General features: G+C 44.7%; 1 protein-coding gene across 1 annotated transcript; it reads right to left on the bottom strand.

Moving 5' to 3' along the window:
* Positions 1-15,000: 15,000 nt before the first annotated feature.
* LOC144685727 (B-cell receptor CD22-like) lies at positions 15,001-69,780 on the bottom strand. The gene is made up of 9 exons (XM_078550554.1): positions 69,532-69,780; positions 63,336-63,454; positions 60,990-61,352; positions 57,763-58,071; positions 48,295-48,573; positions 35,411-35,665; positions 31,757-31,867; positions 21,842-21,903; positions 15,001-18,032 (listed from the first exon to the last, which is right to left on the bottom strand). Exons 2-9 carry the CDS (start codon positions 63,385-63,387, stop codon positions 17,898-17,900), a joined length of 1,566 nt encoding a protein of 521 aa, XP_078406680.1. The 5' UTR covers positions 63,388-63,454; positions 69,532-69,780; the 3' UTR covers positions 15,001-17,897.
* Positions 69,781-72,089: the final 2,309 nt, after the last annotated feature.

Genomic DNA, 72,089 nt, shown 5'->3' with positions numbered 1-72,089 from the left:
AATATTTTCTTGTTCCTTCACTATCGCTGGATCAACATCCTGGAACTCCTTTCTAAACAGCACTGTGGATGTACCTACAGCACAAGGACTGCAGCTGTTCAATTGAAGGCAGCTCACCACCACCTTCTCAAGGGCAATTAGGGATACGCAATAAATGCTGGTCTGAAAGACTATAAAAAAACTTAACTATACAAGTTCAGAAAGATTAAACAATTTACAATGTGTACCTTACACTCTAACATTCAGGGTCAGTATGAGGAACATGTGAATTAACAGAGGAACTGTGGTCAAACACAACACATTACAGAGTGAATGACAAATGCAACTAAGGTAGATTCGATGGATTTCTCAAGAAATCACCCAAACGTTAAACACATTGTGAGTCAGCCAAACTCACTGAAACTTCCTCTTTCTCACAAGGGTTTCCAAATTCCACCTTTAAAAACAAAAACAGAAAATGCTGGAAAAATTCAGCAGGTCTAACAGCATCTGTGGAGAGAAAAACAGAGCTAACGTTTCGAGTCCATGTGATTCTTTTTCAGAGCTAAAACGAAGTAAAAATATGATGAAATTTATACTGTTTAAGTGGGGTGGGACTAGGTGAAGCTGGATAGAAGGCCAGCGATAGATGGGGGTAAACGAGAGATTGACAAAGATGGCATGGATAAAGGGACAAAGGTGGTGTTAATGGTAGTGGTAAGGGCTAAAGGAGGTGCTGATGGTGGCATTAAGGTCAGAAAACAGAATGTGATAATAGCAGGACAAGGGTAAGCACTCTGGAAAGAGCAACATGAACAAGTGACAGATGGCCCTTCTGAGGGTGGGGTGGGAGGAGGGGATGGAGGGGAAAAAAGATCGAAAATAGGATAAAAGCTGGGGATAAAGCAATAAATAAAAAAATGAATAAAAATAAGTGGATAAAAATAAAAAATTAAAACTAAAACATAAACATGAATGTTGAAAAAGGGGGTATAAAAGGAATGAGGATAGAGGAGAGAGTTCATGGTCTAAAGTTGTTCAACTCAATGTTAAGTCCGGAAGGCTGTAAAGTGCCTAGTCAGAAGACGAGGTGCTGTTCCTCCAGTTTGCGTTGAGCTTCACTGGAACAATGCAGCAGGCCAAGGACGGACATGTGGGCATAAGAGAAGGGTGGTGTGTTGAAATGGCAAGCGACAGGGAGGTCTGGGTCATGCTTGCGGACAGACCGAAGGTGTTCCGCAAAGCAGTCACCCAGTCTGCGTTTGGTCTCTCCAATGTAGAGGAGACCGCATTGGGAGCAGCGAATACAGTAGATCAAATTGAAGAAGGTGCAAGTGAAGTGCTACTTCACCTGAAAGGAATGTTTGGGCTCTTGGACGGTGAGGAGGGAGGAGGTAAAGGGGCAGGTGTTGCAGCTTCTGCGGTTGCATGGGAAGGTGCCGTTGGAGGGGGATGAGGTGTTGGGGGTGATGGAGGAGTGGACCAGGGTGTCCCGGAGGGAATGGTTCCTACGGAATGCCAACGGTGGAGTGGGGGGAGGGGGGCGGAGGTGAGGGGAAGATATGCTTGGTAGTGGCATCATGCTGGAGTTGGCGGAAATGGCGGAGGATGATCCTTTGAATGTGGAGGCTGGTGGGGTGAAAAGTGAGGACAAGGGAGACCACATCATGGTTCTGGGAGGGAGAGGAAGGTGTGAGGGCAGAGGCGCGGGAGATGGGTCGGACATGACTGAGGGCCCTGTCAACCACCATGGTTAAGGAAGAAGGAAGACATGTCAGAAGTGCCATTTTAGAAAGTGGCATCATCAGAACAGATGTGATGGAGGCGAAAGAACTGAGAGAATGGGAGTCCTTACAGGAAGCAGGGTATGAGGAGCTGTAGTCAAGGTAGTTGTGGGAGTCGTTGGGCTTGTAATGAATATTGGTTGTCAATCTATCACCAGGAATTGAGACAGAGAGGTCAAGGAAGGAGAGGGAAGTGTCGGAGATAGACCATATGAAGGTGATGGAGGGGTGGAAATTGGAAGCAAAATTGATAGGTTTTTCCAGGTCCAGGCAAGAGCATGAAGTGGCACCGAAACAGTCATCGATGTACCAAAAGAAAGAATTGTGGGAGGGGGCCTGAGTAGGACTGGAGCAAGGATTGTTTCACATGCCCCATAAAGAGACTGGCATAACTGGGGCCCATGCAGGTACCCATAGCCACACCTTTTATTTGTAGGAAGTGAGACAAGTTTAAGGAGAAATTGTTCAGTGAGAGAACAAGTTCAGCCAGGCGGAGGAGAGTGGTAGTGTATGGGGATTGTTCGGGCCTCTGTTCAAGGAAGAAGCGGAGAGCCCCCACACCATCCTGTTGGGGGATGAAGGTGTAGAGGGATTGGACATCAATGGTGAAGAGGAGGTGGTTAGGGCCAGGGAACTGGAAATTGTTGATATGATGTAGGGCATCAGAGGAATCATGGATATAGGTGGGAAGAGACTGGACAAGGGGAGAGAGTACAGAGTCAAGATAGGGGCAGGAACAGGTTGATGTGATCGGTCTACTTGAGCAGTCCTGTTTGTGGATTTTGGGTAGGAGATAGAAGTGAGCTGTCCAGGATTGGGAGACTGAGGTTGGAAGCTGTGGAAGGAAGATCTCCATAGGAGATGAGGTCAGTGACAGTCCAGGAAACAATGGCTTGATGTTCGGTGGTGGGGCCATGGTCCTTGGGGAGGTAGGAAGAAGTGTCTGAGATTTGGTGCTCAGCCTCTGCAAGTTAGAGGTCAGTGCGTCAGACAACAACAGCACCACCCTTGTCGGCAGGTTTGATAACAAAGTCAGGGTTGGACCTAAGAGAACGGAGTGAGGCAAGTTCAGAAGGAGACAGGTTAGAGTGGGTGAGAGGAGCAGAGAAATTGAGGCGGCTGATGTCACGCCAAATGTTCTCAATGAAAAGATCAAGAGCAGGTAAGAATCCAGAGGGAGGGGTCCAGGTGGAGGAAGAATGCTGGAGGTGGGTGAAAGGATCTGTGGAACAGGGGGAGGACTCCTGCCCAAAGGAGTGAGCATGGAGATGAAGGCGGTGGAAGAAAAGTTCAGCATCGTGCCGAGCCTGGGAGTCATTGAGGTGAGGGTGTAAGGGTATGAAACCTGAGTCCTTTTCTGAGTGCTGAACTCAGAGAGGGGAAGTTCAGAGGGGATGGTGAATACATGGCAAGGGCTGGGATTAGAAAATAGGATGGGGTCAGAGGAACGGGAGAGTCCTGGAAGGACGTTGGTATCAATTTGTATCACCACCTTTAAAGATCCTGCTTTGGAATTTTCTCCAAATGTTGCTCTCACTCGGACAGCTTTAACAATGGCCCATCTCATAGGGTTTCAATCTCACCTTCCGAGATTCCTTCTCCCTGGATACCCAAGTAACTCAAATACTATCTTACTAGCACACTTTCAGATTTATGGCCTTGACAAGCAGAACACCACTGCTCCAAAGGTCTACCTTTGCCCAAATGGCCCCCTTTACTTAAAGTCTGCTCCCTGCAACTCTTTCTTTAACTTAACTGTGATCACTTGCAGGCTGGTTCCCCGAAGCTGACTCACTGAAGATGAGCTGTTCACGGACCCTTGAACAGTCCTGGAAACCCATCAAAGCACTCCCAGAGGGCCCCACCCTTCTTACTAGGCAGGAACTAATGTACCCAGCATTTGGAACATCCTGTACATTAAATGTTACAATCTCCACAGATCAATGGATTTCATGACACCATCACCAGAGGATCATGCAGGTCTGTGTGCAGTATCCTGGGATTTGATACAACACTTACTTCCTCAGGCACTCCCAGCTGCTGTAACTATTCTCCCATTACAGCAATTGAAAGGATGGATACTTGATGACAAGGGTTATCCTCTGAAGAGATATCCTTGGGATCCCTTTAAGAAATCTGCTAATAGAGCCTGAACATCATTACAACAAGAGCCATGCATCTACCAGGGCCATTGTTGTCCATTGAGATTCAGATGTTTGGGCCCAGAAGGTGGCACTCTGCAATATGCACTGCTTGGTTGTCCCTGATTATTGTGGTCTGCCGTACACTTCACAACCTGGTGGCCCAGAGAGGGGAGTCCCTGGCAGAGGAAGATTTAGTTGACTTGCCCGCATCCTCAGAAGATTCTGAAGACGAACAAGAGGAGCCAGAGCACCTGAGGATGAGAAGGGAGTGGAGAAACTTAGGAGTCTCTCATAATGGGACCCTTCTCATGAGAATGTGGAGGACTTAAAGCATCAAGATCTTTGCCATGCAGTTCTCTGATCTGTGACCATCTTTGAGTACGTAAGCCATTACCTCAGGGTCAGAATTGCATAAGTCACCAGCTATGAAAATAGTGAGGACAGTCACTGGCACATCCATGACCATTAACTCCTGGGATAAAAGTCCTTTAAGCCAACTTGCAACCATGAGATCTCCCACAACAACAAAACATGTCCATTCTTGGTCACAATCATTTAATAAAGATCATTGACACAATTTTTCACACAAGGCAAAGTAAATGAACACCCATGTTCTCCCATGTCTGTCTATTGTGATTTCTTAATTCTGTTATGGGTGTTGTTCTGTGCTGCTCCCCTTCACTGTGCTGCACTGCAGGCTGCTGACCTTGATGCCCCTTTGCCTGGCATGACATTGACGGGCTCCCTCTGGTCGCCTAAGTCCATGAGGGGCCTGGCATGGTGGGACTCCTGCACAGTGACGGGAGTCTCCTATGTCGCCATGGCATCCTGAGGCGCAGGTATCACTGGCTAAGGATAATGACAAACTTTCATCATCAGGAGTGCACTGAGCAGATGCACCCCCCCCCCAATTCTGAACTGCTGCTCATCTGTCGCCCTGAGGTCCACTTTGTCCTCCATGCTTTTTCGGGAGGGTTGAGAACCTGGTGGAGATTCCAGACACCTCAGTCCCCTCTCACCTTGGCACTGCTTCCTTGGTCTCAGGGGCAAAGTGTTGGAATACAGGTGAGAACGCAGTCCCTGAAGCACCTGATTGGTCTGTTGGATGTGTGTCTCCATGAGAGTCGCCAATCTCTCGATGGGGGAAGCCACACATTCAGGTGAGAGGTTAATAGCAGCCCCTGTGGCCTAGCTGGACTCCCCCACTGCTCTTGCCAGGGTGCACAAACACCGTGGAATCTCCACCAGATCTTCATGCACCACCTGCTGTGATGTGCTCAGACCAGCTCGTGCTTCCTATTTGCCCAAAGACTGCAAACCCAGCAGGTCTAAGTATCGGGGCTGGTGCTAGGTGCGGGTGCTAGGTGCAGGCACAAGGATGCGGTGGTGCATGTCTGAGGTTTCCTCCTTTTCCTCAGAGGTGAAGGCCATCACTCGAAGTTATTGACTACACGTGACAATGATTGGCCTGTTGGAGAACAAATAAAAATTACCAATGCTCCATATGAGGTTGATTAAGAGATTGCTGCATCTCGGACATGCACCCTTGCCATGTAAGGCATGACACAGTGTCACACCCTCCTATACTTCAGGTAAAGTACATACATTCCACCCTCTGACACTGCTGCACACCTAAACCCTACCCCACTTCCGCCCCTCTTTCCTGGACTGAGAAATTACCCCTCAGTTTCTCACCATCTTCCAATCTGAACTCCGGCCACTCCACGGCAACAGACCCGCTGTTGGCCAGCTGCAGACTCTTCTCCTTCACTGATGCTGCAAATGCCAGGTTGTTCACACCCACACCGTTCCTTGACCTCTCATGCCCTCTTCTCCTGCAAAGATGCTGGAAAAATGATAGTGATAAGTCTTACCACTAGAGCATACTGGTTGAGCCCATCATTTACGCTGCTTAACTCCAACACTTGGCAAGACTCCTCACGAGCTCCCCCTCCTTTCTGTCTACCATCCCCCCAATCTCCCACATCGTGCAGGGTTGCAAGGCTCCTTGATTCGGCCAACCTCTGCCAACTGCCCAATCGTTAACCCATTCTCCAATTGCCACACATAACACCCTTATACTTTTCAGCTGGCATGTGTCCACATCAGGAACAAGGTTTGTCATTAACCCTTGCAGAATGGCAAAGGTTGTTTGGTCTCTTGTGGCAGCAGCTATGTCCTCTGAATAACACCACGGCTACTGACCTCCTCGTCTACCTCCATCCAGGCTTGGCTGGTCTGGTAAGGAGGTCTCCTTTTTCCATTGTGTAGCATTAGAGCCTCCTGCCATTCAGTCACAGCCTGGAGGAGAACACACAGGAAGTCATCATCAAACCATGGAACCATCCAGCCTTTTGCTACTTGCATTATCCCTGGCAGGCGCTGCAATGGGAATTTAGCACTGTGATTCAGGGGTGCCCTGGATGAGCGGATGAAATTTTCTCCTTTGTTATCCAGTGCTGGCATGAGACACAGCCGGCATAAGAATCACCAGGATGACAACAGAATCTCTGCCCTACTACTTCTCTGCTCCTTAGTTCATTGCAATCGATGCTGCCTTATCTCAATTATGACAGACTGCCTAATCAAAGTTCCTGCCCCTGTGTAAGCCCTCCCAGTGTCAGCTACTCAGTAAATCAAACTCCGGAACTTGCTTTGGGTTCACGGTCTGACATCGCTGGAGCAGGATGTCCTGCCCTAGGCCCACGATTCTGCATAGGTTCCACAGGTTGGCCAGCACTTAATCGCACCGGAAACATTGTGGTGGGCAGGAGCAGGTGCACTGCATGCTTTTTCTTTAAGCCTCCCTGACCCTGCCAGTCTATGGAGTGCTGCACTGTCCGAGATGCTATCTTTTGGATGCGATGTTAAACAGCAGCTCTGTTTGCCCCCTCAGATAGACATAAAAGGTTTCATGGCAGGGGAGTTCTGACTAGAGTCCGAGACAATATTTACCTTTCAATGCAACATCACTAACACAGATTATCTGGCCTTTATCTCATTACTATTTGTGAGACTTTGCTGTGCACGAAATGTGTTTCTGACAATACCACAATGATTGCATTTCAAAAATATTTCATTCACTGTAAAAGCTTTTGGACATCCTGAGGTTGTGAAAGGAGTGATATAAATATCTTTCTTTTATGTCTATATAAAATATATTTTGTTAACTGGATTTCCAGATGTAGATCGGGCGGTCAGACAATTTAAGGCTCATTCAACCGTGTTTCAGTTTGATAGCTCTGATCATGTTTTCTTCAATGAGTCATTTGTTGGCCTCGCCCACACATCATGTCACATTGCTCTGCTCTGCCTCGAGCACTTATATCATGCCTTTTATGATCTCAGGACATCCCAAAGTGCTGAAGTGTTTTTTGAAGTGTAGTTACTGTCAGAAATGCAGCAGCCATTTTTGTTGCACAATCTCCCACAAACAGCAATAAAATTAATGCTAATTAATAATAAAATGTATCAAATCTAATCAAGTTAAACACCTCCTAATTGCCTCCTAATCTTCTACACTGATACATTCTACAGTCAGTCAGCTACTGAAGCTCATTGTTCTAACTGGAATGAGATATTTTTAACATGCTAACGTTTCCATTATTACAGCAGGATTGTTACTCACAATAGCTGCTTGTCGTGGAAGAACAAGTCCAAAGCTAGTCTGTTTCCACAAGTTAGTTTATTCATAAGACAGCTCTATAGTGTAACAGATTACCTAGTATCTCCTACATCAGAGTGTTCCAATTGTATCTATTTATACTGTTTTGATGGGAGACCCAATGCCCATCACCTGTTTTAACTAGCAATTGTCTTTAACAATATAATTGCTATGTAATGTAATTACTGATACATTGACAGGATGGCGAGTGAAGGTGTTGAACATGTGCCCACAATTATCATCAGCATCCATTGTTGTCCTTGTGTTTTTTGGTTTGATAAGAAAGATAAATGATTAAACAATGTAAACAGTATGGCTAGATAGGCGGTTAGAGCAGGCCTCGTTCAATTTTCCACTGGGGATGGAGGAATCTTCTCCTGCCTACATACCATCATCCTCAAACACGGCCCATGAAGAAGTTGGGGGCTTTTAAAATTCACAGTAAGTAGATCAACATTTAGTGCAGGAAATGAAAAGTAACTTCCTCAGTTTCTGTAATATTATGTCTGTGATTATTACTCAACCCCATTCTTCCAAAGAAGATTCACTTCAAATTATGAGTAACCTGTCTAAAAATACTTCAGTCAGTATCTTTGCAGGAATTGCACCATTGATTCAGGTTCATGTTGGTGCTGAGACAGATATGACTGGGACTGTTTAACGAATGTGGAATTTACAGTACCACAATCAGTAACGGAAAAAACAGAAATACAAACAGAAAATGCTGGAAAAACTCAGCAGGCCTGGCAGCATCTGTGGAGAGAGAAACAGAGTTAACGTTTCGAGTCCGTATGAGATGATTCTTGGGCATAAACGCCATCATGGACATGTTGGCCTGTCTCTGTTCTATATATTCAAAGTATAGCACACGAGCTTATGAGCTTATTGTAGATGATTACATCGACATTGTGACCATTGCAGGAACCTGGTTGGGGATGATTACATCTCTTCTATTAAAGAATCCTCCCTTCCTGGTTATATCTTCCACCACTTGTCTTATCCAAAAGTCTGTGGTGGTGTGGCTCTTATCACCAAATCCCAACTTAGGCCGTTCCCCTACTCCTCTGACCTCTCCTTTTGCATCTCACCTTCCTCCACCCCTCTCACCACCCACCATCCACCACCCAAGTACCACCTGCATTTCTTGCTGAGATACCTTCACTGCTCAACCTGTTCACTGAGCAACTTCTCAACAGTTCATCATGCTCTCTCCTCAGTGGGTTCATTGCCCTCCAATTTGCACCTCATCTCTCCCTCTATGTAATCTCCACAATCACAGCCATTTCCTTGAACTTATTATTTCATGTGGCTTCACCACTCCCATGGTGTCAGTCGAGGAAAAGGCAATTTCTGATCATTCCCTTGCATCCCTCTCCACCCACAAATCCTCTGAACCCCACTTCTGTGCTTACTTTGGAAAAACTCCCAGTTCTCTATTCCTCACAACATTTCCACACATTTCTGTTCAATCACACCTTCATAACCACGATGCCCTTGACCCCATTAAAACCATTATTTTCTTTCACCCTAGCCATTCTATTGTTATGGACCTCAGACACTTGAATATTTCTGGTGATTAACTGGTTTAACCATTCACCAGAGTGAGTGCTATGGGGTCTGTTCCCCTCTGCCGAAGCTGCTCACTATTACTGTGGAATGCAGAGACAACTTCTAGATTCTTCTCCATTACAAACCACCTCGAGAAACCCTTCTCCCCATCTCCTCCACCCTCACCTCCAATAGGGTGTTCAAGGAGTTTGTGGGCTTATTTGTCACTAGTCCATCAATTTATCTTCAATTGTCATTTCCCCCGAGCCCACTGGACCAAACATTCCCTAAAGCTTCCAGCTGCCCATCTCTTGTTGGAGATGGTCATTGCCTGGCACTTGTGCGGCACAAATGTTACTCGCCACTTGTCAGCCCAAGCCTGGATATTGTCCAGCTCTTGCTGCAATTGAGCATGTATTGCTTCATTATCTGAGGAGCCGCGAAAGGTACTGAACATTGTGCAATCATCAGCAAACATCCAAACTCCTGACTTTATGATGGAAGGAAGGTCAATGATGAAGCAGCTGAAGATGTTTGAGCCAAGGACACTATCCTGAGCAACTTCTGCAGTGATGTCCTGGAGGTGAGATGACTGACCTCCAACAACCACAACCATCTTCCTTTGTGCTAAGTATGTAACTCTCCAACCAGTGGAGAGTTTTCACCCCGGTTAACGTTGACTCCAGTTTTGCTAGGGCTCCTGTTTAATTGTCCACCACCATTCACAACTGGTGTAGCAGGACTGCAGAGCTTAGACATGATCTGTTGGTTGTGAGATCATTTAGCTCTGTCTATCAGTCGCTGCTTATGCTGTTTGGTCCTGTGTTATAGCTTCACCAGGTTGTCAGCTCATTTTTAGGTATGCCTGGTGCTGCTCTCTTCATTGAACCAGGGTTGATCCCCTGGCTTGATGGTAATGGTAGAGTGGGGGATGTGCCGGGCCATGAGGTTACAGATTGTGTTTGAGTATAATCCTGCTGCTGCTGATGGCCCACAGTGCCTCATTGATGCCCAGTCTTGAGTTGCTAGATCTGTTTGAAATCTATCCCATTTAGCATGGTGGTAGTGCCACACAACACGATGGAGGGAATCCTCAATGTGAAGGCGGGACCTCGTCTCCACAACGACTGTGCAGTGTTCACTCCCACCGACACTGCCATGGACAGATGCATCTGCGGTAGGCAGGTTGATGAGGATGAGGTCAAGTATGTTTTTCTGTCCTGTTGGTTCCCTCCCACCTGACGCAGACCCAGTCTAGCAGTTATGTCCCTTAGGACTCGGCCATTTGGGTCAGTAGCAGTGCTACCGAGCCTTTCTTGGTGATAGACATTGAAGTCCCTCACCTAGAGTATATACTGTGCCCTTGCCACCCTCAGTGCTTCCTCCAAGTGATGTTCAACATGGAGGAGCACTGATTCATCAGCTGAGGGAGGGCGGTACGTGATAATCAGCAGGAGGTTTCCCTGCCTATGCTTGACCCGATGCCATGAGACTTCATGGGGTCCAGAGTCGATGTTGAGGACTCCCAGGGTAACTCCCTCCCGACTGTATACCTCTGTGCCGCCACCTCTGCTGGGTCTGTCCTGCCGGTGGGACAGGAGATACCCAGGGATGGTGACAGTGGTGTCTGGGACATTATCTGTAAGATATGATTCTGTGAATATGATTATGTCAGGCTGTTACTTGACTAGTCTGTGAAACAGCTCTCCCAATTTTGGCAATAGCCCCCAGATGGTAGTAAGGAGAACTTTGTAGGGTCGACAGGGCTAAGATTGCCATTGTCGTTTCTGGTGCCTAGGTTGATGCTGGGTGGTCCGTCGGGTTTCATTCCTTTTTTGTGACTTAGTAGCGGTTGGATACAACTGAGTGGCTTGCTAGGCCATTTAAGAGTCAACCACATTGCTGTGGGTCTGGAGTCACATGTAGGCCAGACCAGGTAGGGGTGGCAGATTTCCTCCTCTAAAGCACATTAGTGAATCAGATGGGTTTTTACAACAATCGACAATGGTTTCATGGCCATCATTAGAGTTTTAATTCCAGAAGTTTTTTTGAATTCAAATTCCACCATCTGCATGATGGGATTCAAACCCAGGTCCCCAGAGAATTACCTTGGGTCTCTGGATTACTAGTCCAGCTACAATACCACTATGCCATCACCTCCAGCTTGGGAGGACTGCACTCCATGGCTCCATTCTTATCTACCCAGCTCTAGCTAAAGAATTATTTACTATGGCTTCTTTTCCCATTCCTGTGCTGTTACTGTGGTAGTAGGGTCTGGTACATAAGGAGTTAATGTGGGACTGAGTACAGCGCTGCCCACACAGTGATGTAAGAAGGCACATGACCCAGAGCCAGGGTCAGTGTAGCAATGGACAAAAATGTGTAAAGACCTAGGATGGAGGCAGCTCCATACCTGTACCCTCTACTGTATATATGTATATAGTTATGAGTTGTTAATAAAGACTTGTTGTTAATATACTCAAGACTATGAAGCCTGCTTCATGGTGTCCGAAGCAGGATTCTTCAGTCACCTTTGGAGTTTCTCAAGGATTTATCTTTGACCTGCTCCTAATTCTCATCAACATGCTTCCCTTCAGCAACACAATCCAAGAAAACATCAATTTCCACACGTACATTGATGCCACCCAGCTCCACCTCACCACCAACTCCCGCGATTGCTCCGCTCTCTCTGTTTTTCACTCTGTAAATCTGACATCCGGTACTGGATGAGAAAAAATTCCCTCCAATTAAATATTGGTAAAACCAAAGCCATTGTCTCCAGTCCCTGTAACAAACTAGCCACTGATACCAATGACTCTCTCCTCCTTTAACATATCAAGCTTTTGGTTATCTGTTCTGGTACCTCCTTGGATGGCTCGGTGTCAAATTTTATCTGTTAATTCCTCCTGTGGGATGTTTTACTGCACCAACAATGCAGTATAAATGCAAGTTGGTTTTGTTGTGGCTCATAGATAAGAGTGCTACCATGAGCCGTGGACGTGAATCAAATTAAAACGAAGAGTCAGAAGCCTTGAGTTAACTATTTAATCGACTGTGTTCACATCATCAGGTTATTTAATCTCACTTTTTTTTCGCTGCCCTTGGTTCTGGGAAACTCTGAAAGAGCTTTTTATTGTGAGTTACTTCTGCTCAGCCAGCTGCACTGCTCAGATCCTTGTCAGAACATGTGACTGAAAATGTTCATGACATTGTCACTTAGGAGAGAAAGTAATTGAGATTGAATCTAGGTGCCAGGCTTTGTTGCCAGTCAACAGTGCAGTCAACTGGTCTCAGGGTGGCATAACACCTGGGGCTTCAACATTGGGTTAGCAAAGGGAATAAATCAGCAAGTCTGCCTGTCCCATAACAAACAAAAGTTGCAGACAGGTAAAGCCAACACAGCCTGTAAAACACAGTTGTGATGCCAACACAAGATATAGACTCCCCAGCACATCCAGATCTGTAAAATTCCTCTCTGAACACTCCCATCCCTCAACACCCATACATGATTGAAAATAGTCCAAGAAACCCCAAGGACTCTGATGTATATTACAGGGCACTTAACTTTTGTCCAAGCTGATCTTCTCCCCAGCCAGAGACAGATCGAACTCCCTCTTTAAGGAATTCAGTGAATCAGTATTCCCTGAATGAGACAGAAACCTGTACCACAGCCCCCTATTCTCTAGGAAAAGAACTGCCTAACATCTAACCTCTTTCTACCCTTTTGTAACTTGTATGCACAACCTCCTGGTCTTCCCCAGACTATCCAGTTATTCTAATTGATCCACGTAAGCAATATCTAGACTATTAATCATTTCAGAAACCTCAATTCAATCACCTGCTTTGCATTTCTAAAATATACAGACTCAACTCTTTGAGCCTATTTGGGTAACTAAGATGTTTTAAATTGGAAATTAATCATGTGGCTCTCCTCCTCCTCCACATTCCAAAGTTTCAATACCCCCCGTCCCCCACCATCATGTGTGGAGTCTAAAACTGGACATAGTATTTGAACTGAGGCCACAGCACAGCCTTGTGCAACGACAAAATAATATGAATTATTTTATACTGAATTGATTTGTGAACGTCACTTAGTTTGCTTCAGCTATGGCTTCAACTCGATCGACGCAGTCTTCTTTTCAGAAAGCCATATTGTCCTTCTGGCCATCTCTGTCTAAGTGATCAAGTAGGGCATTCATAATGACACCCTCAAGCATCTTACTCATTACTGAAGTCAAGCTAATCAGCCTGTAGTCACCCAGTTCTGCCTTTTCCTCCTTTTTAAAAATTGGGACTGTTACACTCTTTCCCATCTGAGGAAACATTCCCTGATTTGAGTGAATGATTCAAGAAATGGGAAGAGGGTTGACATAGAACCTACCATTTCTTTAAAGGACCCTTTGGTGGATATAATCTGGGGTGGTGGTAGTATTTAATGTTCCTTAGGTGTACACATGCACACCAAACACACATACACATACACACAAATGCACATACATACACACACACACATATACACACACACACATGCACAAACACACACACACATACACACACATACATATATATATACACACACACACACATACATACACACGCACATATACACATACGCACACACACACATATATATACACACACACTTACATACACAGATACACAAACACACGCCTGTATATGCCATTTATATGTGTGCTTGCACAATAACAATCGTTTGCACACAAATGCACATATAAAAGTGTGCAGATAAACACAGAGGCCCGGATTTTTGTGGAGTCCCAACAACTCTGGCGCCATTTAAAAATGGCAGATGGGACCCAATTCTGGGATTCTTGCCCCCATTCCCCTGCCTCCATTCAGACTACTAAAAGTATTATCTCAGTGGTGATCTGTTTCAACAACTGGAGAGAACTGTTGACTTCACTTGATTGACATCTTTAAGTGGCTCTTTCAGAGGAGATGTGAAATCAAGGCTTGTCTCCCCTCTCAGGTGGATGTAAAATTTCCCATAGCACTATTTTGAAGAAGAGTAAGGGAGTCTTCCCTGGCGTCCTGTCCAATATTTGTCCTTCAATCAACATCAAAGTAGCAGATTTTCTAGCCATTTTCTCATTGCTGCTAATGGGAGTTTGTGCGTCAAACTGATTACCTATATTACAACAGCAACTACACCTCAAAAGTGCTCTATTGGCTTTAAAGTGCTTTGGGACATCTTGTGATCGTGAAAGGCATTATACAAATACAAGCTTTTCTTTTTATTGAAGAGCAGGAGAGTTCTCCCCAGTGCATCGGCCAATATTCATTCTTCAATTATCATCACTAAAATCAGAAAATGCTGAAAACATTGACTGGGGCTTATTCTGAAGAAAGGTCATTGACATGAAACATTAACTGCTTCGGTCTCTGCAGATGCTGTCTGACCTGCTGGGTGCTTCCAGAACTTTCTAATGATATTTTTCATATTTCCAGTGTTTGCAGCATTTTTTTTTGCACCAGGAAATACAAATTAACTGATTATCCATCCCATTACGGTCTGTGGGACCTTGCTATGCACAAATTGGCATTCAATTTTCTTGCGATCACAATTCAAAAAGTACTTCACAGGCTATTAAACACTTTGGAATGTCCTGAAGATGTGACAGGCACTATGGAAATCCATGACTGAATCCTAGGAGACAAACACGTTGTTGCATTCCAGCCGCAGGGAATTAAATCCAGATTTAAACAAACCATACAGTTCAGTTTCTCCCAAGCTTCAGCCAGTGACTCCTTAGGGAATCTTTGAACACTTTTTAACTGATTCACGAATGGCCATACGCAATAGACAATGCAACCTGTCATTGTGAAGAGACACAACATTTTGAACACAGCAACTCCTAATATCCATGTGTTTTATTTATTTCTCGGGGTGGAATATCCTGGTTAGTAATTAATCCACAATTTACACATTTATTACAAGATTTCGACGAGCACGGTGAAAATTCATAAACAAAGCCCACAGCTGTACAGTAATAAAGGTATTTTCACTAAATATATATATTAAAAAAAAGACACTGTAACATACCAGACATCCCCAGGTCCCAGCTCCCAATAAATCAATGGCAGCTAGTGGAAGGAACAAAGTTGGGTAATTCTATCAATGGGAGATAGCGATGTCAAATTGCTGCCCATTATGAACCCTGTCTGATTTTTTCTTCCATTGACTGTAATGGAATGGAGGATCGGGCAGAATGTATACTGGGTGGGGGGCAGGGGGGAGTTAATTCAATATCATCACCCCCAAAGTTAAAATTACTGTGCTTTATATGATACAGCTTGACACTGCCATAGAACCACAGCTGTCCTGTATTTCATTGTATTACACTCTAGCCAGGCACAGCTGTCGGGATGGACTGCTTCCATTCTGCAGACCAGTTAATCATTCCAATCATTTTGTAATTATTCAAATTCAGAAAATCAAAAGAACATTTTTGAGAAATGCAAATCTTTTTCCACAGAAGTAGTGGTATGTTTCGTTCCTGAGATTCAGTGTCTGGAGATTCTGAACACTTCGAATAACTAAAATCAACTTTTATATTTAAACAAGAGTAAAACAAAATAACTTAAGATGATTAATTTTGATTTGATAAAATGTTTATTAATTATTGAAACATTATTTACTGATTTAGATTCCTGTATTTGTGTTGTTAGTGGCTTTTTAAACTTCTAGATTTCTCCCTACATTTGTATTGGCAAAACTTATTTTAATTGAAATTATTCGAATGAATGTTGAGTTTAGTTTAATATTGAGCTCTCCTATAGAATGTTACACTAACCCCTTAATAAAAAAGTTAATGAGAAGAGAAAAAATCAGAGACAGTAAGTGTGAGATATAGATACATAGAGAGAGATAGAAAGAGAAAAAGAGAGACTGAGGTAGCAAGATAGATAGGGAGAAAGACAGATAGGGAGGAAGAGAGATAGAAATAGAGACATGGATATGCACATAAAAAGAGAAGGTTGTGAGATATATATATATATATAAAGAGAAAGAAAGAACAATGTAGAGAAATAGATAGGGACAAAGATAGTACAGAAAGAAATAGACATGGATAGAGATAAACACAAAGGGATATACAGATAAACAAATAGATATACAGAGAGGTAGAAATAGAGCAAAAGAACTAAATGGATATATAGTTAGACAGGGAAATAGCAACAAAGATAGACCAGAACACTATAGTTGCCAACCCTGCTAGATTATCCTGGAGTTCCCAGGAACTAAAGATTCATCTCCAGGACACTGCTGTGATCAAATGAGGAGGGTCCAAGAGAAAAATCAAAGAGGCATAAATAAATATTGGGCAATGGATCAAAGGCTGTTTGACTGACAGTCAAGAATGATTCAGCCAGGTAATGAGGAGTCCATTCACTTTCCAATCAGTTATCTGGGAAGGTGGACATGCTGGGTGCCCAATAGAAGGAGCGTGAGGGTGGGCATTTGGAGATCATATGATAGATCTCCTGGACTATGTCCAAGCAGAGTTGGGAACCCTACAACACAAAGCCAATCGACTGAGTTGGAGACAGAGACAATTGAAGAGGAAATGTACATCAGAGTGAGGGTGGGAGTGGCAGCACGAGAACCTTGCACATGTCTATCTGAGAATGTTTGAATCTGCACTTACGATCGAAGACCTCAGGTGCCAAAGAGTTGATTTTGTCAACATTTTTCCAAGAGAGAAGATTTTCTGATGGGCGAGCATGTTGAGGAGTTGAGCAGGCATGCTGCTCTTGCTTTTCTGCTTGTGCCTGCCTTTGATTTCCTGATGTGTGTTCCTATAGGCAGGCACTTCTGAAACATTAGCATCAAGTATTCACAGGTCAGTTATAGCATGATTAGAAAAAGAGTAAAGCTGCCACTAAACGCCCACAGCTCTGTTCCAATCTCAGAAGAAACTCATGAAGTAACGCTCAGTCCCTTTGAGCAAGACTGGAAATTAGGATGAATTATTATCAGTTTTGTGTTGCAGACTTAAGGTAAATAGGAATCGGAATAAGATATTCAAACTCACTTCACCTAGTGTCACTATAGTCAGTAGACTGAGGACATATTCATCTCACCCAAATGGGCTGGGTTTGCACTCAGGATCTGAGAAGTGGAAGACCAATGCTTCATCCACTGCACTATTCAATCATGCACCTTTTATACATTTTCAAATTTTTTTTTTGAAATGATCATTTACAAACACAGGGTAGATCCAGCTTTCATCTAAAATGTACAATAGGTTTATAAGAATTTACAATGTTTCAGCTTACAGTATTCTTTCATGGAACATTAGCAGAAGACTTGTGGCATTACCCTCAGTGAATCAGAGCAGATGCCACTTCAAATCAATACATTGAAAATAACAAAATGTGAGAGGAACGTGGGTAGCAAAGTAAATTGTAAGAGTGCTCAAGAGTGCAGGGAGAAACATGATGTGGAACTGTGTGACAGGAAAAAGTGTGAAGGGGTAAGGTGGGATGGAAAAACTGTGTGACTGGAGAAAGAAGGATGAGAGGGAGCATGACACAAAGTATGACAGGAAGTAAATTACAGGAGTGTACACAATGCGCAAGGAGTTTGACACATTATACATTTAACAGCCTGTAACTATTTTACTTCCATTTAGGGATCATTTCGAAATTACTTTACCCGTAAAAATTACCACTCAATTTGTTCAATGTCATTTACTGTTTTGCTGATTCTCTGTAATCCATACTATTGAATTGATTGCAGCTTACTTCTGCGCTCTTTCACACAGTGCCCAAGATCTCCACTTTGTCACTTTGACCCTTTTCCTGCTGTTGACCGATTGATTCATGCTGCAAGTTGGCGTAGGCAAATTCGTTTTCACGCCTGCCGCGGGCTTCAGATTGAGTTGCCTGAGTCTGTAGAGAGAGGAACAATTCAAAATGCTACAAAAGTTTTAAAACCTGCACCCTAACCAGAACCAATTCCCACTCACCCAGCAATCCAGTCCTCACTGCTCCCAGTCCGACTGTTCCTGGGTTTTAAAATTTTCATCCTTATTTCAGGAAGCTCTCCATCGCCTCATCCATCTCTGTCTCTGTAACTTCCTTCGGCCCTACAGCCCTCTGAGATCCCGGCACTCTTTAAATTCTGGCCAATTAGGCATCCCCAATTTTAATCACTCTGACAATTGGTGGCTATGTTTTCAGCTGTCTAGGTGCAAAGCTTTGGATTTCCCCCGCTAAGCCTCTCAGCTGCTCTACCTCTCTTCTCTTTTAAGACACTCATAAAAAACTATCTTTGACCAAGCTTTTGGTCCTCTGTTCTAATGTCTCCTTATGTGGCTCAGTTTCAAGTAGTGTTTGAAAACACTCTGGTGAAGCACCTAGAAATGTTTTACTACATTAAAGGTGCTATATAAATGCAAGTCCTTCTGGTAAGGTATATCTTTTGAGCTAGGAATCATGGTATCGTTGAATTCCTGTGCAGAGTACAGAACTGGAAGTGGGTGCTTTTAAAATTAATTATCTCAATGTTTGACTGTCTCCTCTCATTGAGTGGGGATCAGCACCATGAGCATAACCTTGCATTATTTCCCCGACTGAATTCAAGAAGTTGCTCACAGCACAAAACTCCTATTCCTGCCTCAGCTTCAGAACATCACACAGTGACCTTGTAACAGAGCCTGCAACTGAGGTGCCATGACAACAATTCAATCTGCCAGCAGGAGATGCATTGATGCCAGTCCCTCTCAAGACACAATTGCCCAGATAGGAGCTGGTCAGACAACAGTGACATGTTGAGGTAGTTCCAGGACAGGACTGTGAACATTGTTACAACCAGGTGAGAAAGGGAGAATTGGCTTCCCTCTATTCAACCTCCTTGGTTGGTCACAACAAAGGTTTAAATTTCTCCTTCACGAGGACACACCTTTCAAAATCAGAATGTATTTAACTCTTCAAGCTGTGAGCAATAAGGAGCCAAACAAACAAGGTTTTTTTGAGTCAAAGAAAGAACTTATTTATTAACCTCTAAACCCGAGAAAAATAATAAAAATGCATGTCAAGCACTCGGCCCTCATGCAATCATTAGGGGACAAACACACACACACGTACGCATGCACACACACACACATAAACACACACGTATCAGAAATAAGGGTAGTTAGAATACAAATAAAAAAAGGTAAAAGAATATATGGTTACGTGTCCTTTGATTGCCCTTGAGGCATAGATTTTAAGCGTTGCAGGTGATTTAGGTTAGCTGGTTTCTTGATATGGTCAGATGAAGAAGATGTTGCAATTATTACGAGATCTTGGTCCTCGGGCTGGTTCCTGGTTGAGTTGGTTTCTTGAACCGGGTGACAAGCTTATTCCAAAAAGATAGAGTGGGAGAGAGCGACAGCCCCAGCTTGTTTCCTCTGTGCAAGATTTTCTGGACACTGCCTGTGTCACTTGCGATCTCTCTCTAGTGGCTGACAGCCTTGCCTTGAAATACTTCATCCATTGTGTATTTCCAAGAGGGTTTGGGTGGGTCTGTGTGTGGCAGCCATTGTTTCAATATCCAGTACTTTGTATTATTAATGTCTCCTCCTTAGAGAGAGTTATGAGTTTCAATTCGTGTCTGGATTATAACAAATGTCTCTCTCTTCATACTCCTGTGAGGGAGATTTGTTGGTTTCTCATGCTCATCTTGGAATGATGCCTTGCATTTTTATGCAGTTTGCTCTGTCTCAGTTCAAATTGCAAAAGTTCCAGTCAGTTGAAAGTTGAAAATCATATTTTCAAAAATAAAGGGGCATAGCCTTGTAACAACCTTTTTTATGATGAAGAAGCCCTTGGTTTTATAATGAAAGCTCCGGTATGACTATGTAATTTATTGACTCTCAAACCTTCCTATGACTCAGTGGGGTAGTTGTGATACCAATTCAGGAAGTTCTGATGTTTAGTTCTCCATCTCATCCTTGATGACTGATCTCTTCATGACCTCACCCAACATGCCTCTGCAATTTCCTTGAACCTCTATCCCATGGGTGAGGGATTTACATGTTATGTAGTAAAGCTAAATCTGCTGGGACTGTTCTCCTTAGACCAGAGACAGTTAAGGGCAGACTTGATAAATTATGAGGGGTTCAAAATTATGAGGGGTTCTGATAGAGTAGATGGGGGAGAAACTGTTTCTCTCCCATGAAGAACCTTATTGTGGTTACTATTTCTAAGGCTCCAAACAGTAGCAAATTGTTGGCGATCTGTTGTTGAGTTTGGTGATCACCTTCACAAGGCAGCAGTGGGAGGAGAGAGTGAAGGAGTTCCTATTACTCTCAGCATATCCCTGGGCTAGGGAGTGAAAAAATATGCAGCCGATGTTCCTGCCCCTTAACATCATCCAGCTGTAACTGGTGGAAAGTAATGAGTAATTAGTATGTAGCATGTTTGGAAGAAATAGATGTTTTTGAGACTATGGTTCGCAAATCTATACATCACTCACCTCATGGGTTGAATTTTATATTCCACCAGAGGGAGAATTTCTCACACAGGGGCACATAAAATGGTGTGGCACCCACCGCACCACCTTCCCACCACCCCTGGGCTCACCCCAATAATACGGGGGGCAGGTGGGTGTCAAAATCAGCAGCCCACCCGCCATATTAAAATGACCATTTAAGGGTCAGTAGGCTCATTCTCAAGTCAATTGACCCTAATAACACACTGCCTATGCCACAGTACATTTGGCATGGCTGGGAGCGGGAAGCCCATTTTTTTAACGCTTCAGGGGCCACCCTTTGCCGATTGTGGGGCAGCTCCCCTTAGACAGAACCCCCTTTCCTTCCTACCCATTCCCTCTCTTAAGCCCACCCAACCCGCCCCCATGTGCCCATGTCCTAACGCTCGCAAACCCTCCCGGGCGAAGACTGGACTTACCTGTTCTGGGGATTCTAGGCCTTGTGCTTCTCTCTTTAGCTGCAGTCCTGGCAGCTGCCACCGACATCCTCCTGGCACTGCTGGGACTGATGGCTCTGCTGACCAATCAGATTAGCCGACAGCTCTAGAGGAGCGGACTTTTTCCCCAGTGAAGGGCAGAAGACCCATTCGGCTCTTGTTAATGAACCCCACGGTGCTTCAATGCTGTGGGGTTGCTTGGCTTGGGGTTGGTCAGCTTCTTGTCGACTTGGTTTCCAGGGGGACTTGCCATCTGCTCCTCCCACCTCCCACCCCCCCAGAATATTCAGCCCATACCTGATTCAGTTGTAGAATAATTGATAGAGGCTGATTGGCTTTATTAGTTGACAACATATCATGTGACTACCAGAAGGTAAACTAAATGAATCATTGTCTTTTTCATCAAGCAATCCCTCCATAATAACTTTAAAACCCTTTTTCTTGTTTTCAGATGCCTCCAACATCCTCAATCCACCCTAGCGTTGCACCTCTTCCATCACCTCCCGCACCATTCAGTCTTCTGATTCTAGCCTTTTGTGAATTGCCCCCTCCCCACTGCTCCACCATTAGTTGGAACACCCTCCCTAAACCCCCAACCACTCTTTGCTCTAAATCTTTCACAAGGTTTCTCACCTTGTTGATCAAGCTATCAAGTATCCTAAGCTCAGCATCCATTCCTTATATCAATTATTGTCTCCCCTTTTTGTGAAATGTTGGTTTTCTACATCAAAGGTGCTCCATTAATGTAACAACATTAGGCTGACTTAATTGAAAGTACTTTTACAAACCTTTACCGGTGTCTGCACTTCAGTGTAGATTACTGGTTGGGAATCACTTTCCAACTCTTGCCCTGAGACAATACAAAAGCAGTGAATTAATAAGAGTAACTAATAAAAAGTAACTCCCAGGCCTTTGCACTGCCAGACAGAACCACACTTGAAAGGAACATGTACCGGATTTAAAATCACATTCTTCTAGCCGCAATTCTCAGAGCAGCGATTGCTACAAGCTTGGTTTCTAACTGAGAGTGTGGAATTCACTTCATACAGTGAAACTGCTGACAGATACAGAGCACATCAGTCAGAATCTAAAGGAGAGGTTCTTTTTTATTCTTTCATGGGATGTGGGTGTCACTGGCTAGAGCAGCATTTATTGCCCATCCCTAATTGCCCTTCAGAAGATAGTGGTGAGGCGTCTTTGTGAATCACTGCGTTCCAGGATTTTGAACAAGCAACATTGAAGGAACAGCAATATATTTCCAAGTCAGGGTGGTGTGTGGCTTGGAGAGGACCTTGCAGGTGGTGGTGTTTCCATACACCTTCTGCCTTTGTCCTTCAAGGTGTTAGAGGTTGCGGGTTTGGTGAGTCTCTGCAGTGCATCTTGTAGATGGTAAACACTGCTGCCACTATGTGTTGGTCATAAAGGGAGTGAATATTGAAGGTGATGGATGGGGTGACAATCAAGCAGGCTGCTTCATCCTGGATGGTGTCAAGCTTCATGAGTGTTGTTGGAGCTGCACTCATCCAGGCAAGTGGAGAGTATTCCATTACACTCCTGATTTGTGCCTTGTAGATGGTAGACAGCCTTTGGGGAGTCAGGAGGTGAGTTACTTGCCAACAAATTCATGACATCTGACCTGCTCTTGTAGCCACAGGTTTTTTTCAGGTTGGCCCAGTTCAGTTTCTGGTCAATTGCAACCCCCAGAATGTTGATAGTGGGGGATTCATCAATGATAATGCCATTGAATGTCAAGGGGTGATGGTAAGATTCTCTCTGGTTAGAGATGGTCATTGCCTGGCACTTGTGTGGCACGAGTGTAACTTGCCACTTATCAGCCCAAGCCTGAATGTTGTCCAGGTTTTGCTGCATATGGACACGGACTGAAGACTTATGTTCCAGAACTTGTCGCGCCGCTAGCCAAGCTGTTCCAGTACAGCTACAACACTGGCATCTATGCGATTATGTGGAAAATTGCCCAGGTAAGTCCTGCACACAAAAAGGACAAATCCAACCCGGCCAATTACCATCCCATCAGCCTACTCTCAATCATCAGTAAATGATGGAAGGGGTCATCAACAGCGTTTCAAGCGACACTTGCTTAGCAATAACCTGCTCACTAACACTCAGTTTTGGGTTTCACTAGGGCCACTTAGTTCCTGACATCATTACAGCCTTGGTTCAAACATGGACAAAAGAGCTGAACTCCTGAGGTGAGGTGAAAGTGACTGCCTTGACATCAAGGCCACATTTGACCGAGTGTGGCATCGAGGAGCTCTAGTAAAACTGGAGTCAGTAGGAATCAGGGGGAAAACTCTCCACTGGTTGGAGTCATACCTAGCACAAAGGGAGATGGTTGTGGCTGTTGGAGGTTAATCACCTCAGCTCCAGGACATCACTGCAGGAGTTCCTCAGGGTAGTGTCCTCAGCCTAGCTATCTTCAGCAGCTTCATCAATGACCTTCTTTCTATCATAAGGTCAGAAATGGGGATGTTCGCTGATGATTGCACAATGTTCAGCACCGTTCACAACTCATTAGATACTGAAGCAGTCTATGTCCAAATGCAGCAAGACCTGGACAATATCCAGATTTGGGCTGACACGTGGCAAGTAACATTCGTGCCACACAAGTGCCATCTCCAACAAGAGAGAATCTAACCATTGCCCCTTGACATTCAATGGCATTACCATTGTTGAATCCCCTACTATCCACATCCTGGGGGTTACCATTGACCAGAAACTGAACTGGAATAGCTATATAAATACTGTGGTTACAAGAGGAGGTCAGAGGCTAGGAATCCCGTGGCGAGTAACTCACCTCCTGACTCCCCAAAGCCTGTCCATAATCTACAAGGAACAAGTCAGGAGTGTGATGGAATACTCCCCATTTGCCTGGATGAGTGCAGTTCCAACAATACTCAAGAAGCTTGACACCGTCCAGGACAAAGCAGCCCACTTGATTGGCACCCCATCCACAAACATTCACTCCCTCCACCACTGACGAATAGTGGCAGCAGTGTGTACCATTTACAAGATGCACTGCAGGAATTCACCAAGGCTCCTTAGACAGCACCTTCCAAACCCACAACCACTACCATCTAGAAGGACAAGGGCAGCAGATAGATGGGAACACCACCACTTGGAAGTTCCCCTCCAAGTCGCTCACTATCCTGACTTGGAAATATATCGCCGTTCCTTCATTGTCGCTGGGTCAAAATCCTGGAATTCCCCTCCTAATAGCACAGTGGGTGTACCTACATTACATGGACTGCAGCGGTTCAAGAAGGCAGCTCACCACCATCTTCTCAAGGGCAACTAGGGATGGGCAATAAATGCTGGTCTAGCTAGCGATGCCCACATCCCTTGAATGAATGAAAAAGCACACAGACTACTTCAGTGGCTGAGGAGTCGTGAATGCTGCTGAATGGCTGTTGTGATGAGGACTCAATCCAGACTGTGGATTTGTTTTCTCCCCTTTAATTGGTGACTGACTAGCTGCTCATCTCTAGCACTTCTTATTCTTATTTCAGTCACTTTTCATTCAAAATGGATCACTCACAATGCATAAAGTCTCAGTATTCTAACTAACAGTACATGCTGTTACATAAAATATACAGCACAGTAACAGGCCAGTTGACCCAACTGGTCTGTACTGGCGTTTGAACTGTGCATGAGACCCTCCTGTCCTACTTCATCCAACCTTATCAGGATATCCTTCTATTCCTTTCTCCAACATATACGTACCTCACTGCCCCTTCTCTGTATCTATGTTATTCACTTAAGCTAGTCTGCTTGGCAGTAAGTTCTGCATTTTAATCACTCTCTGGACGACAAATTTTCTCCTAAATTCCTTACTGGATTTTTTGATGAATATCTTATACGGCAAAATTGAGATCATGACTAATATTTATAGTTCACACATGGAAACATCTTCTGCATGTCTATCCTACTGAACTGCTTCATAATTTTAAAGACTATATCATGTCATCACTCAAATATTTCCCCTCTCGTGGACACACATCACTAGACTTTCCAAACGCAGCACCCACTGTGCAAATAGCCCTGGCACCTGACATGTGTGGTTTTATTTTCCAGATGCAGAGCCAACAGCTGGGTAGGTCTTGATTTAGTACAACAGTGTAAAACGGGTGATAGCAAGTAGACAATCATTTGCCCATTTATAATTGTGCTACCTTTAATGGGAATAAAACCAACAGAATGTAAAGTGGGTTGCCGGCTTGCTAATAAGAGTTCTACACAATTACATAAAGTCAAAGGGCAGAATTTTACATGTGGGCACGAGCCTGACACTCTGGAACGTAAAATGACGCGTGATGACGTAGGGTGTGCGTCCCAACGTCACCGCCACCGTTGCTATATTTCGCTAGGCGAGCGCACGATGAGGACGGAGGCTCGCCCGCCATTAATTAACGAGACAGTTAAGGCCCTTGAGGCACCAATTGTCTTTGATTTTATGCAGCCTGTCTGATTTTCAGGGTATTGTACGGGCACAACGGGCAGGTGGGGAGGGCACATTTTCAAAAACTAATCCGCGGGCGGGATAAGAGGGATGAGTGGGCTCGCTAATGCGAATTGTTACAACTTTAGCTTATAAGTTGCTGCTACTTGCTTGTGTGAACAGGACAACTTCATTTCACTTCAGAGCTGCTTTGACAGAAATAACAGGCTTCAGTTCAGGACTCCAGAGGAGTCATAACACTTGGGGCCTTCCAGGTATCAGACAGCCTTCCCTTACCCTGGGAATGGGGATTGTGGTCTCCGCTGGAGGCACCTCCTTTGAGGAGGGAGAGGGTCAGAAGGGGGAGAGGGCAGGTGTCCCTATTCAGCCTCCAGGGGACCGACCTGTGGGAGGACAGACGCAGGCACAAGGGGCACAGGGTCAACAGGAAATGCAAGGCGGAAGGGGCCACAGGAGATAAAACTATCCTACTGCCAGGGTTTACAGGTGGCAATGCAGCTACCTCAGCTGCAGCTACTGATGTGCAGTGCCCAAGGAGGCTCCGCCTCTCAAGGGAGACAGCAACTTCCATCTGTCAGATGATTGGCCCTGAAATCATCTCCAACAGTGTGGGTGGACACCCCATGCCAGTGGCTCTGAAGGTCACAGTGGCCCTCAACTTCTATGTCTCCAGCTCTTTCCAGCAGTCAGTGGGTGATCTTTGTGGAGTCTCCCAATCAGCTGTTCACAGTTGTGTCAAGCTGGTGACAGACACTCTGTTCAGACATGCATTGACTTTCATTCACTACCGCATGGGCAAGGCCAGCCAGGCAATGTGAGCCAGATGCTTTGCCATAATTGCTGGGTTCCCCCGCGTCCAGGGTACAATAGACTGCACACATGTGGCCATCAAGGCGCCAGCGGGTGAGCTCGGTGCCTTCGTCAACAGGAAGGGCTTCCACTCCATGATCGTGCAGATAGTGTGTGATCACAGGATGCAGACTCTACAAGTCTGTGCAAGGTGCCCTGGCAGCTCCCACGACGCCTACATCCTGAGACATTCCCAGGTGCCGAGGCTCTTCAGTGCTCCAGCCCGGCTGGATAGATGGCTGCTGAGTGACAAGGGCTATCCCCTCAAAAGGTGGCTCATGACACCTCTCCGCCATCCAAGAACAGAGCTGAGCAGCGGTACCATAGGAGCCACGCCTCCACATGGGCAGTGGTAGAGAGAACCATCGGTCTTCTCAAGATGCGCTTCCAATGCCTGGGCTGTTCAGGGGGCGCACTACAATACTCCCAGATCGTGTGTCACTGATAGCGGTTGCATGCTGTGCTCTCCACAATCTGGCGCTGGAAAGGAAAGGTGCTGTGGATGAAGAAGATGTTGATGCAACTGCTCTGGCAGCAGACGATGAGTCCAGTAGTGAGTCCGAGGATAAGCATGGTCAGGAGAACGCTGAGGGGATAGACACTGACCTGGGCAACCTCCAGGGAGGCAGGGACACGTGGGAGGCTTTGACCCAACGCTCCTTCAGCTAGCCTACCAAAGATGAACCACCACCACATGCCAGGGCTGCAGGCTCCATACTCGATACCTGACAGGAACATTTGTTTGGTGAACTACATGCACTATGTGCCATTTCAATAAAGCTCAATGACAAACAACTCACTCATAACATCATGGGTTACCCTGCACCTGCAGAACTAATGAAGCACTCGGAGGCTTGTTGAACACAAACACATTTAATGCTGTGGTGCCTGGCATACATAATACAAATTAAATGGAAAGGTGTTATCCATCACACCTACTAACAATTAACGTAAAAGTGGGGGAAAAAATATCAACAGTAATAAGCCCATGTTGTGCTTAAGGTGCTTTAATTTTTCATTTGTGGGTGCTGCGTCTAGGTGCTGCCCCTCTCACTGGCACCGGCATTGGAGACAGCCTGCTCACTCTGCTGTCCTGTTGGCCTTGATGACCTTGGCAGGCGTCCTCTAGCCCGTGGAGCCTGCGCTGGCCCCGCCTGGGAGGGAGTGGCCAGTGCCACTGCTGGCATCTCCCCAGTCGCTGCAGCCTCATCAGATGCCACGGTAACTGGCAGAGGGGCGGAGGAGCTGTTGCTGTCATCCGGAGCACCCTGAGAGGTGCCCGCAGAGACAACAGGCAGCTCGTGCGCCAACATCAGGTTGCTTTGAACCTCCCCGCTCACCATTGATGGATGGGCACCTAGCTGGGATACTGGGTGCCCAATCCAACTCCCACACTGACACTGACTATCTGAGGAAATTGGCAGTGTGAGGGCTTGCAGGTCCGAGTGTATCCCCAGGAAGCCCTGATTGAGTCCCTGGAGGAACCTCTCCATGAGAGTCGCCACTCCCTCCATGGAGGAGGCAGTGTGCTTGGCCATGAGGGTCATTGCATTGCTCATGCTCCACATGGATTTCTCCACAATGGAGACCATGACACGCATTCCCTCATGTATCTCTGCCAGATCCTCCCGCACACCCTGCTGGACATCCAGCATCTGCTGCTTCAGGGACGACTCTAGAGGCCCATCATCAGCCACCGGCTGAACATGTTCCTGGTCCTCACCAGTCCTCTGATTGCCGGCACCCTGGGCACTCTATACCTCCACCCGCACCTCAAGGGAGTGGGAAGTGGCCTCGCCGCTGTGCACTGAGATACTATCTGACGATCTAATGCCCACTGAGGTGCTGGTATCTGTGCTGGTGCCTGCCTGGCTGAGAGGGTGTGACGCTGGTGTGTTTCTATAGTCGCTGTCCTCTGGGGTGAGCGGTGGGCCTTCAGGCTCCTGACCCTGATGGGCTTCAGGTGGAGCCTAAAAGGAAGAAAAAAGACATGTCATTAGTTGAAGTTGTTACACGGTTACTGTGCAAGCCTGGCACCCAGATCAGGGTGCCCTCGTCTTTCCATTATCAATGAGGATTCCATGTTCGAGGCTCACACCAATATTGAGACTACAGTGGAATGGTTGCAATTACAGACATTCTGACCTCAGTGCACTGCACTCTTACCTCCCTGCAGCACCCCAACCTCACCATGGCCGGTTGACTTAGGCGCATGGCACCTCTCCAGCTCCAGGGCCTCCTGCTCATATCTGGTCAAGGTTAGAAGGTGGGGCTGCCCTCCGCAAGTCCACAACCTCTCGGCATTGTTGTGGGATGTCTTCTCCTGAAAGGAGAGAGGAGCATTGATGAGTCCACTCTCTACCTGCAGCGCCATTGCAGCCTGGTCAACCCCACCTGAGGAACACCTCGTAGGGCTCAGCCGATTCGTGACCCTGGAGCCGCAAGATACCCATTGCAATCAGCCAGGGCTCATCCCCTTGCCCAAATGCTGCCTCATTGACATTTGCCACTCACACCCTAAGATCTCTGAGGTCCAGGTGGGGGTTGGGTGGCCAGCACCTAACTGCTGTACTAAGTGACCCATGCCAACACGGTACTCACCCTTTCCGATCGCAGGAGGTCATTGAAGTGCTTCCAGCACTGCACCCGTGTGCGTCACACCACGTCGTGGCTGCTGACCCTGGATGCCACCTCCTCCCAGGTATTTTTGGTGAAGTGGGGTGGCCTCCTCCTCCCATCCCTGGGGACAAGTATATCCCGGCGTGCTGCCACCTCCTCCAGGAGGGCAGTGAGACATTCATCAGAAAAACACAGGGCCGACTGCCCCATGACCCGCCCTCCCGTCTGCCGTGTTCAGCCCTGAGGTGCTCCATAACGAGGTTCCTCCGAGTCACTCACAACCTTCGCATGGCTGCCGCGGCCACTTTTGAATCGGCCTCCAGGTCACCGTTGGGCCCGATGGACATTGAGCTCCCGCCCACCCCTTGTCGCTGATGCTGGAGTCGTGTATTATGCTAGGCGGGCCTTAATTGGCCTGCCTGCAAAAAATGGCAGTGCGGAGCTGATCGTGGGCAGCGGTGGGTTCCCGAATGACCCTGCCCACTCCCGCCGAGCCCATCCGACCAATGTAAAATCCTAGCCAATATCTACCCTAATGTCAAGCTACCTTTTGACACAATTGATGAAGGATAGGATATATGTATACTGCTAATGTGCTGGAATACTTGCACTTGTACAGCATGGCATGAATTATAATTTTGTAGGGTATTGACTTACTGTGAAGACAGATTTTCTGACCCAACAACATTCTACAAACAGTAACAAGATGAATGAGCATTTATTCTGTTTCTTGATGACACTAATTGAGGGAGGGACATTGGTTAAGAAAAGTTCCCTGCTCTTCTTTGATTCATGACATGAAACCTTTATTTTTTGCATTTGAGTTACTGTTTTGATGTTTCCGTGAAACATGAACATATTGTGCTCATGGCACACCTGTTCTGGACCATAACCTGTGTCTTTATATGTGCAATGAGTGGGACAATGTGTCCAAATTAAAATTTACCCCAGTTGTGAAATTGACCTCTGGAGGTCACCCGGGAAGCCCACCATGTTATACTAACTCTTTTAAAAGGTGGAAAAGGGCACTGTCAGAACAATGAGTTCAGTCTGTAGCTAATTGGACAAGGAGTTTAAGAATGGGTTGAATGGTATATAGAAGTAGTGCGGCACTGACAAACAATATTTAAAAATAATCAAAACAGAATCAGTCCACAAGAGGTTAGATTGCCTTTTTTTAGAACCTGTTTCTTACAAAGTTCCACAAGCAATAGGATTTTTGGATGAAATATTCTCACAGTTCTTCCTGGAGTGATGTTGTAGGTCATGAACTTCCACAGAATTCAGATCTCCAATCAGAGCTACGGCCTATTAAAACATGCCTCAGGCTTAAATAATTCAAGAAGAATCTAATGTCAGACCTGTCAATCATCACTGAGACAAAAAGACAATGAAAGGGGGTATTGCACATCGTATTGATCAGCAGATGCATCATTTCTCTTTCATGTACCTGCTTTGGCTGTGTATGATTTAATTAACAACAGGAGAAAATCCCATCACTTAGATGAAGTACTTAAATGCTGGCATGAGGCTTGAACCCACAGGGTGGTGACCCAGAGGTGAGAGTGGCCATGGCTATCGCTGATCAGAATTGCAACTCTAGCCACGACGGGCTAGGCCAAACAAGACACGTCCTTTACCCATGTTTGAGGCAGGTGTTAGGCTTTTGGCATTTTTAAAAATTGTTTCATGGGATGTGGGCGAGACCAGCATTTGTTGCCCATCCCTAGTTGCCTTTGAACTGAGTGGCTTGCTAAGGCATTTCAGAGGGCATTTGAAAGTCAATCACATTGCTGTGGGTCTCAAGTCACACAAGGCCAGACCAGGTAAGGTCGGCAGATTTCCTTCCTTAAAGGGGTATTAGTGATTGAGATTTTACAACGATTGATGATGGTTGCCATGGTCCCCGTTACTGATATTAGCTTTCAATTCTGGATTTATTGGGCTGAATTTTACATGTCCCCGACGGGCACATAAAATGGGGTGAGCGCCCATCCCAACACTCTCGTGCCCACCCCCAAGCTCACCCCGATAATACAGGGGGTGGGCAGGTGGGAGCAGAAATCAAAAGCCTGCCCGCCATATTTAACTGAACAATTGGGGATCAATTAGGCCTGTTATCAAGACAATTGCCCCTGATAATATGCTGCCCACATCATAAAACGTTTGGCATGTGTAGCAAGGTGGGAACGGGCAGCCCGTTTTTTAAACTTGAATGTTTAAAGGGCAGGAAGGAATGGGGGGCATCACTCCTCGGGGGCTGCCCTTTGCTGATTGTGGGACAGCCCTGGCCCCACTGTAGTGCCCGCCTTTCTATCCGATCCTTTCCTTAAACACCATCCCAACCCCCCACCCCTAGCCTACCCAAACCCTCCCAGCCCAAGGCCCTGGACTTACCTGTTCCAGGGATTCAAGGGCTTGAGGTCCCTACTTCACCAGCAGTCCTGGCAGTGGCCATTGACGCCTTCCTGGTGCTGCTGGGACTGATGAAGCTGCCGGCCAATCTGATTGCCCCAGTGAGGGACATTAATCCCACTTGGTCCCCGTTTTGTCAGCCATGCAGCACTCCCTCAGTATTATTCAGCCCATTAGCTGAATTCAAATTCCACGAGCTGCCATGTTGGGATTTAAACCAGTGCCCCACGGGCATTAGCCTGGGCCTCTGGATTACTGTGACATTATCACTACACCACCATCGCCTAATGTCTGCTCGGGGTCGCAGGGAATAAGAATGACACCAACATCACAACGAACCTACCTTCAATCACTTCCTTCTTTCTTTTCCATGCAACAATTACAAAAATGATGATGACAACCACTCCGCTGGCGATGACCCCAACCGCCAGCAGTAACGACTTGGTGAATGAACCTACCAATCAAAATGGCAAATGTAGAGTTAGACCGAGGTATGCTCAGGTGGGCACCATGCACATGGAAGGAATGAAATGGGATCCATCCCTTCAATAATTAGATGAAAAAGCTGGCATGCATATGAGATGGGGCCCGTACTTACGCTGACCTTTCCACCTATATTATTGTAAGGAGGAACTTCCTCCTTTCTACTTGTCCCCAGCCTGTTTTCCACAGTAATACAGCGATGGATTTTATAAGTCATTCCATTTTCCAATATGGATTTTCAGTCTCAACATTAAATAATATCAAAGGCCATCAAAAGTGACCATAGATGCAATATGATGGACATTGCTCATTTTCATTGAGGAACCTTTCTGTTAGCGAGCTTCCTCGGCCAGAGGTAGCTGTTATATTCTAATAGATGGGATAATTCTAATCCAGCTAACATAGCCAGCTACTGTAACATAATGCTTCAGAAACCTTTGCCTGATGTGACCCTGTTTTAATGCCTCAGACTTTGTGTGACTCCAGGCTGAAAATTAAAGGGTGGGCAAGTTTGTTGAACGGGAGGGTGAGTTGTTGAGTGGGGTAGGGTTGGGGGAGGGTGGTTGACTGGGGTGGGGGCTGCTGGGGAAAAGAGTTGTTGATGGGGATGAGGGTGGGGGTTAGTTAGACGAGGTGTGCTCAGCTGAGCACCATGCACATGGACGGAATGAAATGGAATCCATCCCCTCAATAATTAGATGAAGAAGCTGGCATGCATATGAGATGGGGCCCGTACTTACACTGATCTTTCCACCTATATTATTGAAAGGAGGAACTTCCTCCTTCCTACTCGAGTTTGAAAGTTGTTCAGTGGTGGGGGGGAGAGTGGTTAAACTGCTGAGATTTCCCTGAAAAATGAGACGAGCCACCTTCTTACAAGCTCTGCTTGTTGCAACAGTCGACCCTCAGACGGTTAATCCACAGATCCCATTGCTGCCTTGGAGCTCACAACCCCAAAATCTCATCCTATGATCCCACCCCGCTCTTTGGGAACCCCTACTTTAACATCAATAGGGTTTTAATAATGGAACTCATTCTAAGCGATAGGTCAAAGTATTGCCTTTACAGCAATAGCTTTAAGTAAAGGCAACCAACATGGATATAGATGGGAAAGATCTGAAAAAGCTCTTTGACCCCTTTGAGGATGTCGCAGGTACAGTTTATAATGCAAATCCCAGTGATATTGAAGTAAATTCACTGATCCCTATCTCCCAGAGAGAACTGACTTCAAAAAGAGTGGCAGTCAGAGAATTGCCTCTTCAATATTGTGCTCCCTATTTAGAATCTACAGCACAGAGTCAGGCCATATTCCATGTGAGTCAGATCCTATTCAAATGACCTCTTTGCGCACTAACCCATAACCATCAATTCCTTTCTCCGCTATGTATGAATCAAATCTCACTGAAATGTGGGGTGGTGAAAAAGGCATATGGGACACTTGCCTTTATCAATCGAGGCATAGATTACAAAAGTAGGGAGGTCAGGTTGGAGTTGTATAGAACCTTGGTGAAGCCACAGCTGGAGTACTGTGTGCAGTTCTGGTCACCACATTATAGGAAGGATGTGATTGCACTGGAGGGGCTGCAGAGGAGATTCACCAGGATGTTGCCTGGGATGAAACATTTAAGTTATGAAGAGAGGTTGGATAGACTTGGATTGTTTTCATTGGAGCAGAGAAGACTGAGGGGCGACCTGATCAAGGTGTACAAGATTATGAGTGGCATGGACAGGGTGGATAGGGAGCAGCTGTTCCCCTTAGTTGAAGGGTCAGTCACGAGGGGACATAAGTTCAAGGTGAGGGGCAGGAGGTTTAGGGGGGATGTGAGAAAAAACTTTTTTACCCAGAGGGTGGTGACGGTCTGGAATGCACTGCCAGGGAGGGTGATGGAGGCGGGTTGGCTCACATCCTTTAAAAAGTACCTGGATGAGCACTTGGCACATCATAACATTCAAGGCTATGGGCTAAGGGCTGGTAAATGGGATTAGGTAGGTAGGTCAGGTGTTTCTCACATGTCGGTGCAGACTCGATGGGCTAAAGGACCTCTTCTGCACTGTGATTCTGTGATTCTGTTAAATTCATCAGTAAGGGCCTTCACTTCTTTGGAGTGGCTGGAGAGGCTAGGGTTGTTCTTCTTAGAACAGGGAAGGTTAAGTGATAGAGGTATTCCAAATCAAGAACGGTTTTGATAGAATAAATAAGGAGAAACCTTATTAGGGAAGACCTGCCACAATTAAGTGCCCAAAAGGCACTTAACAGGCCAGAGTTAGGCCTTTCCTAGGATTTAGGACCACAGTGGTGGGATTCCTGCCCCCGAGAACTGCTGACGTCAGCACCTCTCCAATTCCCGTCAGTACCACTGGGTCTGATGGCTGCTGCCGGTAATGCACTCACAAGAGGCCTAGGATTGATGAGGGACCCAGGCCAAAGGTGAGTGAAGACAGGATGGGGATCATGGGGAAGGGGCCACTGGCTAGAGAAAAGGATGGGGTCAGAAGAAAGGGCAGTGGGTCTCTCTCAGAAGGACCCCACTTCTTAATGCTGGGTCGCTCAATCAGGCACTGAGTGTCTTTGAATGAGTGACTCCCCCCTGCAAGCCCACAAGCAAACCTGACAGTGGCAGTGGGATGAGGCCCTTAAGTGGGCATTACTTTCCACCCAGACTAGCATGCAGCTCTAAAACTATAGCCAGGGCTCCATGGAGGAAGTGGCGAGCCATTTAAATCTCCATTCAGTTCGGTGGGACCGTAATATCCCAATGGGCAGGAGCAGCCGTAAAACCCTGGCCTATTTCTTTAAGTGCTTATTTAGGCTTATTTAGATAACCTGAGTATAACAGAACTAAAACAATATGATAAAGGCAAAATACTGCAGATGCTGGAAATCTGAAACAAAAACAAAAAATGCTGGAAAAACAGAAAAACTGGCTAAAGAAGGTGCTATTGGTGATATTAAGAGTAGAAAGCAGAATGTGATAATAGCCAAACCTGGGTAAGCATTCTGAGTGCTGTACTCTACTCTTAATTTTACCATTAGCACCTCCTTTAGCCAGTACCACCACCATTAACACCCCTTTGACCTTTTGTTTATGACATCTTTGGCAATCTCTCCTTTTACTCCACCTATCACTGGCCTTTTATCCAGCTTCACCTGTACCACCCCCGCCTTAAACAGTATATATTTCACCACATTTTTACTTCTCTTTAGCTGTGAAGAAGAGTCATACGGACTCAAAACGTTAACTCTGTCTTTCTCTCCACAGATGCCGTCAGACCTACTGAGTTTTTCCAGCATTTTTTGTTTTTGTTCCAGAGCTAAAACAATTATCGTTGTTTGAAACAATTTATAACTGTAATGTTAAAGAGTTGGTTTTTAGTGTGTGAACTGAAACTTGAAATAAAAAACCAGACCAGGAATACTGAAATTTCCTGGGAATGGCTGATAATTCAAGGACTAAAATGAATAACTTAGAGATACTTACTCTTTATTAACCCAGAGAAGTTATTTTACACTTACCTGGTGGGCACCTCTCCGTCACCGACACTCCGTGCTTATTCTGAGCTAGGCACGAAACACAAAAGCTTGCTGTTGTTTCCAGTCTCAGTGTACTAACTGAATGAGTGCCATTGAATTCTGACTTTATACTGACCCTGGGATCAGTGAGATTTATACTGTCGTCACTGATCTTCCACGTGATGACTGCAGGAGGACTGGCCTCAGCAATGCACTTGTATAGAACTTCCTGGCTGATTGTGACTTTGTCAGGTTTGTCTGCAAGAAAGAATGAAGCCCATTGTGTTAAAGTCTTGTCAATTCCATTGTTAAAGTTAAGAGAACCAAGTGATGGGTATTAATTGAACACATATAAATAGGGGATAGCTGGGACACTGGGTTGAGTGGGAGGAGAACTATGAGACTGAACAAGTAAATAAACTCTCTCAATAAATAAAATACCTGTGCCTTGGTTTTGGTTTCACCAACCAGCTTGGATCCTATGAACACATTGGAGATTTTGCTTAGAATGAATGAACCATTGGCTCAGTGGGTTAATGTTCACAGTTGACACTGGACAATGTAAATAGGTCCTGGATTCAAGTCTTAATCTTGTATTCAATAACTAATTTGAACCAATGTAACATTAGCAGTTCTATTACTGGCCTCAGAGCTTTGGGAAGAAAAGCAAAACAGAATTTCCTTTTCTGATCATGTGGGTGTGTGTGTGTGTACATGTGTCCACCTGTTTTCTGCCTGTATGTGTCTGTGTTATGTGCATGGGTCTGTATATGTCCATGTGTGTTTATGAATATGCATGTGTGCAAGAAAGAACCTCAGATAAGGAACAAGAATGAGCATAGGAGATATTTTGTAAGAGATAGTGAAGTGTTTCTTGATTGACTCCTGTTCTTCTGTCTAGGCTTTTATGTCAGCATTTCATGGGACCTCTAGAAGTTGGCCTGCATTATATTTCATGAGTGTTTTCCTACTCATTAGTTCTGTCTCTCAGATACCTCATTATCCTTGAAGCATGTATAGGCATCCTAGGCTAAATCTTACAGCTCTCAATAAAAGGGTTGGTCAGAAATCTGAGCATGTAATATTTTATGCTGAACTAGTAAATGTTTTATGGCTGCTGATCTTACACATGTTAACATATTGGTGAATTTTCAGAAAGATGGAAAAAGAAGATGGATTTGCAACCAAATTCACAAAATCAATGAGGTTAATTGATTGTTTGGATCCTGCTATTTACTTGTCCAGAATTAGTAGATTGGCGGAGGGTGGGGGTTGGGTAGGAGTGGTGTTTGGGGGGCAGTGGGGGGGGGGCGACAACAAAATTATCAATTTTCTTCATGCTTAGATTTCCACTGCTAAGTCGATCTACCAATTGATTCAATTGGCTTTTGGTTTTTAAAATTTATTCTGTCATGGCATCACTGGCAAAGCCAGCATTTGTTGCCCATCCCTTGTTGCCCTTGAACTGAGTGGCTTGCTAGGCCATTTCAAAGGGCATTTAAGAGTCAACAGCATTGCTGTGGGTCTGGAGTCACATATAGGCCAGACTGTATAAGGATTTCCTTTCCTAAAGGCACCTTAATGAACCAGATTGGTTTTTATGACAATTGATGATAGCTTTATGGCCATGAATTAGTTTTCAATTCCACATTTACTAATTGAAGTTAAATTCTACCAGCTGCCGAGATGAGATTTGAACTTATTTCCCCAGAGCATCAGCCTGGGCCACTGGATTCCTGATCCAGGAAAGTTACCATTATGCCCCTGTCTCCCCAGTTCACATTGATTCATTCACATTGAGCTAATCAGAGATTTGACTGATGAATTAACAGATTGGTATTCATTTCACTTCATGTTTGCCTGATGGATTTTTGATGTATGTACCCCTGATGGCTGACAAAGAACCATGTAACTTCTTTGTGATCAGACATTCAGGTGTGGCACTTCTGATATGAATGATTCAAGGTTTTAAATGTAGAAACAAACTTCCAATAACATTATTAGGGCATATTATTACGTCTTAGGCAATCCACCAATGGTAATTGCTCAAAGACCTCAGAGGCTAAGGGCACTGCAAGGATAAAGAAAAGAACTGCAATTCTATAGCACCTTTCATGGTCTCAGGCCATTCCAAAATTGCTTCATGCACAGTGAAGTACTTTTGAAGTACAGTATATAACATAGGGAAACGTGGTAGCTAATTTTTACACAGTAACATCCCACAATAACCAGGTCATCAGTTTTCTGTGATGTACTTTGACAGATAAATATTGGCCGTGACACCAGGGAGAACTCTTCAAATAGTGTCATGGCATGTTTTACCTGGGATGGAAGACAGGATTTTAATGCCTCACGCTAAAGACAGATTGCATAACATGTAATTATGTTACAAACATCAAAAAGTTCCTTTATTCCCTCTGACCCTCTGAAGTCCAGTCCCTGGACTGTCCTCAGTTAGTTGAGTTTAAACTGAGAGGCAATGAGATCATCGCCTTTGCCCTTAATGGCTTGTTTATTAAGGGTCAAGAAAGAATGATGGCTCCTACTGCAGACCATCAACTCATAAATGATGTTGTAAAGGTAATGACATTAGTTGATGCAGGATCATGCTTTGCCATAATTGCTTCCATAGTAGAATAGCTTTTCAGCAATCACCGCACAAGGAACACCTAAAGGTGAAGATTCTCAACTGGAACAAAGCTGAAAGTAGATCTGGCACAGGTAAACCAGCAATTTTGCAGGTAAAATAGTAAATGAGCAATGGAGTGGTGGTTGGCAGCAAAGCCAGGGGTTTGGCTTTCTGTGGGCACCCCCCTTCATGATGCTGGGTCCCTCGGCTTAGAGTGCCTTCGAATGAGGGACCCACCACCAACCCTAGAAGGCCGCAGGCAATCTCGACAGGATTTGCTGGGTGGTTTCCCACCATGACGATTCCCTTGCCCTATACTGGTTGAATATATAAGTGCTACTTAAGACCCTCAATTGGCCTCTGGGTGGAAAGGCCACCTGTAAGCCTTCCCACTCCAGATTTAATTGATGGGGGAGGCAGGAAGGTGGGAAGGTGGCAGGATCTCTACGCTGCACCCTCCTGCCCGATCACACGGACACCTCCGAGCTGGTTTCCATGGTGGGGGAGGGGGGAGGGACATTAAATTCCATCCCGTAATTCAGGGCAAAATGTATTATCACTTGTCAAAATATATGGGTAAATAACTGATAGCCAGCACAGACTTACCAAAGACAAATCATGTTTGCAAACTTGACTGAGTTCTTTGGTACAGTAATGGAGAGGATCAATGTGGATAATGAGGTTAATGCAGTGTACCTGGACTTCTAAAAGGCAGTTGATAAAGTGTCACATAATGGACTTATTAGCAAAATTAAACCCTATGGGATTACAGGACATTGGAAGTGTGGATATAAAATTGCCAAAGAGACAGAAAGCAGAGTGCAGTGATGAATAGTTACTTTTCTGAGCCTGTCCTAATGAATATTTCCAGCATTCTGTTTTTATTGCAGATTTCTAGCAACTGCAGTAGGTTGTTTTTGTCCTTTAGTTGTTTTTCAGACTGGGGGTTAATATACAATGATGTACCCCAGGAGATGGTGTTAGAATCACTGAACTTTTTGATATATATTAATTACTTGCACTTTTATACAAGGCGTATTTTCAAAGTTGGTAGCTGACACAAAACTCAGAAATGTAGGAAGCTATGGGGAGGTAACAGATTTCAGGAGGACATGTGAAATTGATTAATGAAACAGGCAGATGAAATTTACCACAGTAAAGTGTGAAATGATACATTTTGGAAGGAAGAATGTGGAGAGGTGATGTAAACCAAATGGTACAATTTTAAAGAAGATACCGGTATAGAGAAGCCGAGGGTTCACATACATAAATCTTTCAATGTGACAGAAACAAATAAATAAGGCTCTTTCACAAAAAAGCATATGGGATTAATAAATGTAGATAAAGAGTACAAGAGGGTAGCAGGGTTATTTGAGATCTCAGGAGGTGATCGTCTCCACCCTTTTGCCAGTCACCCCAGGGCCAGGGTTACCAGCCATGGCCAATGGCGGGACTAGCAGCTTTTCAGTGATGATGGCGGAAGAGCTGGAACCTCGAGGGACAACGGCTGCTCGCAGGCAGAGGATCCTTCGGGAAGCAGACTTGTGCCTCCTTTAAGCACACACAAAGAAGGCAATTGGAAACTGCCTCATGTATTCTTTTCATTAGTCATATTGCTCACTGAAATTGAAAGTGGGAGGGTCCTACGAGCATCTGAAGAGGAAAGCACAAGACAGCGAGGCGTGGAAAAATGAGCAGCAGCAGATCACAGCTGCACAGAGGACAAAAGCAAGTGAAGCTTAACTGTGATAAATCAGTTAGATTTTATCTGAAACATTGGGCAGAATTTTCCCAGCACCTTGGTGGTGGCTTTGGAGGTGGGATGAGGAGGTGGGGAATTAGTAATAAAACAGCATCAAGCTGGCTCCCCGATGTATACCCACTTCTCCACAGATTTCTCAGAGGTGGGAGCGCAGCAGCAACAGCAGTGCGCTCTGCAGCAGAGGGAAGATAATTCATTGATGTAATTCACAGGCATTTCTCGAGTAAACGGCAGTTTTGCTGAATATGCTTTGGACATCAGATTTGTCTGCAGCTCAGAGCAGGAAGTCAGAACACCATGGGATGAATATGAAGTTTTAACTTTCAAAAGGAAACCGAAAAGTCTCAGGTCATCCGCCTGCAAAGTTTGCAAATGGATGCACCTCACCTGAAGTCAGATTCATCAGGTAGTACAGGGTGATAAGGTTTGGCTGTCAGTCGCATCATCATTATTGTGCCTCCATCTTGTCACAGCATTTGCAACATTAACTCATTAAGTGCAGACACTAGTTGTGATTAGGAGTAGCTGATTCTTATTGGAGAGTAGCTATAAGCATGTTGGCTTTCCAATTAGAGGCAGCAGGTGGGATTCTGAGATGGGAGAGTTAATAGGAAGCCAGTTGAGGCATTCTCTGAAGACCAGGCTTTTGGCTCTGCATCTTAAAGATGGATAACATCCCATTGTTTGGCTCATCAGCCATGGATTGCAAAGTACTTGAAGGCTATCAGGTGACTTCAATGGGTTATATCAAGGCCAAGACAGAGCACTGAAGATCTATGATCTAGCAACTGAATGAGGAAAACCAATCAATTCATGTTCTTTGCTGCCTGGTAGCCTATCTGAAGTAAATGACAATTGCTGTTCATTTCCAGATTCAAATTCTCAAAGTGCCCTGGTGAAACTCTCCTGATCTGAGTATTAGTCCATGCCCCTGGAGAGAAGGTGTTGGGTGAAAGGGTTGCCACCAGTTGAACTTTACCCAGCAGCTAAGGTTGCAAGGTCAGAAGGGTAAAGGGAGAAAATCAGCAGGAACAAATAAATAAACAAAAAGATTTGGCTTCCAGAAGGAAAAAAAGAGAACCAGTGTGGGGGGAAGCTGTGTGGAAGGCCTGTACTCGTGTGATACAGGGTTTTCTGAATAAACCTATGGAGAGGATAGACCGACTCCAGCTTCTTCCTTTGCCAGGTGAATGTTCACCGAATTAACATCTTGTGCTGCCCTCTAGTGCTCCATTCAAATCAGCAAGACAAAACCTCCTCCGCAGGGCTGCCGGTCACCCTTCACTTTGGGCGCTCTGATAATCCTCACACCTCCACAGCCCGCCTGCCATATCCAATTGGAAGGCAAATGCTGAAGTACCTACTAATTGGTTCTCACCTATAAAATTAAGCCTGCGGTACATTACTGACACGTGCAGTGTCATAACCCGGCAATCTTCCCGACATCAGGTTCTCGACACTTGTGGCAAAGATCAGCCCCTTTGTGTCCAAGTCAGGCCACCATTTTAGCAAGGATGTCAGGGCCTTGGAGAAGCTGCAGAGATTTATTAGAATGTTACTGGAGCTGAGGAACCGAGGTTATGTGGAAAGGCACGAGAAGCTGTGGTTGTTATCTTTAGGACTGAGGAGGTTAAGTTCAGATTTTTTAAAATATTCAAAATTATGAGGAGCTTTGATAGACTAAACAAGGTGAAACAGTTTCTGCTGTTAGGGCGATCAGTAACCAGAGGGCACAGATTCAGATAATTGTCAAGTGAGCTGGAGGAGACACGAGGGGAATATCTTTTTGAGCATCGTCCTGTTTCATGTGGAATGCACGGCTTGAAAAGGTGGTGGAAATAGAGTTAATAGTAGCTTTCAAAAAGACATTGGATAAATACTGAAAAGAAGAGTTTTCAGGGCTACAAATGAAGAGTGGGGGAGTGGGACTAATTGGATAGCTCCTTCAAATAGCCCTTGCAGGCATGATGGGCCAAATGGCCTCTTTCTGTGCTGTATGTGATTCTGACATCCACTGGGGTGATGACTGTTGCTGCTGCCCTCAGATCTGAGTCAGAAACCAGCTGAGAGAAAGGGAAAATAAATAGAAAGCATAATACCAACAGGTATGATCATATCATGAAGGGAGGGCTCCTAATCAATGAGAGAAATGTTTCTCCCTTGTCCGTCAATAAAAATAACCCAGTTAGGAGCTACATAGCCCATCTCCTTGTGAAAATATGAGCAGCATCTTCCACCAAGCTGGGAGTTTTTTTGTTAATTGTTCTTGGGATATGAGCGTCTCTAGCAAGGCCAGCATCTTATTGTCCCTAATTGCCCCTCAGAAGGTGCTGATGAACCTTCCTCTTGAACTGTTGCAGTCTATGTGGTGAATGAACCCCACAGCTCTCTTAGGGAGGCAGATTTAGAATTTTGACCTACTGACGATGAAGGAACAGCAATATATGCCTGAATCTAGGTGTTATGTTACTTGGAAGAGAAACTGAAGTTAATGCACCCACTGTCCATTTCCTTCTACAGGCTTGAGGTTGCGGTTTTGGAAGATGCTTTTGAATAAATCTTGATGGGTTGCTAGTGCAGAGCAAGATGATTTTCCATTTTCCATTATTGTGCTTCAGCTCCTGGACTGACCCAGAGTCCTTTCAGGCAGCTGTATGATACAAACTGCAAAAACAATTCAAGAGGCAACCCTACGGTGTGAAGGGTCTGGTAATCTTTTGTCTAGCAGGTCTTCCCATGAAGTTTCCATACTCCTGATCCCAGGCACGGTTTGTGGTAAGATAAGTAGGATCTTTTCTTTTATTATTCATTTACAGGATGTGGGTGTCACTGGCTAGGCCAGCATTTATTATCCATCCCTAATTGCCCTTGAGAAGGTGGTGGTGAGCGGCCTTCTTGAACCGCTGCAGTCCATGTGGTGTAGGTACACCCACAGTGCTGTTAGGCAGGGAATTCCATGATCTTGACCCGGCGACAGTGAAGGAATGGTGATATATTTCCAAGTCAGGATGGTGAGTGACTTGGAGGGGAACTTCCAGGTTGTGGTGTTCCCATCTATCTGCTGCCCTTGTCCTTCTATATGGTAGTGGTCATGGGTTTGGAAGATGCTGCCTAAGGAGCCTTGGTGAGTTTCTGCAGTGCATCTTGTAGATGCTACTGTGTGTCGGTGGTGGAGGGAGTGAATGTTTGTGGATGGGGTGCCAATCAAATGGGCTACTTTGTCCTGGATGGTGTCAAGTTACTTGGGTGTTGTGGGAGCTGCACTCATCCAGGAAAGCTGTGGTAATTTGAGGTGCAATACACCTTTAGGAGAATGTGAGCAGATTGACCGCATGTCTGTAAGACCCAATTGCTGTGTGGCGCGGGCTACAATATTAAGGATAGTTTAGAGTAGGGTCCGGTTGGAGAAGCACACATCATGTTAGTGCTCTGTTATCTGTGTAAATAAACAGTATGTGCTTCATCTTATATTGGTCTCTGTGTCTGCGGTATATTGTTGCCAACTCACCTGCCATTAGATAGGCATGCAACTGCGTTCGCGAGCAAAGTGACCGAACTGTGGGACATAGCAACTGACGACGAGGCAAAACATGACCAGTCTATGACACCAAGGAAAGCTGCGAAAACTCAACTGATGTAAATCAGCCGTGCCTTGCAGGCCGATTGTAAGTACAGCCCTCACCATAGCCGTTGAAATTATCTCCCTCCAGTATGCCACAATTTGGATGCATCAAACCATTTGATCAGACCATCAGATCACATTATATTGAACGCCTCACGATTTTCTTTTTGGCCAAAAACAAATCATGGGAGGAGAAGAGGTGATCCACTTGTCGACATGTGACAGTAAAACATATGGCCTAATTGGCAGTCTAATGGTACCCAACACTCCAGACTCCAAGAGTTTTGATGAGTTGGTGAATGTTGTGAAAAGCCACTTTCAGCCGAAATCCATGGTAACAATGCAGCGTTTTAAATTCAATTTGAGGTGTGGCGCCCCTGGAGAGATGCCCATTTGCTGTGTAGCAGCCTTAAGACAACTGACAGAGCATTGTGAGTTCAGGATGTCGATTATTGACATGTTAAGAGACCGATTAGTGTGTGGGATTAATGAAGACGCCATTCAAAAGAGGTTGTTGCCAGAAATGAATTTAGGCTTCAGCAAGTGCTGGAGTTGGTGCTCGTAATAGAAAGCACGGTCAGGGACTCAGAAGCAATCAAGGGAGCACAAAATAGCGCCGTCCATCGCATCAGGATGGAGGCTCCGGCTAGAAATGGCGCGGAAGCGCAGGGCTCCGGGGAAAGGTGGGAAACAACCACCATTAACAGAACAGCAAAAAGCAATGGGTTAACAGATAAAACCCACATTAATAATGGCAGAATTGGAACCAGAAAGTCTGTAAATGAATGACAATTTAAAAGAATCGAGTGTTTCTACTGCCATTGCAATGGGCACATTATGCAATAATGTAAAGAAAGATTGAGACAAAATTTCAAACAAAAAGGCAGAAATTGTGAAATCCACATAATAGAGGAAGCAGAAGAAACAGAGTCAGACATTTACTCACTATACCACTTAAAAATAGGTAAAACAGAGCCAATCTACGTGACGGTGGAAGTCAATGGAAAACCCATCTGAATGGAGGTAGATACAGGGGCATCTACTACAGCTATAAGGGAACATACGTTTCAATATCTGAATGGAGGAGGCCACTCACTAAATCTGGAAAATTCAGATGCTAAATTAAAGACATATACTGGTGAAGACATACGAGTAAGGTATATGCAAGGTCCCAGTGCAATATGGAAACCAGTCTGTTAATTTACCCCTAGTGGTGATAGCAGGCAGAGGACCAAGTCTCCTCGGTTGAGATCAATCTTGAGAGATTACTGAGCTCTCAATCAGAAGCAGGAAATGTTTCTGTTTGGAAAAAGGAGTACGTAAAGACACAACAAAAGGAACTCGTGGAGCTCATGCTTCAGGACAGAGTTTGAATTGAAGTCAGTAACCTCCAAAAAGAAAAAGAAAACCTGCTGAAGGACTATCGCATGTTGCAAGATTCCCTCAGATCCTAATTTGTACCACTAAAATGGTATGAGGAAGAACAGAAAGAATTCTGCATATCTCTGGCCGAGATGAAGAATCAATTAGCCGAGAAAGCACAACAATACTTAATTCCCCAAGAAACAACTAACAAATATAAAAAAGAAATGGAAGAGCTGAAGAATCAGCTATGTGGAAGCAAAGAAGCTTTAAAAATAGAGACCCCTGAGTTTTCAAAGGAGCTGACAGATGAGGAAATGCTGGAAGACTCAACAACCGAGTTCACTCAAGTTGAGATCATACCTGAGCCTAGTCAGGCCAATAGGGAAGCTGAAGAGGAAGCCGAGATTAAAGTCAGCACTGCCAAAAAGAAAGCCTATCAAAAGAAGACACGTAGGAAGAGAAAGTGGAATTACTAATAAGGCCCCTGAATTTATTTTACACAATAGGCAGTTGATCATTTCGTGTCACATTTAGGCTTGCCCAACATCCTGATTCTCAGAACTTGCCTGACAGTTGCCCTTCATATTATTGAACTTGGAGGGCAGGGGCAGCAGGAGTGTAGGCGATGGGGCCCGAAAGAGAGTGAAAACATTCCCGTTGGAGTCTACACTACAGGTAGATGGAATTCCTCTTGCTTTGGAAGTACATGTAGGATCCATTGAGCCTGAGAGAGTCAAAGAGACAAACTTACAGGTTCCTACTGGGGAGCCTAGTGGACAGATAATTCCTGAGAGGGAGGCCTCAGATAAACCATCCACAGTTGTAGAACTATGACGGTTGACATATTTGAAGAAGCCTCCAGAGAGACTGAATTTGTAAATAGTTTATTTATGTAAATAGTTAATATATTGTAAAGGTTGTAAATTGTACCTTCAAGTAAAGGGGGAGGGATGTGGTATCCTGAGGTGCAATAGACCTTTAAGAGAATGTGAGCAGATTGACCACGTGACTGTATTACCCAATTGCTGTGTAGCATGGGTTACAATGTTAAAGATGGTTTAGAGTAGGGTCTGGTTGGAGAAGCACACATCATGTTAGTGCTCTGTTATCTGTGTAAATAAACAGTATGTGCTTCATCTTATATTGGTCTATGTATCTGCAGCATATTGTTGCCAACTCACCAGCCGTCAGATAGCCATACAACCGCATTCGTGAGCAAAGTAACCCAACTGTAGAACATAACACAAGCAGAGAGTATTCCATCACACTCTTGACTTGTGCCTTGTAAATGGTGGGGAGTCAGGAGGTGAGTTACTAGCCACAGGCTTCCTAGCCTCTGACCTGCTCTTGTAGCCACAGTATTTATATAGCTGGTTTCTGGACAAACCTAATTCAGCATTAGCTACACACGGAGGTTGTTCCAATGAAAACAGCACAAAAGTATTAAAGGGCGAGGAAGCAACAATTAGAGCACAACCATCTGCAGTTTAACAACTGTCCCTTTAAAAAGTTGCTGCAGTAATGTTCTTGATTTGAAACCAATTATTTTCTTGTCTTTTCAATGTAACATACATTTTGTTCAAAAAGAGGGGCCTTTTAATTATAGCCTTTTCCACAGTCTCTGAACATCCCAAAGCACTCTGCAGTCAATTAAATAGTTCTGAAATGTACTCACTTTGGAAGAAACATGGCAGCCAATTTTCACAAAGCAAGGACCCACAAACAACAATATGATAACAACCAGATAATCAGCTGTTTTCATGATCTAGGTTGAGCGATACATATTGGCCAGGACACCTCCTCTGTTATTCTTCAAAATAATGTCTTGGGATCTTTTACTCCCACCTGAGAGGACAGATGATGCTGATGTTTAATGTCTCAACTGAAAGATGGAACCTCTGAAGGTGCGATGCTCTCTCAATACTGCTTTGCAGTGTCAGCTTCTGATTTAGAGTTGAGACTGCTACCAGTGACCTAAGGCTAACCTCACTCAGTGAGTGCCAGCCATTACAAAGAGAGATTTATGCTGTACAGAACCTCTCCATTCCTAACCTAAGAGAGGTTGATACCATCACTGGATCGAAGGAGGAAGGAGTGTTCTGGTTACTCTTCAATGTTACTCATCATCTTGAAGACTACTCATAGCTGGAATTATTTTTCCTATGGAATATATGTATAAGCAAAGGGCCGCAATGGATGTCACAAAGCTTGGGGAAGAAGTAGAACATACCCTCCTAATACAAAACCAATATACTTCTGCAAAACAACAGGTGCTTATCTATTTTTGTCCATGATCCATTTTTTGCCCCACTGCTGAGTTGAAAAGCCCTAAGTATTTATGATTAAAAAAACAAATGGGAACAAAACAATATGGAGCAGAGTTCCCTATTATTATTGCAAGGTGTATTGAATCTCATGGGTGCAATGCAGGGAAGAAATTTGGGTTATTAGTTTGAGGCACAGGGAGGTGTGACATGTTGGCATTATGGACTGGTTGGGTATGTTTTCTTCCCTTCATGAGATGTGGGTGTCACTGACAAGGTCAGCATATGTTGCCCATCCCTAGCTGCTTGCCATCCCTCGTGACTTGGTAGATCATTTCGGGGGGGGAGTTAAGAGTCAACCACATTGCTGTGGGTCTGAGTCACATGTAGGCCAGACCAGGTAAAGACAGCAGATTTCCTTCCCTACAGGGCATTAGTGAACCAGATCAGTTTTTATAACAATTGATGATAACGTCATGGTCACATTACTGAAACTAGCTCTATAATTCCAGATTTATTAATTTAATTTAAATTCCACCAGCTGCCATGGCGGGATATAAACCCATGTCCCCAAAGCATTAGCCTGGGCCCCTGGATTGCTAGTCAGGTAACATAACCACTGCACCACCATCTCCCCTAAATGACACAACTGATTCCCTGTGGGATGAATTGCATAATTTGGCTGTACGATTGGGAAGTGAAAGTTGGACATCCTAACCAATACAATGATGCTATGTCAACTTCCCCATTGCAAGTAAGTAAGTTGCATTCTACACTTGACTGGGTTTTTGGACTTGTATAAGACTGCACACAGTCATACAAACCCATTAGATGAGCTCCCAGCATTTGCTTAGCCTGGTGGCATCAACATTGATGGATCTCTTGCTGCCTGCTGGTAGAGTAATACTGACACAGGCTCCTGGGCAGCTCTCAGTACAACAACAACAACAATTCCTGTTCAAAACAACAGGATCAGCAGACTTCAAGATGTGTGGGAGAGCCATATATAGACCAGAGCAAGCAGCAACCCTCCCTTAAGGACATTGGTTAGCTAGTTGGGGTTTTAACAACAACTCAACATGTTTCACCATCAGTTTTCAACTGGTGCTAGTGTGAATGTTTCCAGATGTATTGAATTACAACTTGCTTATAGTGAGATACTGATACAGTACCATACCCATCACACTACCACATCCTCGAAATACTTCCTTTAAACTCTGGGAACATGAAAATCCAAATACTCACATTGCACATCAATTTCCACTTCTGAAGACAAACTGCTTCCCAAATAATTGGTGGCCATGCAGTTGTAGAATCCAGAATTCTTCCTTGATATTTTTTGGAATAACATATTGCTGCTCGCAGTATTTAGAACCTCTGTTCTATTTGTGAATCGGTCTTTCTTGTACCAGGTGTAGTTAGCTTCAGGGAAACTGTTGCCGACACATACAAGTGTAACGCAGTCACCTTCTTTAATTTCTTCCTGTGATGCATTCACAAGAAGGGCTGTGTTTTTTGGAGGGTCTAGAGGTACAAAAAGCCATCACTGGTCAGTGACATTTAAACCATGTGAAACACTGCATTATAACTTGTGGGTGACAATATAATACAGAATTGGAGGAGCCTGTTGTGGCAAGTCATGTAAATCCCCATAATGACTGTCACAGGTATAACTGAAGATAGGTTTTGACTTCATGCAACTTAGAATTTAGTGTTTGTGACACTTTCCCTCTAGGTTACGCCAACTCAAAGCAGAGTCCACACTGTATGCTTATATAAAATACCACAATTCACCATCTGTAGGTACCAAAATGTCTTTCCATCTTTATGTATAATACACCACTTGTAAATATCAGGTACTTCACTACAAAGAATTAAATAGAATATACAGCAGAGAAACAGGCCATTTGGCCCAACCAGTCTGTGCTGGTATTCACACCAATCTCCCCCCATTCCATCGACCACATCTCAGTCTTTCAGCATATCTTTCTATTCCCTTTTCTCTCATGTACTCATCTAGTTTCCTTTTGAAAGCATCTAAGCTATTTGCCTCAGCCTTTTCCAGTCATACTGAGCTTCACGTTCTCTCTGCTTGAAGAGGTTTCTCCTTATTTCACTATTGGATTTATTTGTAATTATCTTGTATGTATAGTCACTAATTTTGGATTCTCCCACAAGTGGGAACATTGGGCTGGATTTTAACTCCTCTGTTGGCCGGTTTGAAGGCTGGGGGCGGATGGGGAGCACAAAATCCAGCAGTTGGCTTTCCCACCGCCACCCTACCCACCCCCAACCTGTCTGAAATTCTATGGAAGCAGTGGAGCAAATTAATAGCAACTTAAGCGCCTCATCCTGCCGTCATTGGTATTTTACCCATGGTGGGGGGAAGACAGCAGCATGAGAGAAGCCTGGCAGCTTTAGCTGTGCAGGCTGCGTTCAGGCAAGGGTGGGGGAGGGGGAGCCTCCTTTACAGGCTCACTGGTCCCATTGGAGGTACACCCCCCCCCCACCCACGACCCATATACCCCCACCCACCTGCAACCCCTCCTCAAGGTCATCACTCCCTTTAACCCTACCTCCTATCCACATGAACACAGAGGCCTAGCCCTCTTACACCCCTTGCCTAGACCCCGATGCTGGATTTACCTGAGCTCCTCAGTGCTGGGGAATACCTGCAGTCCCAGCAACGGCCACCACTCCTGTCTGGCGCTGCTGGACTTAAAGAGCTGCCAGCTCCCTAAAGCGGAACTTCCTCCTGAGAAAGGTGGGAGATGCCTCGCCTTTACTCAATTAACATTGCTCCCAGCGTTAAATCGTGGGCAGGCTCCCCCACCCTCCGACCTTTTAGCTGCTGAGGATGGAGATGGTTGGGGTAGGACGATGATGGGCAGAGACTGAGGTGGTCAATAAAACCAAACCCATTGTCTCCACACTTCGGTGCTGCTTCATGCTCTCGTCGGGACCTGGAAAAATTTATTAATTTTGCTTCCAATCTCCACCCCTCCATCATTTTCACATGGTCCATCTCTGACACTTCTCTTCCCTTCCTTGACCTCTCTGTCTCAATTTCTGATGATAGACTGTCCACCAATATCCATTACAAGCCTACCGACTCCCACAGCTACCTCGACTACAGCTCCTCACACCCCGCTTCCTGTAAGGACTCCATCCCATTCTCTCAGTTCCTTCGCCTCCGTCGCATCTGTTCTGATGATGCTACCTTCAAAAACAGCTCCTCTGACATGTCCTCCTTCTTCCTTAACCGAGGTTTTCCATCCACGGTCGTTGACAGGGCCCTCAACCGTGTCCGGCCCATATCCCGCGCATCCTCCCTCACGCCTTCTCCTCCTTCCCAGAAACATGATAGGGTCCCCCTTGTCCTCACTTATCACCCCACCAGCCTCCGCATTCAAAGGATCATCCTCCACCATTTCCGCCAACTCCAGCATGGTGCCACCACCAAACACATCTTCCCTTCAACCCCCCTGACGGCATTCCGTAGGGATCGTTCCCTCCGGGACACCCTGGTCCACTCCTCCATCACCCCCTACTCCTCAACCCCCACTTATGGCACCTCCCCATGCCCACGCAGAAGATGCAACACCTGCCCCTTCACTTCCTCTCTCCTCACCGTCCAAGGGCCCAAACACTCCTTTCAAGTGAAGCAGCATTTCACTTGCATTTCCCCTAACTTAGTCTACTGCATTCGTTGCTCCCAATGCGGTCTCCTCTACATTGGAGAGACCAAACGCAAACTGGGCGACCGTTTTGCGGAACACCTGTGGTCTGTCCGCAAGAAAGACCCAAACCTCCCTGTCGCTTGCCGTTTTAACACTCCACCCTGCTCGCTTGCCCACATGTCTGTCCTCGGCTTGCTGCATTGTTCCAGTGAAGCCCAACGCAAACTGGAGGAACAGCACCTCATCTTCCGACTAGGCACTTTACAGCCTTCCGGGCTGAATATTGAATTCAACAACTTTAGATCTTAAACTCCCCCTCCCCCCATCCCCACCCCGTTTCTCCCCCCCACCCCTTTTTTTTTCAATAATTTATATAGATTCTTCTTTCCCCACCTACTTCCATTATTTTTAAATCTAAAACTAAAACCTTGTTAGTCTGTCCACCCCACCCCCACTAGAGCTGTACTTTGAATATCCTGTCTTCCATTCTTAATTAGCACTTTTCTTAGACAAATATCACCACCTTCAACACCTCTTTGACCTTTTTGTCTGTGACATCTTTTGATTATCTGCTCCTATCACTGCTTATCTCCACAATCACCACACCCTCAACGTCTCTCTTCTCCCCCCCCCACCCACCCCCCACCCCCCCACCTTAAACCAGGTTATATTTCTCCCTTCTCCTAACTATGCTTCAGTTCTGCCAAAGGGCCATGAAGGCTCGAAACGTTAACTGATTTCTTCTCCGCCGATGCTGCCAGACCTGCTGAGTTTTTCCAGGTAATTCTGTTTTTGTCTCCACATCTGTCCTGTCTAACACATTCATAATTTTAAAGAGCCCTATCAGGCCGTCTCTATGTCTTCTTCTTTCTAATGGAGAAAGTCCCAACCTGTTCAATTTTTCTTGATAGCTGTAATCTCTAGGATTTGCCACCATCCTTGTAAATCTTTTTTGCACTTTCACCAGCACTTCCCTGTCCTTTTTGTAGGGTGGAGACCAGAAAAGCACAGTTTTATATTGAGTTACTTGTTCCCCTCCCTCAGTGCTGCACTGGAGTGTCAGCTTGAATTATGTACTGTTTTTTAGAAAACACAGCACTCTTTGATACCCAGGATGTCAATGCATATTCATACACAATAAATCATCCGTAAGCATAAGGTTAATTAATGCATACTTATACACAACACTCAATCTATAGATGCCACGGGTTGGATTTTAACAACCCTCAGGGGACAGGCTGAGTAAAAAAGGTGAGAGATGGCGTGAGGTGTTGGCGGGTGGCTCTGCCACCCAGAGGCCAATTGAGCCACTTAAATGGTCAATTAAAGGCCTCTTCCTGCCACCTCTGGAATTTTACAAGTGGCATGGCAGCCCTCAGCCATATGGAGAGACTGTCCAGTGAACTCTGGCGGTCTCCCAGTGGGCTGAGGGCTGGGGGTCTTATGCCCCTAACTCCTGGCACTCCCTCATCCTGCTATCTGGCTTGGTGAGCAAGTTGTACACAGTGTCGCCATGGACCACTTGTTTTCTGCCACCTCACCCATACGTCTCCTCACCCAGAACTTCTCCTTCAGATTTTCTCTTTGCAGACACCCAAGAACTGTTGTGTGCCTAACAGCACCAGGGAAGGAGAGAGAGCAACATCACAGCACCGCTGAAGAAGCACTTGACCAGGAACACACAGCTACCAGCTCAGATACTAGCCTGACATGTACCTTCGAGATTAATATGGAGGTGGGTCTCACTAGGCACAAGTGGACTGCAGCCAGGCTGCAGGTGAAGGATGGTTTATGTGCCAACTCACAGGAGGGCAAGGTGGCAGGGGCAAGGTGGCAGATGAGTTCTGCGGCAGATGAGGGCCTCGTTAGGGCAGTATGTAGAACACCGGTGGGCGTTCACACTGAGATGCTGGGTGCATCGGCTGGCCTGGATCTCTACCAAAAATTGACCTCTCTTGTCCTTTACCATCTGCACTAAGGCCTTCAGTGCTGCAGCAGAGAACCTGGGAGAAATATACCAACAGCAGTAGGCCATTTGGCCCCTTGAGACTGCTCCACCATTCAACTAGGTCATGGCTGATCTTTTACCTCAACGTCATTTTCCGGCACTATCCCCATACCCCCAAATACCTTTAATATCTAGAAATCTATCCATCTCTGTCTTAAGCATACTCAATGACTGAGCTTCCATAGCCCTCTGGGGTAGAGAATTGCAAAGATTCACTACCCTCTGATTGAAAAAGTTTCTCCTCATCTCAGTCCTAAATGGCTTACCCCTTATTCTGAAACTCAGCCCTCCTGTTCTACACCACTCCCCCAGAACAGTGGAAACATGCTTCCTACACCTACCCTGTCGAGACCTATAAGAATTTTGTGTGCTTCAATGAGTTCTTCCAAAATCTAGAGAATATGGGCCCAGTCTCCTCAATCTCTCCTCAACGGACAATCCCCCCATCCTAGGAATCAACCTGGGGCCCTGTCTCTGCTCTGCTGCTTCACTGCCTCTCTTTTGTCCTCCTCAGGAAGCCAATTCCAGCCTCTGCTGAACTTGGGATGCGCCTCCCCTTTATGGGGTATAGTCTGGCTTTAAGGAATGCAGCCTGGCCTAGTTTTAAACATTGCTAGCTTTGCAGGAACGTGGCTCTCTTGCTGAACCTCTGGTCAGTCAGCAGCGTGCTTATCACTGCACAGGCAGCCATCATGGAAATGAGCAGGCAGCATGAAGTTTGCCTGCTGCCTGCATCACTTCCATTGCGTGCGGGGTAATCAGGCTTCACAACTCCTGTGCCCACAAACAGACCTTGTCCAGTTTTCAGCCCATATTTATATAAAATACATCACTTGTATAGGTACAGGTATGCAACTGCATGTTCATACACAACACCCTACATCTAGACATAACACCACATGTCCGTACGCACTGTAAGGGGACTACGACCTCACACTGTATATTTTTATAAAATATATATAGATATCCCCATGGCTATTTCTGAAATTTAAAAAACTGGACAAAGTCCTTTTAAAATGGCTGAACCCATTTGTCTATGACCCAAAAACAAAAGGAGCTACCTGACAGCATTGAAGAAATGTGCACCTCATTCTTCCTGAAGAGACACTAATGACGCCCCCACCCGCCTCCAAGGGCTGCACTGACCAAATTCAAAGAGAGCTATACAAAGGCCATCTGCATTCCATAACCCATGTTGGCCAACCAGAGTCCACTCGACAAAGGGCCCCACAACCTTCCTTTCAAGTTTTAATGGTTGAAACATTTAACAATCTCGGGGACCCAGAGGAGGAATACACATCCCTTGTCAAAGCCAGAGTGGAGAGGTGGGGTCATGTGACATGGATCTCTAGCCAGTATAATCAGTAACATTGCCTTGCTGTACTGTAAAATCTCAGTCTACTATTTACCATCGTACCAGCAGACTCACAGATAAGGTGCTCTGCCCAGGTTGGACCCCCGGCCCCATCTACACTTCATCGGCTGTAACTTCTCTACCCTTTCCTACAAGACTGATTTATCGCTGCCTACCTATCTCATTGGGTGAAGTAAACACCACCAGAAAAGTGAATTATCCAGCATCAGTTTTCAACCCACTGACCCCCATGAAGAAATATCTCATTGGAATTTGATTCTGGTGTCTGGACCCATGTGAAACAATATTTCTTTTCTCTATGATCTCTGCACTGTAAATCTTTCTTGTTTCTATCCGCTTTTACTGTATGAATGCAAAGGAAGCAATGTTGCTACCCTCCTCCTGTAGTTTGAGTGTGTGAAAATAAACTAACCCTTTGAGCTCATCCTATCTTGAGTTTGCTGTGGGGTTATTAATAGAAAATTGGATCACACCAGAAGTAAGGGGTTGAGAAATATGCTACCATTTATAAAGGGCAAAGCAAATCAAAAACACCTTTCTGTTTAAGATGGGTAGTTAGAGGAGAAATTGGTGTTGTTTAAATTACCCCCTCCTATCCGTAACAGCAACATGACAGCATTTGATTTTATCAAGGGAGTCAAAATGGTATTAGGGGTAGGCAAGAAGGTGGAATTGAGGCCACAATCAGATCAGCCATGATGTTATCAAATTGCAGAACAAGCTTGAGGGGCCGAATAGCCTACTCCTGCTCTGAATTCATATGTTCGTTTGTATGTTTGTATAGTACAAACAATACTACCTCAGGTGCATTACCCTGTACAGCCTAGCTCTAATGTTTAGGTTATAACCCCTTCTCTGGACTCTATTGCCTCTGGGGGTGGGGGGTGGGTGGAGTTTCTCACCTAATCAAATCTTTTGATCGTCTAAACACCTCAGTTGCATCTCTCCTCAACCTTCCACAGCCTGGACTGTGCAAATTATCCTTATAATTTAATTTATAAGTGCCAGTATAATTCTGGTGGATTTGTGCTTTACCTTCTGCAAGGCCAATGTATCCTTCTTGTGGTGCCTCTGTTATTGTTATTTTTGGTCTTGTATGTGGTGGTCGTGGATCTGGATTTACAGATAAGGCTGGAGGCGATGCTGTGAGCAACTCTGCCTTTTGCTGAATATTATGCTCACTGTTTATGAGGTAGTCTCTGCACAAGGCTCTACATAGAATTATCACCCTCCATGCTCTGTTATCATGGCCAGAATCTTCGGTCAGCGAGCGGGGATGTGCCCCACTCGCCGACCGGTAAAATGACGCACAATGATGTCAGGCGTGCGCCCCGGCGTCACTGCGCATCATTCAGATCCTCAGTTCTGCGCGCCCGCCGAACTGTCAAAAGCCTATTAAGGCCATTTAAATACCAATTAAAATAATCAACTGTGCTGCCAGTCCAACCTTAAGGTTGGTGGGCAGGCGAAGAGCCCAGGCGGCCTTTGCATTTTTCATGGAATCTCATCCATGGGCAGGATGAGGTTTCATGAAGGTTTTTACAGTTTAGTAAAAATTTTTAATAAAATTCATTGACATGTCCCATCTCAGGTGACACTGTCACATGAGGGGACATGTCTTAAATTTTTTTTTTCCCTTTATTAAAATTTTAAAAAATCAAACTAATCTGCCTCAGGGATATTTCTGCGCTCTTTCACGCACATGTACAAAAGAGCGCAGATCCCGACTCAGCCAACTCCCCCCGCCCGCACAGGGAGCGCTCAGTGCTTCTGGGTGCCTGTCATGCTGGGTGGGCCTTAATTGGCCTGCCCACATAAAATGGCAGTGCCCAGCCAATGGCAATCAGCTGCGCACCCAACCCCCCCTGATGGGGAGAAAATTAATTCTCCCCCATGTGATCTTACATCACTGATGATGTAGCCTATATATTTCCGTATTTAACATTAGCCCTTTTCACTACAGTGCCCAGAACTGAATGTAATCCTTTAATTGGAGTTTAATTAGAGCCCTGTATAGTTGTACTTCTACCCTTTTAATTCCATCTCCTTGAGATAAAATCTACATTTCATTTGCCATTTTGATTTTTTTTCTGAATCTATCCATTAACTTTTAGCAATTTCTGTACTGTGATTTCTAAATCTCTCTCCTCCTTTGTAATTCTTATCTTCTCACCATTTAGAAATTACTCTGGTCTATTATTTTAAAGTTTATAGTGGATGACCTCACAATTCCCCACATTAAACTGTCTTTCTCCCACTCACTTTGCAACTTTTTAGTCCCATCTACACTATTTACCATGCCACCTTGCTTGGTGTTGTCAGCAAACTGGGATATACAGCCCCTAATTCCTTCATTGAAGTAACTTACAAATGCGATGAAAAGTCCCAGTGCAGATTCCTAGGGGACTCCACTAGTCGTGTCCTGTCAACTTGAACACAATGCTCAATTCTCGGTCTTCTACCTCCCAAATGACCCATGTTCATCAGCTGCCACCAATTCGCTGCGCTCTTATTTTTGTCCAGGATCAGTTATGTGGGATCTTATCAAATACCTTCTGGAAGTCCACACAAGTAACATTTTTAGGCATTCCTTTATCTACCATGTTAGTTACCTCCTCAAAAAAAAAAGTCAGCAGTTAGACACGGCTTACCCTCTAAACATCCGTGTTGGCATTGTCCGATCAGTTTATATTTGTTCAAACGTTACTCAGTCAATTAGTCCCTAATAGATTCTGGTAACTTCCACACAATAGACATTAAATTGATAGATGTATAATCTCCTGGTTTATCTCTCCTACGATTCTTAAAGAATGAAGTGACAGTAGGAATTTTCTGATCCAAGGGGACAATTCCTGAATCAAGGAAGTTTTGGAATGTCATGATTGGAGCACCTAGAATTTCTTCACCTCCTTCTTTTATTATCAACTGTATGTATCAGGAATACATTGCACATTTATAAATAACACATTACCTGTAGGAACCAGGAAGCCATTGCATGTTTATAGATAACCCACTGCCTGTTGGTGCCAGGAAAGTCCTTTTTACACATCGCTACCTAGGGATACTGCTGCATGTTTATGTTTAACACATTACCTGTAGGTAGCAAGGAAACTACTGCCTGCTCAATTATAACATACTACCTGTGGATATCAGGAATACCATTGCATGTTTATACATAACTGCGTTCTCCTTTTCTTTCTCCCACCCTGGCATCTTCACTTCCTCTTTGTCTCCACCCATTATGCTTGCCTGTTTCCTCTCTTCTTTCTTGCTCACTACTTCCTCCTTCCTGTCTTCCTTCCTCCTTTGATCCCTGTCTTCTCCATATCCAATTTCCACCTTTCTCGCTCTTTCCCTTCATCCCGGCAGCTAACCCTTGTCTTTTGACCACAAAAAGATCAAAGAATGTCCTCAGGACTACAAACCGGTGCGCGACATGATTAATCAGGTGACAGCAGTCCGAGAGCTTAAAGACAAGCTTTGCCCTTTTGCCATACATTGATCAATATGGATCTACAAGGTCAATATCTTTCATATTTCTCTTGTTTAACCTAACCATTGGTCTTCTCAGAAGACCTTGTAAACAATGCCATCATTATGGTTCAGGGCTTTTTTCTAATTGAAAATCATTGAAAGCCTCTTGAACTTACATTGTATTTGTAATGTTAAGTCGCTTTCATCTGAGTATGGGTATGGTATGTAATTGACCATACATTTGATGACCCTGTTGTGGTGCTGGTAAGATGGGATGAATGCAAAATTACTCGTGAGTGACCAGGAGTATCCAGCCCACTGTTCTTCGGTTCTGGGGACCCAGTCCGTCAAATCAGAGATACCATCCCAGCTCAGAGTGGCTCTGCCCCTTTGGTCAATGTTTGTGGAGGAACAGGTCAAAGTCACCAATTCATCACCTTCAAGCACTTCTTCTGGGACAGATATATATGGCTTCGTAGGGCGACCTATACAGTAGGAAAAGTAAACAAATTTACAGTGCAAATACTTCACAAAGCTCTTAATTCAGAGAAAGGTTGAAGAATTATGCAATATAATTCCCAGTCCTGAGCAGTTAGTGAGTGTACAGCAGATGTCTATACACTGGATCTGGTAGTGCAATGGTTTTTAACCAAATGGTATTTCAGAGGTTATCTCCGTAATATTGCCGGTCTTTGCCTCTGCCTCAACTCATCTGCTGGTGAATCCCTGGTTAACTCTGATTATCCCCTGATGTGGTCTAGCAAGCCACTACTGATGGCAAAAATAAATCACCCACATCCCAGAGGTGACATGAGGAAAACCCTTTTTATACAAAGAGTGGTTCGGATTTGGACAGGTGATAGAATATGGTAAGGTGGTGGACACAGATTAAATAGTAGCCTTTAAAAGGGAATTGGATAAATCCATGAAGGAGAAAGAACTGCAGGCATATAGGGAAAGTGCGGCAAAGTGGGACTCAAACTTGATGGACTGAATGGACTCCTTCTGTGCTGCACCATTCAAGGATTCTATGATTCCACCTTGAGAATAAATGACATAAACATTCAGCATCGACTGAGACTGAAGGTTAGAAATGACAATTGAAATGGTGGACAGCTGAATCTCACATGAATAAATTAGGCATTGAACACACCAATACCTCAAACAGTCACTCTAATTGACAGATGCAATTTAAGAGACCACAGGTTGGCTGATGTTGCAAGTGGGTCAATGGTTTGCAGGCACAGTGCAGTGGGGCATGAGTATGCCAGAGATACAGGAAACTCTACCCTAGATGGTCTGATCAGAACTGCCCCATATACTGAAGTAAATCAGGCAGGTCACATTGAATTTCTGGCATGGGAAGCAGCACTATCTTAGCCTCTTAGGTGGTGGCACAGTGGTATTGTCACTGCACTAGTGAATTCCAAGAGACCCAGGGTAATGCTCCTGGGACCTGGGTTTGAATCTCACGATGACAGACGGTGAAATTTGAATTCATTAAAAGTCTGATGATGACTGTGAAACAATTGTCTTAAAAACCCATCTGGTTTGCTAATGTCCTTTAGGGAAGGAAATCTGCCGTCCTTACCTGATCTGGCCTATGTTTAACTCCAGACCCACAGCAATGTTGTTGACTCTTAAATGCCCTCTGAACAAGGGCAATTAGGGATGGGCAATAAATGCTGGCCTAGCCAGTGATGCCCACAGCCCATGAATGAATGATAAAAACACACATTTTCTACTGCCATTTTCTAATGGCCAGCAGAAGCACGTGCCTACATGTTTGAATATTAACCTGGCAGCAGGGATCTCCTGAATGCCATTTCCCAATGTTCTGTTGTACTAGACAATTATTCTTAATTAATTCTACATGAATTAGCTATCCACTTATGATACATATACACAAGATTATTCAAAAGACACAGCTCGGTTAAAGTTAGGCTCCTATTTCCAGTGGAACCTAACTAACGCACACCTCTACCCTACACAAATGCCTGACCAGCCCGAATGTTGGACGGACGCCTCAGCAAAAGTATCCTAAGCACAGATCACCGTGGTACTGAATGTAAGCTGGCATACCAGGGTGACAACAACCCAACATACGCTGATTGGTTACATCTACCAAAGATGTCACCAATCACATCTGCAGATATTGTTGGACGTAGCTGGTACTGAATATGGGGAACTGCCTTTGCAGGGCATGGGTCAGCAGAGGCCCAGATGCAGGGCTGTGCCATCTAGTGATAGGACACCTGTATCTACTATGCAGCCAATGAGAGTCAGTTAGCTGCAGAGTCCAATCAGTCACGATCTCCTGGCGGCATGCACAGTGCAACGCTGACTCAGATAGATGGTATGATGGCAAAGAGGCCCACTAACCTCACGTTGTGACTTCATGTAGCACCTGCCCACTTCATCCACACCTAATCATGGCCAAACGCTATTGCTTGATTCCTATTCAGGTCTGTGCTTTGGGTTTCCCTCCAGCCACTCTTGCTTGTTGCTTCTTAAAGCTTGGCTGAAGGACTGAAATGCTTTTTGAGGCTTTCCAAAAGGTACTAGTATTTTTGCTACAATATTGTTCCACGTTCCCCTAATTGTCCCCATTCTTTTAAGTTCAACCTTTGCATAATTCCCTATATTGTCATTTCTGTGCTTCATCTCACCCATATCTGAAATTCAGAGCAGTTCTAATGAGCTGCCCAAGGAAAATGGAATGTCAAGAGTGCATTCCCAGTCAGTCCTGTCAGCTTTTACCATTCACATTTTAACCGCATCCATATTAGAAGATCTAGGTTTGCATGCAACCATTCTGTGAGTGTTTGACACTTCCAGTGGGTGCCTAAAATACATGTTTTGTTCCTTAGTACCGACACCCCATGCCTTGATGTTCCTACATTAAGGCTTCAGTGGGAAAAAACAGTAAAAATTGGGAAATAAGAATATTGGTCCAAACTGGTCTTGTTTACCTTAAAGTGGAATGCCAGTAAAACTGGGGAAATGAGGATATTGGTCCAAACTGTTCTTTCCTTCTGAGGGAGTACTGCACTGTCAGAGGTGCTGTCTTGATGAAATGTTAAAATCAAGGCCCTGACTGCCCTCCCAGGTGGACACAAAAGATCCCAGAGCACTATACTGAAGAATAGCAGGAGAGTTCTAATCAATGTCCTGGTCAATATTTATCCCAGAGACAACATTATTTAAAACAGGTTACCTGGTCATTGTCACCTTACTGTGTTCAAAATGGCTGTCACTTTCTTGCATAACAACAGTGTTTACACTTTAAAAATACTTCAATAGTTTTAAAGTGTTTGTGATATGCTGAAGTTATGAAGGATACCATATAAATACCAATTCTGCCTTTACAAAATTCACACACAGTATAAAAATTCCAGGTTACCATATACATGGACACTGATCCCATCTTCTCCAGACCAGTTGTTGCCCTGACCCAATTCAAATCTGAAGTAGTAAATCCCGGTGTCAGCTTTGTGGATATTGTCAATCTGGAGTGTGCAGTTTCTCTCATTCAGGTCTCCGATCAGCTGCACATCGGGCGAGACTCTCTCCAAGTTCCTGCTGTTGTATATTTCAGCAGCCTGGTGGTTATTTGGAAAGGGAGAGTTCTTTAGCCACCTGGCAGTTACAGTGGAGGGGTCTCGGAGTGGATCAGGGTACTGAAAGGAACAGTTCAATATCACGGATTCTCCTTCCCAAACGTAAACAGCATCATCGACCCAGACAGACCACTGGCAGACTAACCCTGCAGGGATGAAACATAGGAAGGTCATGACTTGTTTATCATCTGTTTTTGATTCAGTCTGAATCTACCTACTCTGTATGGGGCAATATTCAGTTATAAGGGTCCAGGTGAGAGTCGATGTTACAATGGATTTAAAGACCTTTAAAGTTCGTGCAGCATTTGAATCATCTTCCGCCCTGTGCTGCCCTCCTGAAGGAGCTGACTCCGGCTTAGTACCTCAGCCGTTTACCATCTTTGTTCTATACCAGGAAGCAGATGGTTGAAGATAGAACTGGAACCCAATCTTAAGAGGCATTATGAGCTTTTATTTACAGAGGTACACATTCCACACATGCATCTCCGAATCCAACCACCACAGTTTCTGTCTGCTGCTATATATAGGAGCACAAGTGAATCCCCAGTTAATGCCCACCCCCTGAATACAGCTAAATACTCAATTACCATACAACTAACCATTCTTCAGACATGTACCCAGGAGAGTTGATGGCTGTTTGATTACAAGGGGCATCTCATCGCATCAGCACCCAACATCCACACAAAGTGAGATAGTGAAGAGTTATATATATATGTAAGTTCTTTATTTATTTCTTTCTTAATCCTGATGGTTGGTGCCGAATCAGGGACCAATAGTGTCCTTGTCCATTATTTCAAACAGCACCCTGGCAGCCAGGAGACTGAATCTAGATCCCACGTGAGCTACCAATCTTCTGACCCACATTAGCTCACTCTAACTGGTCCCACCCATAAGACAACAAGTATAAATATGAAACCATTCATAAATAGCCGATGGCAAATTAACAGAGCATTTTCTGCTTAATGGTCAGGTTATCGTGAGCCAACACACACAACTGAGCAAAAATTAATTAACTGGCATCTACAGTAAATGAATATTTATTTTCTCTTCCTTTCTCCCTTTATTCAAATCAGGTGACAGCTGCCCTTCGACATGCTGCCCATCCTTTACTGCTGAGCCAAGTCTTTAGGCTATTCCATTGCAGTGGGGATGATATCCACCCAGCATGGTTCTCATTTGATGTCACACACACGCACACAAATGCACACACATGCACACACATGCACACACACACGATAATGAGGTGTATAGAGATCTGCAGTTATAGTCCAGTTTCTGCATCATGGATCCCACTGCATGGCCCTGCTAAGGTTATGAATTTTGCACCGACTCCCCTCACATGAGCCCAGCTTGAGCTGGCACGCTAAGAATAGTCAAGTGGGTGAGAGTGGTCATTACCCATGGGGTTGTAGCCCAGTAGGAGAGGAGGGGGAGAAACATAATAGCAACAAAGGAAAATATGCATGTTAGGTGGAGAGAGTGTAGAAACTGGAATTTTTCTTAGAGCAGAGAAGGTTGGGAGATTTAATTGAGACAATCAACATTCTGAGGTTGTTTGGTAGACTAACATAGAATAGAATCATAGAATCTTACAGCACAGTGGAAGGCCATTTGGCCCGGCATGCCTGTGCTAGCTCTTTGCAAGATCTATCTAATTAGTCCTACTCTCCCACACCCTGCTCTTTCCCAACAGTCTGTCAAATTTTCCATTTTCAACTACATATGAAGCTCCCTTCTGAAAGCTGAATCTGCTTCCACCATCCTATCAGGCAGCACATTCCAGATCATAATACCTCAAGAGCAAATAAGGAGAAAGGCAGATGGGTCAGTAAGCAAAGGTCACAGGTTTAAGGTAGTTGGCAAAAGAACCAGAGGAATTGATCAGGTGAAATATTTTTAATGCAACAAATTGTTCTGAGTTGCGATGCATTGTATATATATTCAATTGTCTGTTTCAAAAAGGAATAGGACACATACTTGAAAAGGAAAGAATTGCAGGGCGTTGCATGGAAGAGTGTGGAGAAAGGGGAGTGGGATTAAGTGGCTCCTTCATAAAGTCAAATAGCCTCCTCCTATGCAGCATAATCTCTAAAGTTTAGACACAGTTATTGGTGGAATCGGATACTCACCCTGGATGAGACACATGACTATAAGTGCCAGGTTGCAGTGTGATGTGCTCATGGTGCAGATCTCACCCTCGATGGGACATGTACACACAGCAGCTGGGGACAATCAGACTCATTGATACCTGCACAATAGACAATGGACCAGATTGAACAAAGAGATGATTTAAATCAGGTTTAGCAATGGATGTTGCGCGAACTCCCACATCTGTCAGAACAAGAACTGAACTCTCATTGTACTCGCAGACTCTAGCTCCTCTCCACCATCCCCTTTGCAAGACCTGCAATCACAGAACTGCAGGGCTGAAATAATAATCATTTTTCTAAAAGGAAATTTTACAAATACGAATTTTTGTGAAACAAAAACAGCTCTGTGTTTTTCTACCATTTGAAGTTCTCCAGCTGAAATTCTCCACTCTCCCTCAGTATTTTGATGCTACTTGTGCAGGGTTGACTGCTTTAGTGCCTCATCTTGAGTGGCTACTCTTGACAACCACTGAGGCAATTCGACTGTGGAGGAAATCACTGCCCAGCCTGATCCCATCCTCATGTAATGTCAAAACATAACTGGGCAAATGGATAGTGATCAGGGCCTGTGATCCTAGATCAAGGGACGCATTATGGTGCTTCAGCCACTTCAATCCAGGCTATGGATCAGATAACTAGAATGTTCTGGGTCTACATGGTTTAGAACTAACCATTCAGAGCATTTAACACACATGAGGCGCAGCCAACTTAGCTAATTATTTACATGAGTTTCTCAGGCCTGTCAACCTAAAGGAAACTTTAGCTCAGCTGCAGGAGCCTATTTAAACACAAGGGTGAAATCGGGCTATTATCAGTGAGGATGTTGATGTTTAGATTAGCTCATGTGAAAGGTCATTGATCTGAAATGTTCATTCTGGTTTTGTCTCCGCCATTGCTGTCTGACCTGCTGAATGTTTCAGTCCTTTGCTGATTTTATTATCAGATTCCTGCCATCCATAGTATTTTACCTTTAGCGTTTAAAATACTCTAGGGAAAATAGTAAATAAGGGGGTTCTCCAGGAGCACTTTACTCCTACTTTCATCTATTAATACATGTGATGCTAACATCACATCTCATGACTTCATCCCATTATCATTTCACCAGAATGATACTGGGGTGAAAGGATTAAATGATAAGGACAAGTTAGATAGACTAGGCTTGTACAGCCTTGTACAGTCTTGAGTACAGAACCACAATAACAACTTAATGTAATAAAATGTTCTAGGACTCTTCACAGGAGCATTATAAAACAAAACACCAAGTCACACAAGGAGATATTAGGCCAGATGACCAAAAGTTTGGTCAAAAAGGTAGGTTTTAAAGGACGAACGCAAGGTAGAGAGGTGAAGAGGTTTAGAGAGGTATATTCCAGAGCTTGGAGCCTAGGCAAATGCACGCACAGCCACCAATGGTGGAGTGATTAAAATCAGGAACGCTTAAAAGGCTAGAACTAGAGTTGCACAGATATCTCGGAGCATTGCGGAGCTGGAGGAGATTACAGAGATAGGGAGGGCAAAGGCCATTGGAGGGATTTGAAAACAAGAATGGCAATTTTAAAAACAAGATGTTGCTCTAGCGGAAGCCACTGTAGGTCAGTGAGCACAGAAGTGACAGGGGAATGGGACTTGGTGCGAGTTAACGAAACATGTGGCAGAGTTTTAGATGACCTCGAGTTTGCGGAGGGTGGAATGGGGGAGACCAGCCAGGAGTGCATTGAAATAGTCAATTCAAGAGGTAATGAAGGCAAGGATGAGGGTTTCAGCTGCAGATGAGCTCAGACAGGAGCAAAGTCAGGCAATGTTACGGAGGTGGAAATAGGCGGTCTTAGTGATGGCACGAATATGAAATTGGAAGCTCATCTCAGGGTCAGATTTGACATCAAGGTTGCGAACAGGCTGGCTTAAACTCAGACTGCTGCCGGGGAGAGGGTTGGAGTCGATAGTTAGGGAACCAAGTTCGAAGCAGGGACTGAAAACAGTGGCTTTAGTCTTCTCAATATTTAATTGGAGGCAATTTCTGCACACCCAGTAATGGAGCATTATAAAACAAAACAAAACACACTCACGCACACACGCACACGTACACATGCACGCACACACACATACATACACGCATTCACACATACATGCACATACATACACGCACACATACACGCACACATACATACACGCATGCACACATACATGCACATACATACACGCACACATACATGCACACATACACGCACACACTGTCCCAACTGTCCCCTATTTATATGAGCTCAGTAATTAATTAAACAATATCCTTCACCTGTGTATTTTAACAATATGACTAACAGACTATTAACAACCATCACCTTTTCAGAGGCAATTAGGGATGGGCAATAAATGCTGGTCTAGCCAGCGAGGCCAATTATCCATGGATGAATAAATTTTTAAAAATCTAATTGTGGTCAGTTACTGTCTCATCCCGCCAAAGCTTGCCTTACCAAAATTTAAAACCTTGGTTTGTGATTCACCCTACCCCCTGTCAAACATATCAAAGTCACATAGGCTCTGGTTACTGTTAGTGAGGTGTTTGAGAATTGTAGTGAGATTGCTGACTAATTCAGGCTCATTAATTATCACTAAATCTAGTATGGTCTTTCCTTTTGTTGGTCCAAGAACATTTTGTTCCAGAAAACTCTTGCCAAAACAGTTTTGTTATTTTTGTGTTTTTAAGCAGGTCTTCAAGCATATTATTTTTGGGGCCTTGATCCCTTTCAATAAAAACTCTCAAACTCTAATGCCTGTCTGGCTAAGAACACTGGTACAAAAATGCCTGATATTTGAGGAATCCCACTCTGACTGTGGAAGTGATGAAGCGCAGATTGTCCCTCACCCCCTTGCTTAAGCCCAAAAGTGCGGTCCTCATATCAAGTTGCTGTAGCAGGGTCACGCATGCCTGTGACAGACGGTCGGTGCCTGCATGAGCACTTCAGCAGTGCTCACTGCGATCTCACACTGTAGACCAGAGTGACACATTCCCTGGGGAGGTCCCTGGCACTCAGGTAGCAGGCTGAAGAGAGAGAAGCGAGAAACAGTCTTCAAAATTGAGCTGTTACAGATGATTAACGGCCCGAATTGGGCAGGAGAAGAGAAACGTATTTCCTCTGGTAGCTGGGGTGGGGGTGGGGGGGGGGTGGTGGGGGGAGTGGGGGGCAGGGGGTGCGGTTTCAAAACAAGGAAAGTTTAAGTCATGAGGCTGTGGAAGGCACTATTTAAATACAAGTCTTTCTTTTACCTGTCAAACCTACTGATCAGTACATTTTCCCTGGGTATGTAAGCCGCCCTTGAATTGCTGATACAATCATTGCCCCTTTAGCAGTCCCTCTCATACTTTCACCCTCTGGTTCAAGCTTTTCACTCTCCCTCGCTAAGACTATACCCTCTGGTAGGATCTGTAAATGTTCACCAGACTTCCTTTAAATCAATAAGAAAAATCAAAGTGATGGAGTTCCTGAATTCCTAGCTTTGCACTCATCTCATTAAGTTGCATGTTAGGGTAGAAATCAGCTGGTTTTTCAGGTGTTAAACAGTCACAGAGTTTCGCAGTTGGACAGGCCAATCTATTTTGATTCTAGTCCCAAAATTGTGGGGTACAGGTGGTTTTGTAAATTAGGTGTTTGGCCTCTTAAATATATAAATTATCGGCCTCACACCTGGTGATGGACCCCACCCATAAATTAGTCAACAATGAGTGGGGCAGATACTGGTCCTGTGGCACTCAGCATATCCCAGGCAAGTTTAAAAAATTACTTCTTTGAGGAGCAGGAGTGATCAACACAGACTCCACAGGATTTGGTCCTCACTACAATAGCCCCACTACAATTGCCCTTCTCAAACCCTGTTTTATAACCCCCTTCCCCCACTCTTTACCCCAATCCCCCTCCCCCACTCTCTCCAATCCCCTTCCCCTACTCTCTATCCCAATCTCCCCTCCCCGACTCTCTCCAATCCCCACCCCTATTCTCTACCCCAAACCCCCTCCCCCATTCTCTCCAATCTCCCTCCCCCACTCTCTACCCCAATCTCCCTCCTCACTCTCCAATCTCCCTCCCAACCCTCTCTAATCCCCTTCCCCCACCTTCTCCAATCCCCCTCCCCACTCTCTTCAATACCTCTCCCCCATCCTTTCCAGTACCCCTCCCGCACTCTCTCCAATCCCTTCCCCCACTCTCTCCAAACCCCGTCCTTCACTCTCTCTAATTCCTCTCCCGTATCCTCTAACCCACCCCCGCCCCAATTTCTCCAATCTCCCTCCCCCACTCTCTACCCAAACCTCCTCCCCTACAGTGCGCTCCAATACCCTCAAATTTCACACCAATCTCCCTACCCCAATCTTACCCAAAACCTCTTCCCCAATCCTATTCTAATCCTATTCCCCTCCACTTTGCTCCAATTATTTCCCTGGGATTTACATTAGGGGTGCTGTCTTCAAGGCCCAATATTGGCAAGCTGGCTACAGAAGTGTGACCAGCGATGGCATCTAATGGCCAGTGTGGTGCGAGTCTTAGCCTATTCTTCTAACCCATTCATTTAGTGGAACCGCACTTAGGACTGATTTCGCCTAAACAGTTTCCTGTAACTCTTCCTGATTTCCACAAGTGCTGATTCCTCTCTGGCACAAGGTTCAAGTGGCCCTTTCTCCTATACCAATGCTGGTGACATCCTCAACCAATGTGCTTCCAACTATGGTTATTAGTAATGGTGAGCAGGAATCTTACCTGATTTAGTCCTCTCCTTAGCCCCTGAGTTTGAGGATGTCTGAAGCCCTTCAACTGCCCAACACTAATCAAGGATCAAGCTTCAAGCCTTCTGGGACTGGAAGGCTTGGTAATGGAAGTATCAGCTGTGGCTCAGTTGGTAGCACTCGTCTCAGATATAGCAGGATATGGGTTCAAGTCACATCTGGGTGTAAGCTAGGCAGACATTTCAGTGTAGTATCAAGTGCTGTATTTTGACATTCAAATGTGATAAATCTATCCTCTCAGGTAGACCTGAAAGATCTCATGTTACTATATCGAAGAAGTGAGCAGGAGAGTTTTCCCTGGTGTCTTGGCCAATATTTACCCCTCAACCAGCATCAATAAAACAACTTTTCTGATCATTATTATGTTTGTGGGATCTAGTTTTGTGCAAATTGGCTGCTGCATTTCCAACATTACAACAGTGACTATACTTCAAGAAAAGTACTTCAATGTTTATAAACATGAGCTCTTACAAGATGCTATACGCATACAAGTCTTTTTTTTTACTGAATGGCAATCTTAGTTAATCACAAGATAACATGCTGCTGGTGTGAACGTGTAGCACCTTTTAACAATCAAGAGGAAATGCACCTCAATACAAATAACCTCGAAAAATAAAACTGCATTTGCAAAAAAAAACAAATCAAATTTTCCCACTGCAAGAACCTGACCTACTCACGGAAAGCAGAATCACTAAAATTCACATTACGTAAAATAACACAGTTTTCCTTAAAGCGAAAATGAAGGCTGATGTGTAAAAATGCAAATTATACTTACAGATGGATACTTTGAAATGATGCAAGAGAGGGGAAAGAGAGGCATAAGGACAAGACAGTGACAGAGGCAAGTGCAGAGAACAAAAGGAGAAACTTTCATCCCAAGACACAAGCATGGAGGGGCTGAATGACCTCCTGTGCTCTATGATCTGTTTATCTATTGAGCAACTGGTTACAAACTCAAAGGTCACAGAAGCTGAGTAATTCCTAACATAAATCAGAAAAAAAAATGCAAACCACAACATACAAATGGTCATTTACTAAGACACTTTGAAATGCTAATCCTGCACAGCAATTTGACATTTTTTAATGTTAAACGCATAGGCAATGCTATACTTGTTGACTTCGTTCATTGTTCAGTCACTGATGTTTTTTCCACTCTGTGCTATTATTTAACAGAAATCATTAATTCGCTCTTACTTTTTCATCATTAAGATATTTTCGAATATATTTCTTTCCCAGTTAACCAGACAATAAGAGTCAGCATTAATCCTTTCGACACCAATCGCATGTTCCATTGTTGCCTAAAGGTTGTCATTCATTTGCCCTTTTCAAACTCCATTTTCTTTTAAGTTAAGAACCTTTTTCAGCTAACACATTGCAAAAGACAAACTGATGAGAATTCCCAACCTGAAGAGGATGCTTTGGAGACTGTCCACTTCTGCGATGTAGATTGCTGAGCACCATAAGGGATTGTTAGAGGTTTAGGGTGTGCATGGTACAATGCAGACAGAGTGTCACACCACCGGCTCCGCACCACTCACAAAGAAAAGCTTCTGAAATGAGAGAAGAAGCCACAATAGAGGCACAGTTTGCATGATGGGCACACTCCAGCATGCAAGGGAGAGTGTGTCCGAGAGTGGGCCACTCTCAATCAACTGTTTGTACTGCCCAGTGCAGACGCAGCCTCTATAAGTTCAATACAATGCAGCCCCTGGTCTGAGCCAATCCTTCCCCCAGCTCCCAGTTTGTCCCTGACATCGCCTGCTCTGGTGAAGTCAGCCTGTGCTTTGAAAACGGATCACTTTTTTTGCTGAGCGCTTTTGGGTTTTTTCATTCTGCCCCCTCTTTGCTGTCTGACATACTGGGGTAGATGTCTGATAGTGTAACACGGGTAAGAGAGGATCAGCGACCTGTTATATACACCTCTCCCTGTTTTTATTTGCATTATTCCCTGTGTTACACTATTGCACAAAGGCAAAATTATAGCCACTGTGACAGCCTCTGGCAATAAGATTCTGATTTTTACGGATGAAAAAGATCCATTTTACACTTCTGTTAGGGAAATGTTTAAAATTATGAAGGGATGGAACATGGTTGATTGATGCAAAATGTTCCCAACTGAGAGGTCAAGAACTAGGGCCCGTAGAACAGAGAGCAGGAGAGCAGAGAACTGTGGGGCTGTAGGAATCACTTCCAGGATTAGTGGTCGAGGCAGAAACTATGTCAAAATTCAAGATTAAATGGGGTAGGTGGATGAAAGGAAAGAGGAAAAAAATATCAGTGCGTCAAATGCTAGAATTCCCTACCTTACAGTCCTGGATGACATAGACAGCAGTGGTTGGAGAGTGGGACCCATTACCACCTTCTTAAAGACAACTAGAGATGGGCAATTAATACCAGACTTACCAGCGATGCCCACATACTAGGAATAGATAAATAAAAAACACATGCTCCCTGAGATGAATTAATAGGACTGGGCTGCAAGACTTAAATTACAAGGAGAGATCATACAAATCTGGGGTAGTATTCCCTGGAATTTAGAAAATTAAGGTGTGATTTGATTGAAGTTTTCAAGATATTAAGGGAATCAGGTAGAATAGGTAGACCCGCTGGTTGGGGAATCTAAGACTGGGGACAAAGCCTAAAAAATTGAGCCAAGCCTTTCAGGAAAGAAGTTAGGAACCACTTCTACACGCAAAGGGTGGCAGAACTTGGAAATTCTCTCCCAACAGCAATTGATGCAGTTTGTCAATTGCTAATTTTAAAATCCAAGATTGGTAGGTTTTTGTTAACCAAAGGTATTAGGGGATACGGGGTTAAGGCTGGTGTGTAGAGTTAGGTCACAGATTGGCTGTGATTTCATTACGGCAGAAGAGGCTCAAGGAGCCGAATGGCCTCCTCCTGGGTTCCCACGTTTCAATGTGAAATAATGTGTTTTCCTGTTCGCGGATTAAAAACGGAGAACTTTAGACATTTTTATTAAAGTTTTCTTTCCTCTGTTCCTGGAGGCACTGATCTTTACTGGATTACTGGACCATAAGCACAATTAGCCCCTCACCATATGCGCCTGCTCCTCATGTTCGAGCTTAGACAGCCAACACTGCAGGTCTTTTGACCACACACAGAAGCACCATCAAGCTCAAATGTGTCCTTTCTTTGCCAGCCAGGAGCAGGAGTTTTGCAGCAAGAGTCAATGTATGTATCGATCAGGAGTGTGAATTTTTCGCAGCCTGCAAGCTGAGGCTGATTATGCTAGCTCTTTCCCAAACCGACTGAAGGTGTTAATCACTTAAATTGTTCTGGGATACTATCCAACCAAATATTTCTGTGGGTTTTTGAATTTCATGGTTTTAAAAAATATTGACCTCTCAATGGCATTGTTTAAAAAAAGTAAAATCCCACACAAGTAGTGGGTTTTTCAATAGCTTACAGTCTAGGTTACAGTGGAGTATAAGTTTCATTATTTTTTTCTTTGGCTTCTCCCTTCCCCCACACTATTCAACAAAGCTTTATTTTACCAAGGACAAGGGGCTTCAGCTAAGTGGGGAGACCAGAGAAGCTGGGGATGTTCTCCTTAGAGCAGAGAGCTCTAAGGGGGATGAACAGAGGTGCTCAAAATTATGAGGGCTTGTCAGAGAGTTAATAAGGAAAACCTTTTCAGTGGCAGGCTGTTTGGTAACCAGAGGACCCATGTTTAAGTTAACTGGCAAGAGAACCAGAGGGCAGACAAGGGGATTTTATGTATATATATAGAACAAGTTGTTACTAGCTTTTTAAAAAATGTATGATTTCACGGGATGTGGGCATCACTGCAAGGCCAGCATTTGTTGTCCATCCCTAACTGCCCTTGACCTGAATGGTTTGTTAAGCAATTTTAGAGGACAGCTAAGAGTCAACTACATTGCAATAGGTCTGGAGTCACATGTAGGCCAGACCAGGTAAGGATGGCAGATTTCCTTCCCTAA

Source organism: Cetorhinus maximus, chromosome 10 (assembly GCF_964194155.1).
Source record: "Cetorhinus maximus chromosome 10, sCetMax3.hap1.1, whole genome shotgun sequence".
NCBI classification, from domain to species: domain Eukaryota; kingdom Metazoa; phylum Chordata; class Chondrichthyes; order Lamniformes; family Cetorhinidae; genus Cetorhinus; species Cetorhinus maximus.
Note: the sequence above shows the minus strand (reverse complement) of the source record. Positions and strands in the feature narration are given on the sequence as shown.

What these genes read in the sequence shown, in the direction of transcription:
- LOC144685727 (XM_078550554.1), bottom strand. Translation starts at nt 63,387, where the DNA reads ATGAGCACATCACACTGCAACCTGGCACTTATAGTCATGTGTCTCATC. An exon ending in AGTGGAAATTGATGTGCAAT is followed by an intron (nt 35,666 to 48,294) that starts GTGAGTATTTGG and finishes TCTTTCTTGCAG; the next exon opens with ACAAACCTGACAAAGTCACA. An exon ending in GACGGAGAGGTGCCCACCAG is followed by an intron (nt 31,868 to 35,410) that starts GTAAGTGTAAAA and finishes TTTGATTGGTAG; the next exon opens with GTTCATTCACCAAGTCGTTA.